The sequence below is a fragment of the Neltuma alba genome, unplaced genomic scaffold (assembly GCF_004799145.2).
Source record: "Neltuma alba isolate B1F8T4 unplaced genomic scaffold, ASM479914v2 tig00010912_pilon, whole genome shotgun sequence".
Taxonomy (NCBI): Eukaryota; Viridiplantae; Streptophyta; class Magnoliopsida; order Fabales; family Fabaceae; genus Neltuma; species Neltuma alba.
Genome location: NW_021635690.1, coordinates 179,986 through 252,074, shown reverse-complemented (window position 1 = coordinate 252,074; position 72,089 = coordinate 179,986). Strand labels below are relative to the sequence as shown.

The window sequence follows — 72,089 nt, the reverse complement described above, 5'->3', positions numbered from 1 at the left end:
GACAATTTATACGTGGGGACGAAAATGCAGTTGCAAAAAGCAATAGCGAGGTGGTAACAATCATTAAAAAAGTTGCAATTTTCATTACAAATGTTGTCATTATCATTACTGGGGTAGCGAAAATGGATTCAAAAAACGTGATTTGGGCTTGAAAGACTTCAGATGCAAATGGCAACAGCGATGTGGTAACTATCATTACAGAGGTTGCAATTCTCAATCTGAAAGTTGTTAATCCTATTACTTGTGTAGTTAACCTGGGTCCAAGTGGATGTAATTTGGGGCACAAATAATCAACTTGTGATTATCATCACGGAAGTCACATGGCATGTTGTAAATACCATAACTTTTTTACTCAAATTATCCCAAAAAGGATTGCAATTAGGCCAACAACTGGCAGTCACTTAGTACCTCCAACCATAAGTCAAATATTAAGACTTCAAACTAACACTCCTTTTACAAATACTATATGCCTAATCTACATAATGTCTCCTCCTATCACAGATGGCGTCTTTTGGTCAGTGTGGTGGCTTGGGTTGATGAAAGCAAGCTTAATGCTTCATCACGTCTTGAATTAAGCTCATGATTCACTAGCCACCACATGAGGTTTCGTCGGAATTCAGCCACTTGTTCATCCGTATAGTGAAGTATCTCACCGGGCTTCCATTTACTCAACCATATTAATACATGAACGCCGCAGTCTCGCCTGCACATCAAAACATCCCAACGATGTAAAAGAATGAAAATAACACATTGGGCTGCTTTGAGACGTAATAATATCAACAACATAAACCACTCACAGATTGTTTTGTTGCGGAACAGGAGCCCAAATGATATCACTCATTTTCTTCTTCCCAGTGGCATTAGGCTTAACTATCTCAATAATGTCATAAAATCTATTCCTCTGCACAATATCATTACGCAATTGTAAATAAAAGGTAAATGAAATGTCAATCATAGAAGATGAGTTGCATTATCCTTACACATTCAGTGACGACGGTCGTCATGTCATCAATAATTACACCCTTCTTCTTGCTCTTCTTCTTACCCTCTAAATTTGGCTTCATTGAGTCCAGCACATAGAAATTCATTGTGCTAGGCTCAAGCACAACACAGAACCAGTGAGCGCCAACAAGTGTGGGTCCAAAGATCAAATCACATTCTCCTATGTTGTAGCCTACATTTTCAGGTAAAAATTGTTTCTTCCGTTTTGTAGCATCCCACAGCTTTGGGTTAGCTGCCATTATTGCCTAAAACATGAACATTTTAGTCATTTATCAATATCAATCAACAAAAAACTAACATCTCAGCAAGCTTACCATAAAATCAGCATCAAAAATGTGCCGCTTCACCTGCCCTTCCTTCTCCATATCAGCCATTAGAGTCTTGCACACAGTTGACATCAGCTGTACGCAAAGAGATTATTGTTTTGATGAACCCAAAACGCAGCATCTACTAAACAATTAAATGACCTCATCACAAATATTCTACTTACCCGGTTACCTATTTTCTCAATTCCGCCAAGTGTCCTTAGCTGATCCCGAGTGATATCTTCATCAGAGATTTTCACCAAAGGCCTAAAAATATGTTGTCAATATCATTATGCATGTAGTCAATTACCACAAAATTGTAATGAATATGATTACGTGGGTAGTGGATATGTACATACATGTCACCCTCCTTGCTTGAACACATACGGGAAACTATGTCATAAAACCGGTCCTTGTCATCCATGGGCCTCTTTCGCCTCTTAGTTGGCTTTGTCAAAATCCATGGAGAATTGATAGCGGATTTCATCTCCCTTTGCGATCTCCGGAGTTGACATCCCTTGTCCATGGGGGACAAGGGCAGGGGAGACTCCATAATTTCTTTGTCTGCACCTTCTGCTGCAACACCGATGTCATCACCCCTATCTGAGCCAGTTGCATCATCGTCTCCCTGATCATCTCCCCCGTGGAACTCATCTCTATCATCACCTTCGTCATCAGACTCATGTCCATCATGATCATGGGGTCTTCATCGCCAAATGCATCATCATCTCCCTTATCATCATCTGGGACGTCAATAGGGTCCTCATCATCTGTGGTCACATTATTTTCCTCTATCCTTATCTGCACCTTATCTAGCTCATCTTCCATTGCACTTATAAGCCTCCTAGTGCTTAATTCGATCTGAGCCATCAATCGTCCGTGCAACTTCTGTAACTCCTGCAGCAAACAATTTAAAATGAGTAAACACTTTTTTCATGAGATTATTTGCTAATGAGAATGAAAATTAGTAACGAAAGCACATACCGGGTGTAAATGAGCCACACTTCTGCGTTTTCCTTCATCCTTCCCACTTCTATCCATACTTCCCTTGCCCTTATACAGTAAACCCCTCTTGCTTTCCCTCTCCTTCTTTTCCAGCTTCCTTATCCTCTCATCAGTCCAGAATTGAATGGCATTTAGGGACCCTCTCTCAACAGTTTTGGATAGTGGGAAGTGCTCAGCAAAATATAACTACAACAGTAAATCATTAACTTGCCAATTCCACAAATAAAGAAAACAATAACTTAGAAGCATAAGTCAGAAATACATACCAACAGGAGGTAGATGCATCCTCCCACATTGCAGCTTCCTTCATCTTCATCTTCGTCTTTCTTTGCTTTTGTGTACACTTTCACATAATCTCCCATCTCTTTCCACAAGTGCTTCACAATGTACGTGGCCCAATCAAATTGGTGAAATCCCTTCATGGTACAGCACATGACTCTTATTAGCTTGTCACTCACAGTTGTTTGTGAAGTAGGAGTTAAAAAACTCCCAAGTGTGTACAGCATAAACAGAACTCAAACTCATCTTTCTTCTGCCCAGATTTAATGTCATTGAGTATCTTCGTATAAGGGACTTTACCAAATTCCTCCTTCAACCTCTGGTATGTCTCATCATCATCACATACGTCCATTTTTACCTTCTCCCCTGTGTGGGGTACACCCAACAAGTTTGCAACATCATTTGCTTCTATTTCCTTTATTATCCCTCTTATTAGAAATTGATGGGTAGGCGGATCATATGCTCGGAGAACACATACTATGAGGTCACGAGGGAGTCTCTCACATCCAATGTCAAGTAAATGGCCAAAGCCTAAATTTTGTACCCTCACTTTCAAATCTTCATCATCTTTTATGAAGTCCACTAATGACTTAAATTGCCGAACCGAGCAACGAGTGCTAAAAGCCACTTTTTTCTTCCTCTTCTTCTTCATCCCTTCCTTTCTTGATTGCTTCACCCTATCACTGTATTTCTTCTGCTCCTCTGGTGTCAACTGCTTCCATGCCTTTGATGCCTTTTTCGCTTGTTCAGACATATTCTTAAACTTCTCCCCACCCTTAAGAAATTCTCGTCTAAACAACATGTAGCCATTCTTCACTTCTTCACTTGGCCCTCCTTCTACAACAAGCATAAATAACTAAATCTGGTCAGTTGAACAGCTCAACTTTCTTTGCATTTCAAAAAAGTTGTCATTACCATTTCCAGTGTAGTCATTCACATTATAGGTGTTGTTATTTAGCCACAAAATGAACCTCGACTATTTACTACTCAGATAACTAAATTTGCTGATCACGTAATGAATGTTATTGCTTCTTTCTCACTTCACAGAACAGAGCAGAAAATAGAGACTAACGACATAATACACTTTAACAACAAACTAAAAACAATCTAATCTTACCAAACCTATATAACTCAACCACTTAATTCCTATTACAACTGCATATTACCGTTTGTCGCAGTCACAGTTACTTCGCCAACCTCCTCCATGACAGCAATGCGATTGATGCTTCTCAGCACTTCAGCGACCTCTACCTCTTCAATCCTCAAACCAGCAGATTAATCTCTACCTCTTCAATCCTCAGACCAACAGATTAAAAAATAAATGAATATGCATCAAAAGTGATTCTTTCTCGATGAAATGTTACAAAATTTGCATCTTCAAGTAACTTATATTATGGAAATTACTACTACACAGTGCCACAGATGACCAAGAAAATAATAGCAATACATAAGAAGGCCACAAAGGTTATTCTCACTTGGTACATACTGAAATGAATATGCATGTTCATCCCCAGGTAAATTGCACCGCTAAATGACTGAGGTTATGCCCATTAGGTAGCTATATCTTCAAAACAGAGTTCTACCCACGAAAAGTCACCCCTTTCAATTTATTTTACAATGTTAAATTTGCATAACCAATATGGGGATACAGTTGAACTCATTTTAGTCCCATACACAATGCTAAAAATGTGCAATGTCCATTACACGAACAGACCAAACAAGGGGGCGGAAACAGGAAGCATCCTGGCTCATGTGCGACAGTGGTCTCAATTTATGGGCCTCTAAAAAGTAGTGTAGCAATCATAAACACACACGTATATTATGCCTTCCAACATTACAGCAACACAGCAATCAAACAACAACAATCAGAGAGATATCTCGTTAAACATGGACCGAGTTATATGAATCAGAGCAAGCAAGCAACTTCTGTAATTCCGTCACACACAGAAGCACCGACTTTTAATCTAATCTACCTTTACATTCTATTTTAAGCCTTTACCATTGCTTCCCCTTTTACAACCAACATTCACCATTTTCCCCAAATTAAAACACTCCAATCAGACAAGCACAAGACGGAGACATTTGGGTGGCTTACCGGGGTCGGAACGAATATCGACTTCTTCCTCAACCGGTGACGACCTTACAGGTGCTCTCCCTCGGAATCTCTCTCTAGCCACCCCCTCTCCCTTTTGAAGATTGAAGCTTCTCACTGGTTTATTGCTTCTCACTGCGACCCATGGAAAAGACGAAGAAGCCGAACGCTATTCACATTCCTCGTTCACAGTTCCTCAACCATGGCAATGTGAGACTTGCGACAACCATATGCAGTTTCGCCGAGTGCAATGTGAGAGTTCGGAGAACCCTATGGTCTATGCAGTTTCACCGAGTGGAGAACCGCCAACCAAACTCCAGTTTCGTTGCACAATATCCCGCCCTCTGATTCCCGAAAAAATTGAGGGCATTTCAGTCTTTTTGGCGAATTATCCAAATTCCAGATTGATACCCCATGCCCATTTTGTCATTTCAGTAATTTACAAGCCCATTTTGTCATTTCAGAATTCAACAGTTATTTTCTTGTCATTTTCCCAAAAATAATTTTAATACATGTATTTTCAAATTTTATAATTTTAATTTTTTACCGCATAACGAAACATATTTATTTAGGTTTCTTTTAAATGACTAAAAAATATACTAAATAAATATTTTTTATCATATAATGTAAATTTTTTATTTATAAAATTATTTAAATTTATAATTTAAATTTTTTAAATAAAAATTTTGTTAGAAACATTTACAACATATTTAGTCTATTTATATTTATTTAAAAAATTAATAAAATTTTCATTCAAATTTATGTCTACATTAATTAAGTTAATTAATTTTCTATCTGAATAAGGTCAAAATACAAAATAAATAATTATTTTTAAAAATTAAAAATAAAATTAAGAAAATTTTAAAATTTTTTACTCAAAATTTAAAGATTTAATATTATGAAGACTAAATCAATAAATAAATAATATCTTAATCTAAATTTTAATTAAAAAATATATTTTTAGAATATTATTAACAGAGTTAACAATTTAAGTTTAAGTTTGGATTTAAATATTTATCTTTAAAATAGAAAAAAATTGGTGTGATTAAGACGAAATGTAAGCAGCTCACAATCCGACAGCACAGTGGATAATGGAAAGGAAAGGAAAGAAGGAAAACGATAACCATCGTTGTAACAATGGAGTTTCTAGTCCAACTAGCCGTCAAAAATCACCCCGAGTTACAGCACAGTGGTCGTTGGTCTCCTCTCCCTGAGCTCGTTCCATGCGCGTGCTCTCTCTGCAACACGAAGTCGTCGCCCCCAGCCTCCAACGTAGAACCAGTCGACGGCGATGACGTCGTCCTCTCCTCCTGCAGAACTCGTCAGCCACCTTCAGAGGAAGAAGATCCAGTTGCGCCTCCTTGCATATCCCAGATCCAGCGTTGGAGATCTCCTCAGCTGCAAGACCAGTCTCCTCTCCCTTTACCAGTTCGGCGTCTCCTCCCTCTTTCGACACTGTCTTGCTTAGGTTGGAGAAGAAGACACCTGCGACGACGCACCACTCCTCCAAAACCAGCGAAGAAGACGATCCTCAACAGTGGAAAACGCCTCTGTTTTTTTGTCCAGATCCAACCCCAAACCAAAACCCTTGATCCGTTTGTTATGAAACATTGAAAACAGGAGAGGGGATTAATATTATAATTAAAAAAAGCTATTAAAATAGTATTTATCATGAGTAATTATTTATTACATTAGACAAGCCTATAAAGATGGGATTGGTGAATATCACTTCTTCCAATTATATTCCCCAATCCTACATATATTGATTTAGCTAATCCCATGTAACAAGCAATCTCTTGTAATAAACACTCTTTTAATAGTTTTGTTGAATCCCAATCTTAATTCTTATTCCTAATTTTTAATGCTTCTTACAAAATGATACCATCATTCTATTGTCCAAACACTGTCGTTCCGCTAGTCCTCAGATTTCAAACTTTTCTCTTCTCAAAACGTTGTGTTGGCCATCAGCAGAAAGATAAAAAGGAAATATTAAAAATACATAAAGCAAAACTGAAAAGGAAATCAAAATAAAAAAATAAAGAAAAGGAAAGAAAAGTGAAATAAAAAAATGAAATAAGATGAGATAAAATCAACTAAATGTTAAAACTATTATTAATTACTTTTATTTACTTAAAAATAAAATATTTATAAGAAAATCCCCCAAATAATGCTCCAAATTAATTTCTTTAATTAGCTCATAAAAATCATTCAAAATGTCATTAATAATACACCCAAAAATGCCTTTAAATATATTAAAATGGAGAGTTACCATCGGCACAAAGTGTGGTGGTGTGTGTGAACATGATCTTCACTGCGTTAGTGGCACAGTTGTTTTTGGTTTCACTATGCCATCTCAAGTACGTCATCTTCTTGCTATTTGCTGGCGTTGATAGTGATAACGTGCACTGTGGTGTATTTCTTCTTGCCGGAGACCAAGAGGGTGCCCATTGAAGAGGTACATCTGCTGTTTGAGAAGCACTAGTTTTGGAAGAATTATGTGGGATAGCATCACCAAGCTAAGGTATGATACAAAGCCAACCAAGACAACAAGCTTGACTATGTCAAGCCCACCGACTACTGAGTCTTCAAGCCCAAGTTACCGTACCCCTTTGGTTCTTTTCCCCTTACTGGAAACAAGTAGCCTTGTCCCCCTTTTATTGTTTCTTTTATCGTTTTTTTATTTTAAATTTATATAGTTTGGCTCTTTATTCATGATTACATTTTAATTGATTATGGTGAACAAAATTGCTTGAGTTTATATACCAACTTGTATTTTCAACCATAAGAATCTATAACAACCATTATGGAATTTTTTAATTTTTCATTCTATGTAACCTGCTGTTCGTAACTCTATGGGTTAAATTTATTTATATGTATAGTTATTAATTAATATTATTGTCTCGGCCCATTTCCCGTCTTCCAATTAAGGAAAACAAAAAGGGATTCGCTGCTAAAATTTTAGAAGGTTAATTTTGAAAACTTTTTATAAAAAGATAGTGAGTAGTGTCCAAGATTTGATTGTACGCGGAGAAGGTGTTAGATACCCCATAGCATCCATTCATAGGATTGGTTACCCAAAATCAATTACTCAAAATTAATATGACCTTTTATTATATTTTAATTATTCTAAAAAAGAAATAAAAATATAAACAATAAAGAGAAAGACTTTTTATCTATAAAAAGAGAAAAATAAAATGAAAAAAATAATTTATTTATATAGCTGGATTTAACTTATGATAAAAGCCTAGGATCAAAACCTACGTTTAAAAAAAAAAGAAATAAAAATATAAACAATAAAAAGAACGACTATTTCTTCTATAAAAAGAGAAAAATAAAAAAATAATTTATTTATACAGCTGGACTTGACTTATGATAAAAGCCTAGGATAAAAACCTACGTAATTCGGGGTAAAAATGTGTGACATTTGGAAAAAGATTTATTTAATTTATTTTAAAAAAGATATTTTTCATGGGTTTGCATTTTTTTAGCTAACGAACGAACAATATTTATGTCAAATTCTTTATATCCATTATGTCAAGTTCTCCAATCACACATGATCATGTATTCTATTTTTAAAATTTAGCATCAAATAGTATTTAATTATAAATCTATATGAAAGAAAAAAGAACAGATGACCATGTGTGACTAGAAAACTTGACATAATGGACAAAAGTAACTTGATCTAAGTTTTTTGCCTAACAAAAAGAACTATTTTTATTTTTATTTGGAAAAATATTTATTTTTTTAAAAGAAATTTTGAATCACACTTCTTTTAGAGATTTTCATAATCTCACATGGAAGAATAATTATTGGAGCCTGCGAGGTCCTAAAAGTCAAGAAAACATATTATTTTAAAAAGATTTTTTTGTTTTATTTTCATTTGTAAATATTGAGTTAAAATTAATTTTTTTTGAAAACAAATTTGAACAACCTTATTATTGTATTTGCAGAGACTTCCATAATCTTACATGGCTTACCAATAAATTTAAATTCCTTTAGAGATTCTAAAAATCTCACACAGCATATACTTTTAAAAAAAGTGTAATGTCTTTTAAGAAAAAGGAAAAATAAAACCGTTATGAAAGAAGGAATGACAAACAAGATCAATTCATCATGAAATTTGAATCTAGCACAACAAAGAGGTTATAAGAGGAAGGAAAATCCATGCCTGATGCTTCACTATTGATTGTTTGGCAACACCAATAAGTGCTTTTAAAAAGCACTTTTCCGCAAAACGAGACAATCTCCTCCACATATTTACTTTGTATACCATAAAAACACTTTTAAGACCATGATTTGGTTATTACCCAAACACCTCCTAAATAGTAGAGAAAGAAAACACTTGTACATGGTAAAATTAAGAAAGTGAACAAATTAAAAAGACAAGAATGGGGTAGGTATTAATATACATGAGATATGCCAAACAAAATGAATAACAAGAGGCACGTATGATCCAGGCAAGCAGTAAATTAAATATTTAAAGTCATGCACATAGACATTTGCCTCGTTTTTAAATGAGTGTGCCTCTTATAACCACCTCACTTATCTCACTAGAACTAACCATGATAGAAAGGGATAAAACTTATAAATATACCATATCATGGTTATTTAGAAGCAATCACATTTTAAAAAGGTTAACCATGATAGAAAGGCAACCAACCTTAGTTAAAGCTATCATGGTTGGAAAAAGAAACAGCTTATCATCTGTAACCATATCATATACCATCATATATCACATTCACATGCAAACTATGTTAGGAAGGATTAGTTGCAATTAACATGGTTATAAAACAACATGTCGCTGATTGATAACAGTTATAATAGCAATTTGGATTTCACTATGTCAATCGATATTAATCATAACTAAACTTGTAGAAATTGTCATTATAACATCATGGATCTACAAATAATTCAATCACATGCAACCTAAGTTCCTTAAAACCATTACCAGAACTCTAAGATAGTATATAGATAAGGTAAACAAAAAGTAAAAGATGTAACACATTCGTCAAGACAGATAACATAAAAAAAACAGAGAAAGTAAAAGAAGTACCAAATGAATGCAGTCCTGATGCATGTCAATATATGAAAAAGATTGTATAAAGCAAGGCCCAGAAGCTTTATATTGTCAGTTACAGCTATTGAGCCTTAGGAGTCTTTCTTGAAGGTGCTGCTAACGTATTGTTTATTGAAAATGGTAAAACAAAAAGAGTAAGACAATGCCTCAATAAATAAATTCCTACTTATCACACACACTAGTATGAGCTAGTAAGGTGTCCAGTGGGATATACTTTTTGAAACAAATATATATAGTTTTACTTAACAAATAGAATATATTTACCATATTTATTAGCCAATCCCAAAACATCTTGATCAATCTCAAAAATAATATAACTATTAACTTATTCATAAGATAGTAACTTAGAAACAATTCAAATTAAACATGTAAGTATAAATCTCAAATCCAACCTTATCTTTGCTGACTAAACTCATGGGCTGAGTCTTGTCATATGGCTGGCTATTCTCACAAGTTCACCACAAGAGTGATATAGACTAGCCAACATCCATAGAGTAATCAGTGGACTATGGGTTCTCCCTTGAAAAACTAATGTGTTGTATTCTCTCAAAGAACTAATAGGACAAGAAAAGAGGCCGACCATAGAGCTCTGTATGGAGGCTAATATCACGTGAAAAGTATGTAAATCTCAGTAATTCCAATAATCTCTTCCACAACCCATCTCAAAGGCACATAATTCAAAACGTTCAAATAGATATACACATATATAGGGATATAACTCATCAACAATTTAACTTACGCATTATATTTCAAAAGTTAATTGTTTCCAAATTCACATTATCAAGTTTCCTAAATAAAAGTATCCCACAGGACAATCTAGGCAAATAAAAACTTCATATGAAAGAATTTAGTTATCAAAATCACTCACCAATACATAGCATGCAATAAAAAAAAAAATTCAGTTACTTGGTCTCCTAACTAACAATCAAATATAAACAAGACCCGTACTAAAAAAATGTCACAATAAGGTTTATATCTATAAATAGAATTAAAACATTATTTTTACAGTGTTAGAGTAAGTTACTCACAAAGTTCTAGCATTTAATTTCCTCCTTAAAACATTCACTATTACTCAGAATTCTAGCTCAAAAGAATTTTTCCAAAGTTTGTAGTAAGAAAATACACACACACATGATTTAGATTCAATTTCTAGGTTCTCTTGACTTAAATTATCCTTTAATAATTAGGTTATATCATGAGAATCACTAGCTTTGTAACCTAGATAGAAAATCAACAATTTATAGCTTATGTTCTATCTTCAAAAAACCTAGATAAACAAATTTAACATGAGTTAATTTATTCTTATTACAAAGTCTAATTATTGATCTAAACATTGAATTTAATGTCTTACACATTACAAATCTACTTTCTAAATGTTGGGTCGATCCAACAAAGAATGAATTTAAAGTGTACTTAATAACTTGTAACTTAAAAATCAGAATGACGATCCAACTATTAAAATTGATGACTTGGATGTCCCAAAATGGATGACCAAAATTCAATCTAATCTAACAGTTCATAAACTCAAAACTAACACTTTTTTGAGAATGTCCCAGATATGTGCGAAAATTGTTTGCTTACTTTTAACTCCACCTATCACCTCCTGTATATAAGCTATTAAAGCTCCATCATTTTATATTTAGTTGATATGAGACTTCCATACTATGCTATGCTTATTTACTTTTATAATATCACGCACACACATTCACAGATACACACATGGTCAGGATTAATTAAAAAATTGTCTACTTTTTAATCTTCAATGATAGGAAGAAATTCTACATTGTCTCCTTTTTCTTAAGAAATTTGTGTGTTTTCCTCCAAATCAGGCACCTAACACTTCAAATTTGCAAATGTGATTAAATGACTAAAATGCCCTTATACCAAAAACTTTATTAACGAGTTGTGAACTAGTAATAACAAGTATTGAACAACAAATAACAAGAAATATACTGGCAATAACAAGTTATTTATTAACAAGTTGTGAACTAATAATGATAAGAAATCTACTGGCAATGACAAGTTTGGTAGATTTTTTTTTAAATATGATACAAGGGCATTTTAGTGATTTAACTACATTTGCAAAATACCATATTAAACATCACTTCCTTCTCTGTTATTTCCAACTCTTGGGTGCATGAATTGGGAAATGATAATTTTAGGGTTCTTTTTCCTTTTACAATTTTCTTTTAATTTTCAATTATGACCTATAATATTATTTCTTATTTAAGTACCAAATCATCATCAATTTGTGATTTTTTTATTTTTATTTTTATTTTTTATTTTTTTCACAATTATGACTCCAAAAGATAATTCGAATTGAAGAGCCAAGCATCTTTGGATTAGGGATTTTATTTTTTGATTTTTCTTATTTTTTTTCTTTAACGAGTCCACCCTATATTTTCTAATTTTGAGATCAATCAACTTTTAATCTAATCTTTTATTTTATTGCCATTTATTATGATGAAGAGATTTCTATTTGATTTTTTTTTCCATTTATCAACAGGTAGACTTTTTAAAATTATCTTCCAAGAAAGAATCAATGATAATTTTTCTTTTATTTTATTATTATATTCGTATGTATTTCATTTATTATTTTTCTTTTGTAGGCCCAGACAAATGGAGTGTTTACAATCAATCAATGATGATCAATATTCAATATTTCAATATATTAATAACGACTCTTCCACGAAGCTGATTCCAAAGTGGCTTATTTACGGCTCAAGACAAAATTTACTGTTCACAAACTGATCTAATGAAAAAAATATAAACCTTGGACTTCTCCTAAGCCAACTTTCATTAAATGCATGCATGTGGCTTTGTGCTTGGCTTACTTTGTATATGATCAAATATTGAAGCCACCCTCTCTTCAATTTTTTTCCCTTCACCAAGATTTTTCCTTCAGGCTTCAGTCAATTGGAAAAAAAACTGTCAGGCCCTCTATTAATAAATCACTGATGCTCTTCTCTTACCAAAAGCCTTTTCTTCTTTCCTCTCTCAAATGTCATTATTGCCTTCTGTCTTTCTCTTCCTCACCTAAATTCAAAATTCAAAATCTTTCTCCCCAGCATCAATGACATCTTCAGAAGATGTCTTTCTTCCGATTTCCCTCCCACCTACACTTCATGAAGAAGAAAGAAAATTCTATAAGCCAAGCTCCTCGCCGCCAAAAATCATGCCACGCTGTTTGCTGTTCGTTGCCGTCGCTTCCTTTCTTTGGTTATTTTTTCTTTCCAGTGAAACTCATGTATCTCCCAAAATGCTAAAATGTTTGTGATCTTCCTACATTCTTCACTTCGTTTATGTACTCACTCCAATCCGCCTGGTCGTGCCACCTTCCAGCCTTTTAGTGTCAGTGCTTTCTCCCTCAATCAAGATTTATCACAGCATATTTCTTGACAGCATCTTCTTAATTTGGCAACAATATATTATTATTTGTTCTTTATCCTTACTTTTCTCTATTTCTGATTTCAATGAATTTCAGATAATATGCTAAAGGAGCCAGGGGATACTGGAAAGGAAGAAATTAGAAAATCAAGTATATATGATCAAAGAATACCAAAAGAGATATAAATATGATCTAAACTGCTTCTTATTATTTTTCATCTGATCGAAGAACATTATCTCTGCTTCCACTTCTGTGGTTGTGGACAAACTTTCATTCTTTTTATCTGGTTTATAATCTGTACATATTATGTTTATAATCACGATAGTTGAGTTCAAATGATTATAATCCTTAAGTTACAGTTTTACTGTGTATTTATGTTCGAAAAACAAAATGAGAGAGCGATAGGTGCTGAAGCCAGAGGCAGAGGACAATAAAGGATATGAGAGAGACAATGTCGTGTTTTAGCAAGCAAACATGTGTTTGTGCGTGCATGTGTGTGTGTGTGTGTGTTTTTAAGGTGATAATTCATTGGTCAAAGTGTGTCTTTGTTTGATAGCAATTGCAATGCAAGTTCGATGGGGTTTAATAGGCATGTTAAAGTGCCTTTTAAGCGTGTACTTATCCATGGCTATATCTCAAACCTTTCTTTAATGTTCTGATGTACTTTTCCACTATTAACACAACATTTAGAGAGGCTCTCACTGCAAAAAAAAAAAAAAGTTTATTATCGACGGAAAATTATTCTGTCGTTAATTTTCAACGGATTACCGACAGAAATTCCCTTGTTAAATTTAACGACAAATTTGCAATAGAATTTATTAGTGACGGATTAGCGATGAAATTTCTATCCGTCACTAATCCGTCAAAAAATCCTTCAGTAAATATTTAGCGACGGAATTTTTGATACGCATCAAGCAAGGATACTAATGAATTAAGTTAAATAAGTCTCTATATATCAATCCTTGAAGGATTTAAGTTTCCAAAAACATACAATTCTCAAGTAAGAATACTAATGAACTAAGCTAAATAAGTTCCTATATAAAGGTGTACATGGTATAACGGAGTTGGTAAATATCGATTGAATGAATGATATAACAATATTCCAAATTATCCTTGTATGAAAAGATCTGGAAATAAGTTTGTTTTCATTGCTATTTGTGTTGATGATATAAATAGCATTAAAACTCCAAAAGAGTTTACAAAAGTTGTGAATTTCTTAAAGAAAGAATTTGAAATAAAAGACTTGGGAAGAACAAAATGTTGCTTTGGATCACAAATTCGAATATATATTTATGAAACTTATACAACAAAGGTCTTAAAGTATTTTTATATGGATAAGTCATATTCATCATGTGCTACAATAGTTGCAAGATCTTTACATGTGGATTAAAGGTCGATTTAGACTTGAAGAAATATTTGGTCTAGAAGTACAAATCTTAGTTTCGTTGGAGCACTTTGTATCTAGATAGTCATAAATGGCTTGATATATCGTTTACGAATTAGTATGATATAGTTTTTTTACCGACACAAATATATTACAATGAAGTTAAGCATATTTTTTGTTACTTTAAAGATATTGGGGGGGTTAATATTATTTTATCTAAATGTACCCCAAGACTAATCTTAGTGACCATGTTGATACCAAAATTTTGTTTGATCCTTATGTTGAGAGATCACGATATGACCATACATCAGTAGATCACAAATAAATTATTTGTCTCATGATCTTCAAAAGATCGATCGATGATGTCAATTGACATTGCCAAGAGAGGGAGTTGGTACATGCTGTATTCTTTTTGCCTTGTCTATGATTTTGTCCCATTGAGTTTTCCTAGCAAGGCTTTTAATGAGGTAATACTAGATAGTGTATCAACTATTAATAAATGATGTAATCTTTGTCTTTTACCAATTTTTTGTCCAATAGAGTTTTTCCTAGTTGAAGTTTTCTAATGAGACGCATTCATATAATGGACATCTAAAGAGGAGTATTATGAATATAATAATATCTATGTGGATGTTCATATCTTTCCCATTATCTTTAATATTTTATCTTATCTTAGTGGTCCATAATTATCTCTTATTATTATATAATCTATAGATTCTATTAAAGCTGTAAAGTTGTACCTATGAATAGAAAATATGTATCATGTATTTAGAACTGTGAATGGAATAAGAAATACTCTTATTTTTTCTCTAATTTTCAACTCTTTTTTTAGTTTTATGATAAGAATAAAGTTCTTTCCTGCATAGAGACATTTTTTACGTTATTTTTTGTTGCAAAATGATCATTTTGTCTATAGTAGGTATTCTATATAATTAAATTATTATTTCTTAAAGTAAAATAATTCTTTATTTACATGTTGCCACAAAGACTTCAATTTTTAAAATAATAATTATAATTACTTAAAATTTTATTATTATTTCATATAATTAAGGTTGTTATTGAAGTGAAATAGTTATTATTTGGTAAAAAAAAAAAAAGTGTAGTAGTTATTGATAATTATTCTGGCGGTTGGGAAATTTCTTTTACATAAAAAAAAAATTTTAAAAAGGTTCCTGAAGATTTCGCATAAATCAGGCTTTTGAGGGTCTTTATTTGCTTTTTCTTCCCTTTTTATTTATTAAATAAACTTTAGGTGACAACTTTCATCTACTAATATTCATAATTTTTAATTGTCTATATTAAATAAACTTCTTTAGCTCACGTCGAGGAGATATGTTATCTCCTTATTTGTTTCTCCTGTGTGCTAATGTGCTTTCATGCATGATTAACCAGGCAGGTGACTACGGTTGGTGGCAACGTATTAAAACAGCAAGAAACTGCGAAGGACTTGCACATTTGATGTATGCTGATGATACCCTTTTCTTTGTTAAAGCTTCTGAAAATGACTTTCTGATTATGAAGAAGTCATAGGCGCGATACAGTGCCATTTCGGGTCAACATATAAATTACGAAAAATCTGTTATGGTCTTTAGCCCCTCGATTTCTCACTCCTTGAAAAGGAAATTGGCTAATTTACTGGGGCTAAGATTTCATTCATTTTCTGTTGGAGATATAGTGTGGGTGTGTCAAAAAAAAAAAAAAAAAAAAAGAAGTCCCACATTGCTCACTAGTATGGGAGCATAAGGGTATAAACACTAGCTTGTGTTCTTCGGGCTGGTTAGTGTACCTAGAAGAGAAGAAAGATCTTGCGCCCGTCAGTCAGAAGCAAATGTAATGGAGATTTGTCAATTTTACATTACACTTTCTGCGTGAGTCAAAAGCGGATTGCGCACTTTTTAATCAAAAGTCTTTTTACAAAAATCAAAAAATGAATTATAATAAATGCTTTATATGAGAAGCATGATTTCATTGCCCTTGAATTTTGAAAGCCTTACCGTTGAGATTTTTACACTTCATCAATTTACCTCAATGGATTCTTAATTACAAAATGGATGTGATGATCACGACTAATGTTCAAAACGTATGTGTTATTCGGATTTGTTGCTACAACATTCATAATTGCGACTTTAATCACATTTAACATAATTAATTCATGGCCTAATGTCTCTCAAGTCTGTGACCTATAAAAGGTAAAGTCTGCATGAGGTTCAGACATCTTGCACTCGAGTTTCCGTGCATTTCTCCTCTCTTCTTTGAAATTTCTGTTGCCTTGTTGAGTTTACTTTTACCTTCTACTGTTTTGCTCACCTTGTTCTTGCAGGAAGAGTTCATTTAATTCCGAAGAGTGCCACTTTTTCATTTGCCAGTAGTCGTGGAATAGCTTTTAAAGATAGCGTCCATAGAATATGACTGGGATTAACCAATTTTCTTCAGGTGTTGTTGCCAACAGTTTCAGGGAAATAACTTGTTATCCATATTGATGGAGTACGGAATTCTGGTCACGGTTGGCAAGAGGTGATTGGAAAGATTGATAGGAGATTGGCTGGTCGGGAAGCTAAAACTCTCTTGCAAGCGGGGAGGTTGGTTCTTCTCAAGAATTCTTTATCTTCTCTTTTGGCTTAACCCGATGTCGTGTAAGAAGTTTCCTTTGCATGTGTGCCAAAAACTTTCCATGCGTATGTTAAATTTTGCTGGGGCTTTAATGACGGCAGGCCTAAGGCTCAGTTTTTTAAGTTGGGATGAGCTCCGTAAACCTGATAATAAGGGAGGCTTGCAAGTTCGAAATGTGTCTCATTTTAGTCAAGCCCTGTTGGCAAGGCAATTATGAAGAATGCTGACAGATGGGTTTTTACTTAATCCTTTGATGGTGCCGAAATATGTTTCGCGACAAGATGATTTAACCATTGAAAGACGATATTCAAGTTCACCTATATGGAAGGATATCATTAGTGCGGGCAAGCTTATTCTGGATCTTGGTAGATTGGAGATGGATCCTCTATTTGTCCGTTTGGTAGAGGGAAAGGGAAAAGAAGGGAGGGAAGGAAAAATTTTGATGAACTCATCTTAAAAAATTGATGAAATGGGATTAAAAGCTTTTAATTAATTTTTACTATTATTTTGTTTTACATTTTTTCTTTATTAAAATTTTATAATCCCATTTTGCCAATTTTTTAAATCAAGCTCATAAAAATTTTTCCTCCCTTCTCCTTCCCTCTATTTCCCTCATACCAAACATATAGTTAATAATAGGCATCAATGGCCTTTGCAGCAGTGTGGTCATTCTTTTCCTTCGTTGAAGGTAGCTCACCTTATACTGCGCCATCACGGACGATGGAATTTTGTTGCGTTCTTTGTATCCTATGCCCATTGGCAAACAATTTTATACAATTCCAATTCCACGTTTACAATACAAAGATAAACTGAAATGGAAAGGGAATGGTAGTGGTCTGTATTCGGTAAAGGATGAGTAAAGGATTCAGCAGCAATAGGTGCGTGGCAATAATGGCTCGTCGGGTAACGTTTTAATGTTTGAGTAGGATTTGTTATGGAGAATTAATATACAACCGCGTGTTAGGATTCTTCTGTGGAAGGTTGTTCGTGGTATTCTCCCCACTTCTGCCACATCCGGAGGTATGTTCTTTTTGTGGTTCTTTAGATGGGTCTTTAGATCACCGGTTTCTTTGATGTTCTTTTGCTCGAGCTTGTTGGTATTTTGGGCTTAGGAGTCGATGCTTATGTGCATTGGAATATCTTGGACCGGATTACTTATTGGATGCACGCTTCTAATAAATGCTTGCCTCTTGAGCATCTCTCCATGGTTAGCACGAAATCAAGCTTAAAAAAATTATCTGTCGTACAGGTAATTTCTTTAGATGGTGGTGGGGCTAAAACGTATGCGAAGGTACTTGAGGAGTCACAAAACTAGGCGTCCAGGCGTCCAATGAGTTTAAACCCGAGGATAGAGTGGCCTACAATGATGATGCGAGAGATGTCTCATGTCATGGAGTCTCATTGGTCAATATGGTTTGGCCTGAGACGTGATGAACACAAGGAATATCACGTTGAAGTTTGCTTTCAATGGACACATCAGATCGTGCAATATCGTCATTATAATTTTGGGAAGGGAAATTTGCATGCACAGATGGTGGCGCTACACGAGGCCTTATATTTTGCGCTCCATCAACCTTTTTCGTCTACCCAGACTTCAGTTCTAATGTATACCAAGCTTGTAAAACGTTCACATAATTTGTCTTTAATGTGTTAGCATGGTTCCCTGGAAGTTGCAATATGTATGCTTGGATATTAGAACCATGCTACAGACTCCCGTCTTGAATGTTAACTACATCAAAATCTAACCTAAACAAATAACTAAAGACCAGAGCAAGCAATTTATTGTTAACTACATCAAAATCTAACCTAAACAAATACAAATCACATAGAAGACAGCAAGGCTCTCGCAGAAGCTGGTAACTGCTTTTCTACAAATTGAATAGTTGACTGCAGAAATCTGTCTCGACCATCCAAACATGACTTGGCAGTTTCAATCAGTGAGACACAAACAGACGATACTTCATCACTTAACTGTAAACACAAAAGAAATGAATACAATAACAGCATCAACAAGAAGTCTGTCCCACGAAATAGAGATGCGAGATTTGATTTATCACACCAAACTTTGAATAGAAGACTATAAATGATCGCATTTCATTATAATACTAGAATAACCCTGGGGGGCATTCAATTTTTAAAAGGCATAAATTTTTTGAAGCTAAAGTTTTTTTTTTTTTTGGAGGGGGGGTGGTTGCCAGAGAAGCTACCGGATTTATGCAGTGGATTTGATTTACTTTACACACAGACACAAACATACAATATGAATAGCATTAACCTATACATCTTCAGCTCCCCAATTTCGCCGGATACATATAGGAGCTTCATTCAATATTTAGATAAGCTTTCCATGTATGATAAGATTACAATATATACAATGGAGGAAAGAATATCCTCTATTCTGATAATTTGGATATATAAAGGAAAGGGAAACAGAATGGATAATTTCTTCTGGAAATTAGCACATCCCCAATCCCAATGCAGAAAACAAAATGATCATTTTAAAATGTGATACATATATCAGGACAAACTACTGAGCATTGGTGACATTTGGCAAATAAGGAGGAACAATGGCCAACCTTCTCTTTTGCATGCATGAAAAGTAATCACATTGATTACAATCGTATAATAGAGAACAATGTCAGAAAAACAACCAACCTTGAAAGATGATGCGATGGAGTTGCATGCTTCAAGCGCCATAATTCCTCTAGCAGCCTTCATATTAGCCTCAGATTAAGTACCAATTATGATTGGTCAAATAAATTATAGTATACTATTTGAAGTTGATACGATTTTACCTGCAAAGGCTCTTGTTGAATGGCATTAACCAAGTTCTGAAGAACAAGGTTAGACAAAGAAACAAGTTCTTGTTTGTAAGATAAATTACCATAGTATAACGTGTCATTGCCTGGAACCTGAAAAAAAGCAACATCAAGTTTTACAAATCAAAATTATTAAATAATAATAATAGTAACAACAACAACAACAACAATAACAATAATAATAAAAAACCAGTTAGAAATGCTCTGTAACATAAGAATTGCACTTATTAAAAAAAAAAAAAAAAAAGAGTAAATAGGCAGCAGTCAGATAGAATCTTGGTTAAAACAGTTTATTGCCAAACATGGCTTACTGCCTACTAGACTCTTAACCATCTTAATCCAACTATCTTATAACATCCTTTCAACTCAACTGCTTGAACCAAATGGTCAATTTGGCGTCAATAAATCAAATATGAAAATTCGAATTTCCTAGTGCAGCCTGGGGTTAAGTTAACCTACCTTATATTTTAAACTTTGGCTCTTGCACTCTTGTCAACCTATATATATATATATAGATTCATATATACAAATATATAGGTACACAGACATATAATTATGGACACAGGTTTTGTTTAAAATGACAGCAGCATATGTTATGCATATTTTTGTGGATGGAATAGTGTATAGACATTCAAGCACAACCAGGTACACATGCCAGTCCCCCCACACACACATGCATGCACACAGTAATAATTGATAAATGTTATGAAATAAAAACATTTTAAGATGTCATAGCTTGTTTTTCAAAAGAAAAAGAGAAAAAAAAAAGGCTATAATTATATTGTAGTTTGGCTTAAAATGGATTCTATTTTATACGATATAAAAATTTTTAAAAATTTGGGTGTATTAATGATTGAGTTGCGTGACCAGTCAACCTTACAGTCATAGCTAAGCACACCAAACTATGTTGGAAATAACACCAAAACACAAAAGTCGACCCACTTGCCAGGCCTAAACATGCAAGTATACAAAGCTATACCTCCACATTTGCATGATAGGGAAGTTTGCTTTGTGACAAAGTCGACAATAATAAAATGATAGCAGAAAAAGTACGTATCCTCAGTTTTGGTTCAACCCTGCAAGGATTCAATTAATCAAAAGTTAGAGCTCCAAAAATATAATAAAAACTAATGTTACGGGAGAAGAAACAAAACATATGACAGATTTTGCATCATGATAAAGGGCAAGGACGGCTCACCATGATTGGGATCTGATCACACTGAACAAGTAACTGGGGAAATAGGTGAATCCTTGATTCAAATTACCTTCATTTCCATTAAAAGAAAATTATGGTGAATAAAAGATACAAAGATAGGACAACAAAATACCTAACCTCTTGAAATAGTGCCCAGATCTCTCCTTGTGAAATTAACATAGCTAAGACCTCCCAAATTTAATAGGCTATGAAGTTTCTATGTGAAACCATTTGCCATACACACACAAGGAGTTTGCTACAATTGAAATAAAATAAGATCAAACTCTACTAAGTATAGGCAAGTATGGCTTTCGTAAAAAAATCATGAGCGATAACTTCACAATTAAACTCTAGACTTTCTCAATCTAAATTATAATTGGTAAATTGTTCAATGAGGGCCTATGAGCAGAATTGTATACCCTTAGCAGGAGCGAGGTTAAGTACAACCTTCATAAATTTTATGGTCAACATTGCTAAATGTTAAATATAGTAGCTTTGCATGTTTGATTTATAAGCCATACAAAAAAGTCTATTAAAGAACTAGTCAAGACTCAAATGAGATGCTACTAGCTCAAATTTTCAATCTTGTCCAAACATTATTTAAAGCAATAAAGAAAATGCAATAAATTAAAGAACCTGGAACCATAACCAATAAACTGCATAGCTTTGTAATTGATGAGACTAGTCCCCCGACATCAGTTTGGGTTCGATATCCTACACAACCAACCAAATAAATGATCAATTGCATATATAATTCTGTGCAGAAGACTTCTTCAAACGATCCATAGTCCACAAAACCCTAATTGCAATTTTGAGCCTCATGCTCTGATACCATGTGGAAAGGAAGACGGAAAAATATATTTCTCATGTATTTGATGATAATACTAGATACATCTGACTCATTTATGCACCATAGGAGAGTATCACCTCATAAAGGAGAATAAAGCCTAACAAATTCTAATAAAAATGTACAACCATAACAAATATTTACGATAAATATAGGATATTCCCACAATAATGCTTGCTAGATTACTGATAACTAAATATTCTTTTACAAAAACCCATATGGAATATTCATAGTATTATGAAATGTAACTTCAAATTGCAGAGGCAAGCATTAAAAAACCTTGATAGTAATGGTCAAGGGGCCAACCCCCCCCCCCCCAAAAAAAAAGAAGAAGAAGAAGAAGATTACAAATTCCGTGTACTTTTATAGACTCAGCATATCTTATTAGAGATTTATTGCTGAACAGATAGGTTTTCATGGTCGGTTTTTTGGGATGGTTGAACAAGAGAATGAATGAAATATGTTGTTCAATTCATCAGAGCAACGCAATATATATACAAACTAGGAGACTCACTCATAATGACTAATTAATGCCCTAACCCTTATATCACACTATCTCTATAACAAAGATAATCTTACAATATCTACAAAATAAATAAAAGAATATTATCTATTCTAACAATCCTCCTCAAGTTGGAAGCTTGAAGCAAGATGGAACTCTTGTGAATACAAGAAGATCCGCCAGAATTATAAGGAAGTAGGTACATTTGCCAGACACTGGACAAAACAAAAGCTTGTGGTAAATAGGTTACTTATGTTTATTTATATCTGTAAATATGTGTTTATTAGATAGGATTTGAGGAGTATATCCCGGCACATATAAGGGAATATCTCCATTATCCGTTTTTGAATTTTTCCCAAATCCCACTAATTATGGTGAGGATTCTCCTGTACACTATTTAATTACCAGCTACACCGAGGAATATGATCATCGAGCTATTATACTCTGTTACTCCACATGGTATCAGAGCCGCAGCTCTCTTTGTCAATCTGATAAGTCTCTCAGCACTCTCTCTCTGCCCGACTAGTTGAGAAGCTTGCTTCTATGGCGACTTCTCCTGATGGGTCGACCAAGTTTGCGTCATCGAAGGTCAACGACCCCAATGGGTCGAGCGTTGTCGATGGACCGTCTGTGTTTGGGTCCCCTGTTTCTATCGTCTCTAAACGACTAACTCTTACCAATTACCGTGACTGGGCCCAGGCCGTCCTGCTTGTCGTTGAAGGTCGTGGCAAACTCGGGTTCCTTAATGGTGATGTGTCTATCTCGTTAGACCCTGCCTCCTTTGTGATGGCTCAATGGAAATGCCTTGGTCTCTTCTTGGTTGATTAATGCAATGTCTCCACAGCTCAAACGAACCTTTATGTATCTTCCCACGGCTCGAGAAATGTGGGAAGCTGTTCGTGATTCCTACTTTGATGCTAAGGATCACTCTCGACTGTTTGACTTGCGTCGTCAAACCTTGAGGTGTGTACAGGGTCCACGAAGCGTTACTGAATACTGGTTTGAACTCATAGCCCTCTGGCAGGAATTGGATTTGATTACCACTGAAGAATGGTCTTCCGTTGCTGATGCTGCTCGTAACAGAAAGAATATTGAAACCAAACGAGTACTACTATTCCTTGTTGGCCTGAACCCAGAGTTTGATGATGTACGCGCTCGGATTCTAGGCCAACATACTCTGCCCACCACCAGAGAGGTATATGCTGAAGTTCGCCGTGAAGAATCACGACGTGAGGTAATGTTACCCGGACCAAGAATGACTGTCTTGGACTCTTCTGCCTTTATCAGTAAAAATATCGACCACGGCTCCTCTCAAAACAAGGGGAAACTCACCTGTGATCACTGTAAGAAGACCGGACATACACGTGACAGGTGCTGGGATCTTGTTGGGAAACCTGCTGAATGGAAACCGCGAAGGAGTAAGCCTCGTGTAAATCAGGCTATACATGAACATGGTGCACCGACTTCCTCTACTTCTGACACGATTCCCACCATTAGCCAGGAACAATTGGGGCAATTATTAGACTTCATTAAAACTCTACCGGCTCCAAAGAAACCAATGGCTTCTACCTCTGTTGCTCAAAAAAGGTAATTCTATTACCCTTCAAACCTCATTTATGCCCTCTAAGTGGATTGTCGATAGTGGTGCCTCTGATCACATGGCATTAGAAGCAAGAATGTTTGTCTCTTACCTTCCTTCAGCAGGAAATCAAACCATTAAAACAGCCACTGGTTCGCCCTCTCCTATAGCCAGAACAGGCACTGTCCATCTCACTGATAAACTTCAGCTTCAATCTGTTTTGCATGTTCCCCATCTCGCCTGTAATCTTTTGTCTATTAGCAAGTTGACTAAACAAACAAACTGTTGTGCTCACTTCTTTCCATCTCATTGTATTTTTCAGGATCTCTCCTCGGGGATGATGATTGACACGGCTGAAGAGTATGACGGCCTCTATTACCTTGATGTCTCCACGGTTACTACCTTGTGTTCCAGAATAAGTGGCTCTGTCTCCACTCCTAAAGAAAATAATTTCATGTTATGGCATCAAAGGATGGGTCATCCTAGTTTTTCTTATATGCAAAAATTGTTTCCTGATTTATCTTTTAATAAAGACAGTATTTTTCATTGTGATGTTTGTGAGTTAGCCAAACATCATCGTATCACTTATTCTCCTTCTGTTTACCAGTCATCTCGTCCTTTTTCTATTGTACATAGTGATGTTTGGGGTCCTTCACATATTCCGAATCGAACTCACTCAAAATTTTGTCACCTTTATCAATGACCACACTCGCATGTGTTGGGTTTACCTTTTAAAGGAAAAATCTGCTGTTGCTACTACATTTATTGAATTTTTTAACTATGTCAAAAATCAGTTCAACACCTCCATCCAAGTCCTTTATACTGATAATGGTACCGAATATTTCAATCAATACCTTGACCCCTTTCTAAAAAATAATGGCATTGTTCATAAAAGTAGCTGCGCTCACACTCCTCAATAGAATGGTATTGCTGAACGAAAAAATAAACACCTCCTTGAAGTTGCTCGTGCACTTCTCTACACTTGTCATGTACCTAAGTTCTACTGGGGGGGATGCCATTCTTGCTGCCACGCACTTAATCAATTGTCTACCAAGTCATACCATCTCTTATACCTTTCCTCTTGCCAAACTTCGTGAAACCCATCTAGTGTCTCACCTAGACTCTACTCTACCCCTTCGTGTGTTTGGCTGTTCTGTCTTTACTCATATTCACCATCCATCTTCCAAGTTTGATCCTCGGGCAGCTAAGTGTATATTCCTCAGGTATTCCAATCTTCAAAAAGGTTATAAATGTTATGATCTGGTCTCTAAACGCCTGTTTGTCAACCGAGACATCACCTTTGTCGAACATGAACCATATTATCCACCTGCTTCAATTCAGGGGAGAGTTGGAGTGAATTTCACCTACTACAAGTGTTCTAGAACCTATATCCCCCATCTCCTCCAATCCTTCTCCGATTCCTTTGGATTCACCCTCCATTATGACTGTGCTGCCTAGTGCAGTAAGTGAGACTCACAAGAAGCAGAAACAGTTTGATAAGGTATATAACCGTAGAGACAAGCAAACACATGGGGCTGTCATACCTGAGGCCGTGCCACTCACTGAACCGGTGACAGATCCTAACATTGTTGAGGTTGGTATAGAAACTGCTCAAAAAGAGGTATGTGAACTGGATCTACCTATTGCCTTGAGAAAGAAAAGTCGTTCTTGCACTAAACACCCTATCCAGAATTTTGTGACCTATGCTGCTCTCTCTAAGAGTCATTATACCTTTGTAACTAATCTTGATAAGATTATAGTTCCTAATGATATTCATGAAGCCCTTAAAATCCCAGAGTGGAAAGATGCTGTCATGGAAGAAGTAAGGGCCTTAAAGAAGAACGGTACATGGGAAATTACCAAATTACTAGTTGGTAAGAAACCAGTAGGCTGCAAGTGGGTATTTACTCCTAAATATCAGGGTCCTGTGGCAAAACTGAATACTATCAGGGTTCTTCTGTCTATTGCAGTGAATCTTGACTGGCCCTTACAGCAATTAGACATCAAGAACGCCTTCCTTAATGGTGAACTAAAAGAAGTGTATATACGTCCTTGCCACCTGGCTTTGAAATGGGTAGAAACAATCAGGTATACAGGTTGAAAAAATCTATATATGGGCTAAAGCAGTCACCCAGAGCATGGTTTGATAGGTTTTCTAAAGTTCTTAAAGCTGAGGGATACAAGCAGAGTTTGTCAGATCACACAATGTTTGTCTCCAAGAATGGGGATCTCATCACCATTCTCATTGTGTATGTCGACGACATTGTTCTTACTGGTAATGGTATAAAGGAGATGAACGGGATAAAGGCAGCCTTGAATAAAGAATTTGAGGTAAAGAATCTTGGAAAGTTGAAGTATTTCCTGGGCATGGAAGTTGCAAGGTCAAAAGAGGGTATTTCTATTTGCCAACAAAAATACATCCTGGACTTACTCAAGGAAACCGGAATGCTTGGATGCAAACCAAGTAAAGTGCCCATAAATATCAAAAAGAAGATCAAGAAAAGTGAAAAACCAGCCAAAACTGAAAAAGAAGCTGCAAGGAGAAAGAAACAGGAGAAAGATGAAGGACCTACAAATAAGGGACGTTATCAAAGGCTAGTTGGGAAGTTAATCTACCTCTCACATACTAGACCCGACATCGCCTTTGCTGTGAGTGTAGCAAGCCAGCATATGCACTCACCGAAAAAGAAGCATATGGATGTAGCCTACAAAATACTGAGATACCTTAAAGGTACTCCTGGTCGTGGTTTGTCCTTTAAGAAGAGCAATGATAGATCTGTTGAAATCTACACTGATGCTGATTGGGCAGGAGACCAGGGAAACAGTAGATCAACAATTTCAGGATACTGTACCTTTGTTTGGGGCAACTTAGTGACATGGCAAAGCCAAAAACAAAGGGTTGTCGCAAAAAGTAGTGCAGAGTCAGAATTGAGAGCATTGGCTCAGGGTATTATGGAAGGTCTATGGATAAGAATAGCTGAAGAGGCATACTTTGCGATCAACTCTCCATTGAAGTTCTATTGTGATAACAAAGCAGCCCTCAGTATGGCGTTAAATCCAGTTCAGCATAGCAGAACCAAACATGTGGAGATAGATCGACACTTCATAAGGGAAAAGGTAGAAGATGGGATTATCTGTCTATCCTATGTTCCTACCAAGATGCAGATTGCGGATATCCTCACGAAAGGACCCTCAGAAGATGTATTTAAGAAATTTGTCAGCAAGTTAGACATGATGAGTATCTATGATCCAACTTGAGGGGGAGTGTGGTAAATAGGTTATTTATGTTTATTTATATCTGTAAATATTTTTGTTTATTAGATAGGATCTGAGGAGTATATCCCAGCACATATAAGGGAATATCTTCATTATCCGTTTTTGAATTTTTCCCAAATCCCACTGATTATGGTGAGGATTCTCCTGTACACTATTTAATTACCGGCTACACCGAGGAATATGATCATCGAGCTATTATACTCTGTTACTCCACAAAGCTTCTCAGCGTGGTAAACCAGTTCATAAGCAAACCATAAGAACAACACCTGGAGGTGGTTTATGGAATATTAAGATGCCCGAAGATGACACTGGTGATTGTTATTTTCAAAAGGACATGATAGGGTTGAGAAAGTATAATTACATGTTGACTAATAAGCAGTGTATAGCTGATTCTCAACTTTTTCTGCCACATCCTCATCTCTTGAATCAAAGAACTTCACACAGTAAAACATGTAAACTAACCGTCCATTACGTCTGAACTCTGCAAACAGCCAATTGCTGAGTCGATTAGTTCATCTGAATGAGAAAACAAGCCGCCTTGTAAAGCAACCTGAAACATGCAAGCATGAGTACACTTCACGCACAGAAAAAAATACCATGGAACATTTTGATGCCAAATATGAACATACCTCTGCTGTTTCTAGAAGAAGATCAAATTGCCTCCTCTGAGAGGAAATGGAAGGTACTGTGATTTCACTAAATGTTATGCAGGATTTGACAAAAATGAGATGCTTTTTAGATCTCAAGGCTTGAATAGCTAAGCAGTTGCTGGAGTGAACAAGAGTTTCCTGCAGGAAAGCATAATCGCTACATCACTACAAAGGTCCTTTAGTCATATGGAATTAAAGCTTCTCCAACCATTACAATTTTGAATTGTTTCCATTTTTTTAATGATTAATACCTGCAGATATTAATCAACTTATTTATGTAAGCATCACATTGCTGTACATATCCTTCATATTAGTCAATCTGCTTTTAATTTTTCAAATTTATGAATTCACTTAATTTTCTCAGAACTAGGGTGCAATATGATATTTTTTTCCTTTGGTATTGGGATCAAACTGTCTTCCCTCTGGCCAATATCCAAAAACCTCTATAATGTGATTAGGTGATGCCTTCCATCACTAAAAACCAGAATGAAAGAACATGCGCTCAGTTTGTTTCTGTTGTCTGTACAAATCAACAACGTAGCCACAAGGGCATCAGCCTTGAACCAGCCAAATAGCTTTGCAAACTAGTTAGCTTGGTCCACATCATATGCGTTCAAATTTAAATTGTAATAATTACCCCCTATGGTTTTCAATTGCCTTGATGTTTATCCGAGGTTGCAGAGAAGAGGGAATTACTTCGCTAGAGATGCCATTCAACTTATTTATCACATACCTGAAGTAGAACATGTGGTTTTGAGAGAATAAAACCATGTCATGGTTGGCCAATTCTATAACAGCAAAGGTTGAAGATATCACAGTAGTAACGTACCACTACAATGTGTATAGTGTTGATTAGTGTCTCAAGATTCGTTGTACTTCTTTGTACTATCACTGTACTTTTGCATTACTGTACTATGATTGCACAACTACAATGTACATAATGTTGAATAGCCAAGTCCAGCAGCCAGTCCCCACTATATGGGCCCCCACACGTCCTTGCAAGACTTTTGCCTGGTTTTTCCAAGCATTTAATTAACTCTATTTGTGACATGATTAGGCAATATCAGGTAAAAGTGATATTACTAGTGTAGAGATATATGATTGGAATGTAATATTTATTCACTCTGAGGAGAGGGTTGTATATACAAGAGAGAGTCTTCACTTTAAAGGCTCATTAATGCAGAATAATACAATATCCCTACAATGAAGGTGTAATATCTACAACAACAAAATATACTCTATAATCATAATAATTTGAAATAAAAGTTTGATGCTTTATCTTTGATGCACTGGGAGGAAAATAGTAACAACCTTAAGTTCATCTAGTCTGCTGAAAGCTCCTCGAGAATCAACCAAAAATGCTAATTGGCGTTCCAAGTCTGCTCCATAATCTACCTAGTGAATAGAAGGGGGAAAAAGCGAATCATAATCTCCATAACCACAAACACATTACCACAAACAACTATAGAAAAAAATTTACCATGTGAACAAAGCGAGAGATCAACCGAGACACATGGCTATCATCGTCTTTAACATTCATGAATTCCATATCATCATGTAGAGTTTGAGAAATTTCATAAAGCAACTGTATAGTTGTTGGGTGTATTATGCGACAATTCCTGCTTAACAAATAACCCATAAAATAGAGAGTATATCTTTAGTTCATTTCATTGATCAAGTAATTGTATTTTACAAATGGTAAAGGCTAAACATAATGTAGACAAAGGATGAGCCTAGTAGTTAATGACAAGTAGTTCAATGCTCCAACAAAGGAAAGAAATCAATGCATTAAAACATAATTAACATGTGCTAACATAAGAATAAATGCTTAATGACCAACTTTGAAAATATAGTTGTTGCCGAGCCATATTAAATCTAGAGGCTTCAATACTAGAGTTTGCTAAGTGTAGAGAAGGATATCTACTAGATATGTTGCCATTTACTAACTCTTCCCTCAAGTTGTGCCCCTTCATTTTTTTGGGTGATGTGGTTCTTGTAATTCAATCAACTGTATGCCTTTTCTATAAACAAAACCAAGTTCTCTACTTTATTCCATTTCCCTTTGAATCTCTTTATCCTCTTCCTCTTTGTATTTTTGGATGCACTTGTTTTATTCATGATCTAACCCAGACAAAGATAAATTTGAAGCTAAATCTATCCAATGCATCATCCCTAGGTATTTATGCCTTCAGAAGTGATATCAATGTTACTCCAAAGAAGGCAAAAAAAAGCTTTATCTCTTTCGATGAGACATTCTTCGAAGCGTTTCAATATTTTTCTTTGCTGACAACTGAACATCAGTCTTTCTCTAAGGTAATATATTGCATTACCCGTTTGACAACCACTTCTCAAGACATTCAAACTTATCACTGGCATCCTATCCTCACTTTCTTACAAGCTTTATTGATGTAGCAATTGACCCACACCATACTCCAACACCAGCCCATGACTCCCTTACTATGAAAGAGTTCCCATTTCTCAGACCTCATTGATAATTTGCCATATAAATGCTAACTATGTTGAATCTCCTACTAATAATGATCTATTTTAGGATATCATGTGCTAATTGGCAATAATTCACTCTCTTGGAACAGCTAGAAACAAAATGTGGTTGCATAATCTAGCACAGAAGCAAAATATCACGCCATGGCCTTAGCAACATGTGGACTTGTTTGTTTGAAGCAACTTCTTTAGTGTGGGAAAGTGGGCTTGTTGCCAAAAGCCCATTTATTAGTTTTAACCTAATCTCCTAGAATCTCCTAGCAATAAATAGGTGTATCTCTTGTAATGGTCAAATTATGACAAAATCTAACCATTATCATTATTTCCTTATCTTTAGGTGGAATTTAGGGGATGTGATCAAATTTATATTAATTAGGTTTATTCTACATTAATTAGGCTTACCCCCTATATTATGTAAACCCTCATTCAGTGAATAATACAGTGTACCATTCAGAAAATTACATGGTATCAGTGCCTTAACCAAAACCCTACTCTATATCCTTTAAGGCTGCACTTATGCAGCCACGTGTCTTTACTGCTGATAGTAGCAGCACAACGCCATCTAGGGCGGCCTCGTAAGGGGTGGGAGTCACCAATGCCTTCTCCCAAATTCCGATCACCCATCGTCTGGATGGGAATAATTATCTCCAGTGGTCCCACTACGTTCTCATGTTCATCCAGGGTCGTAATAAGGAACATCACCTCCGTGGAAATCCACCTCTACCAACGTCTACAAATCCTGAATTTGCTACTTGGTGTGCAGAGAATAATCTGGTCATGGCATGGCTTGTCAGCTCCACAGCAGCTGATATTGGTGAGAACTACCTCCTTGCCACTAACGCCAAAGAAATCTGGGACTCTACCAAAGCCACCTATTCTATTACACAAAACACTGCTACACTATTTAAGTCAAACGAAACTCCATGATGGTAAAAGGTGAACAGACTATCACTCATTACTCCCTCCGTTCCTTATTATAAGAGACAAATAACCGAAGTACGTTGATCAAAAAACAGTTAAAATTAGTTGAGAACAATTAATGTGTAAAAAGTATAATTTTTTTCCAAAAATGCCCTCATTAATAAGGAGAGAGAGCATAGAGATAACAATTAATTTATTAAAAGAAAGAGAAGTAGGAGGGAGAGAGAGTGTGAGTTGGGGATAATAAATATGGGTAAAATAGTAAATCAACACAAAAAAGTAGAGACAACTTGTAAGTGTCTCTTATATATAGGAACATGCCATAAGTATCAAATGTCTCTTATAATAAGGAACGGAGGGAGTATTATACTACTCTAATGAAATTTTGGCAGCAAATAAACCTCCATGAGGTCCATGAATTGGTGAGTACTGCTACAACCATGTACTATAGGAAATTAGTAGACCAAGAACGCTGTTACAAGTTTTTGCATGGACTCAATGACTCCTATGAGAATGTTCGGGCTAGAATTATAAGTCTCAAGCCTCTCCCATCTTTGCTCGAAGCATTCAATACTATCAAATTTGAGGAAAGCAGGAAGGTACTCGTTAACCCCTCTGCTGTCCCTATTAACTCCTTTGCCTTTGCTGTCCATGGTTCTCAAAGTGACACAAAAGCCAAAAAGCCTTCCAAGTGGTGTGATCACTGTCACAAAAATGGTCATACTAGAGAAGTGTGCTGGAAGCTACATGACAAGCCTCCCAACAATAAATAGAAAGGCAAACCTAGAAGTAAGGGCCCACTAGTTGGCCCTCCTGCTGTCCCAGAGCCTATGAGCCATGAAGAGTTACTACTCCTGTGTAAATTTTTAGATAGGCATCTCACTTATGGCCCAGCTAGTGAGACTTCTACCCCCTCTGTCACTCCAGCCCGTGCAGGTACTACCCTCACCCATGTCTTTAGTAGTATAACTACTTCTAAAAATCTTTGTTTTATTGACTCTGGTGCCACTCACCATATTACTAGTTTTAAGGAAATGTTCATCGAATTTTGTAACCACTCTGATCATAAAATTGTGGAAGCTGCTAATGGCCAGTTTGCTAAAGTTCAAGGCTCAGGAATTGTTGAAATTTCAACAGATATTGTATTACACAATGTTTTGTGTGTCCTGAACATTGGATGTAGCTTGCTGTCCGTAAAACAAGCCGCTGACCAACTGCACTGTCTTATTACTTTTAACAATACTGGTTGTGTCTTTCAGGACTTGGTATTAGGGAAGAGGATTGGCACTGCTAAAGTGTGGAATGAGCTTTATTATATCCAAGGCATTTCCTCAAATAAATCAATTTGCACTGCTGCTTTATCTACCATGACTCTTGATGAAATAATGTTGTAACACTCTAGGTTAGGCCACCCTGGTTTTCACTATATGCAAATTTTATTTCCAAATATTAACAAGAAATCTATTAACGAATTTCACTGTGACACCTGCTATTTGGCAAAACAAGTTCGCAATCCCTATCCTAGTCACCCTTATACTCCTTCTCACCTTTTTTATATTAAACATAGTGATGTTTGAGGTCTCTCTAAATTTGAAACAATGTCCAAGGCTCATTAGTTTGTTACATTTATTGACAATCATACAAGACTAGGGTATTTCTTATGAAAAATAAATCTAAAGTTTTCCCTATTTTTCAGCAATTCTATACCTTTATTAAAAACCAATTATGCTAAACTATTCAAATCTTTAGAATAGATAATGCGAAAGGATATTTAAATTCTTCCTTTACAAATTTTTTTGTGTCCAATGGTATTCATCATGAAACTTCATGTCCTTATTCTCCAGAACAGAATAGAGTCTCTGAAAGAAAAAATAGACATCTTCTTGAAGTAGTTAGAGCACTTATGTTTGAAAGGAATGTTCCTAATTGTTTTTGGGGAGATGCTATACTTACCGCTGCCCATTTAATAAATGGAATGCCTTCCAGTTTTAAATTTTCAAACCCCCCTACAACAACTTCTTTCTTTTTATCCAAATTCATCCCCTGTTACCTCTCTTCCAAAGAAGTTTCTGGGTGCATTGTTTTTGTCTACAATGAACATGGTAGGAAATTGGACCCTAGAGACATTATATGTATTGTTCTGGGCTACTCTTCAAACCAAAAGGGGTATAAATGCTATACTCCTCTTACAAATAAATTTTATATTACTATGAACACTAAGCTTGCAGGAAACATGCCACGTTACCCCAAATCATCCACTCAGGGGGAGAACTAGAAAAGTAACTGGATAATTTGTGATCATTCTAGCCAACAGACCACCTTCTTAAACAACCTAGACCTTACGGACCCTCAAAATCTTCCTGAGGAACCTATAGAACCAATAGACCATATGGAACCTTAAAATCGCCCAAGTATAGTGTTAAATGAGCGAGGCTACCGCACTCTCTTGGATGGAGGAGGTTAAAGAAGTTAGTTCATAAGACCAAGACTAGATTTAGCACTTGGAATATTGGGACGCTAAATGAGAAATCTATGGAAGTAGCAGGAGTTATGAGGGACAGAAGGATTAATATCTTGTGCCTCCAAAAAACCAAATGGACTGGAGAAGTTGCCAAGGAACTTGGAGAGTGTAAACTTTGGTACACAGGAAAGGTGAGGGCAAGGAATGAGGTTGGTATCATCGTTGATGGAACATGAAAAAAAAAACGTGATAGGGGTTAAAAGGTTTGAGAACAGAATAATATCTTTAAAAGTAATTGCTGGAAAGGATACTATCAATATCATTAGTGCCTATACACCTCAAGTTGGGGCAGAGGCACACCTTAAAGATAAGTTCTGGGAAGATATGGAGGAGTTGGTTCAAAGCCTACCACTCAAAGAAAAAAAATTTATCGGTGGGGATCTTAATGGACATGTCAGTGAGGAAGCAGGACAATTCAGCAGGGTTCATGGTAGTTTTGGTTTTGGAGGGCTTAATAGTAGAGGACAATCTATTCTCGACTTTTCTCTTGCATATAATCTCAAGATTGTCAACACTTGTTTTAAGAAGCGAAATGAGCATTTAATCACGTACAAAAATGGTGCCTCAAAATCACAGATTGATTTCTTTTTGGTTAAGAATCCAGAGAGAAGACTGTGTACTAATTGCAAAGTGATTCCGAGAAATGGGTGACTGCCCAACATAGAGTACTTATCCTTGATATACGCTTTAAGACTACCACACAAAAGTACTATCAAGTGGGAAAACCCAGGGTTAAGTGGTGACAGTTTAAGGTGAGAAGCAGGATTTATCCAAAAGGACCCTTTTGAAGGAAGGGATTTCGGAGTTGCAGGGAAATGCAAACATGATGAGAGAAGAGATAGCTACAAGGGTTCCTTTAGTAGCTAAAGCAATTTTAGGAGAATCCAAAGGTCCTGGTCAGAGAAATAAGGAGACTTGGTGGTGGGATAAGAGTGTGCAAGAGAAAGTCAGACAAAAAAGAGATTGTTTTAAGGCTATACATTCGTGCAATAGTGTAGAAAACTGGGAAAAGTATTCAGTTGGCTAAAAAAGAGATGAAGAGAGCAATGAGAGAAACACGTACTAAAGTTTATGAGGGGTTTTATCAAGTGTTAGGAACAAAGACAGGAGAAAGAAGTATTAACAAGATTGCGAAGCAAAAGGAGAGGAAAAAGAAAGATCTGGACCAAGTAAAGTGTATAAAGGATAAAGATGATAAAATGCTAGTTACTGATGGTGATATTAAGAATAGATGGGAGGCTTACTTTTACAAGCTGTTTAATGAGGGAAGCAATTATACGACTCAGGACTTACAGGACTTGGTAATTAACGAAGATGATCGGAATTTGACTTTTTACCACAGGATCCGTATCGGAGAGGTTAGGGCAGCTCTTAAGAAAATGGACAAAGGTGAAGCCATTGGGCCTAATGGTATCCCTATTGAAGTTTGGAAATATTTAGGCAATGAGGGTGAGATGTAGCTGACCAAGCTTTTTAATGAAATTTTACGCTCTAAGAATATGTCGGATGACTAGAGGAGAAGCATTTTAGTTCCTATTTACAAGAATAAAGGAGACATTCAAAACTATACAAGCTACAGAGGGATAAAACTTATGAGTCATACAATGAAGTTGTGGGAAAAAGTAATGGAATATAGGTTGAGGTTAGAGACTTCTATTTTGGAAAACCAATTTGGATTTATACCAGAAAGATCCACATTAGAAGCAATCTATTTACTAAAGGGGTTAATAAAAAGATATAGGAGTAAAAGAAGGGATTTACATATGGTTTTTATTGACCTGGAAAAGGCTTATGATCGCTTGCTAAGAGAAGTAATGTGGAAGACTTTGGAAAAGAAAGGTGTACGGGTTGTTTATATCAAAGCCATACAAGATATGTATGAGGGGGTAACTACCAGTGTAAGAACGTCTGGAGGTGAGACAAAGGACTTTCCTATTAAGATTGGCCTATATCAAGGATCTTCTTTGAGTCCATACTTGTTTAACATTGTTCTAGATGTTCTAACTAAACCTATTTAAGAAAGAATCCTTAAGTCCATGCTCTTCGTAGATGACATAGTTCTCATGGCGGAATCAAAAGAAGAGATTAACACTAGATTGGAGTTATGGAGAAGGACTTTGAAGTCGAAAAGTTTCCACTTGAGCAGGAGCAAAACAAAATATATGTATTGTAATTTTAGGAGGAGACAAGGCAATGGGGATTTGGAGGTGAAGATGGGGGATCAAATCATTCCTCAAGTATCAAAGTTTAAATACCTAGGATCCATTATACACGAGGATGGAAAAATTGATGGAGACGTTTCTTATAAAATACAAGCTAGCTGGTTAAAGTGGAGGAAAACTACCGGAGTTATTTGCGATAAGGTACCTGAGAAGCTTAAAGGAAAATTTTATCGAACTGCTATAAGACCAGCTATGTTGTATGGTAGTGAATGTTGGGCAATAAAGGAAAAACAAGAACACAAAGTCGGGGTAGCAGAAATAAGGATGTTGAGATTGACGTGTAGTCATACAAAAAAAGATAGGATTCGAAATGAAAATATCAAGGCAAGAGTCGATGTGACACCTATCCAAGAGAAAATGATTGAAAATCGCTTAAGATGGTTTGGACATGTGTAGAGAAGGCCATTGGAGGCCCCAATGAGAAGGGTAGATCAAGCAATATGGAGTTCCATAAAAAGGGATAGAGGAAGACCCAGAAAAAAAGCTTAATGAAGTCATTGAATGAGACCTCCTGGTCAACAACATATAAGGACTGGGTTATTGACAGAGCACGATAGCGTCGTGTGATTCATGTAGCCGACCACACCTAGTAGGATAAAGCTTGTTGCTGTTGTTGTTGTTGAACCTATAGAACCAACCAACATCTCCCAAAACAACCTTGAACAAACTACAAACAATACTGAAACTACGCCAACCAGATCTGTTATTCATGATACAAATCCCTTCGAACCTCTAAATTCTGTTCATGATCAGATTATGCCAGAAACTATGATAGAACAAACAATTAATGTTACAAGATAAGGAATTCTTATGATTCTGAATAGATTACTTTATTCGCATGATGTGAAACTCTTTAAATAGATACAAGTCCCTTACCTAGAGAGGTTATTAGGCCGATATTCTAGGGATCTAGCTGAGATACTAGGGATAGATGATATTTTGAATACTATCAACATAATAATCATAATCTTCCTAATAAAAAGAAATTAAACAGTGAGATAAGATCAGATCAAATTTGATTTTGAGATCTAGGGTTTTTAGGCCCAAGGCCCATTAGACTGAATCACCAATACTCCCCCCTAAGCTGGCAAGTAGATGTCCACCATGTCCAACTTGTCTCTGAATCTTACAAATTTAACCTGATCTAATGGTTTTGTAAGAACATCTGCTACTTGTGACCCAGAATTTACATGTGACAAGTCAATGATTTTGGATTCAATCTTTTCCTTTATAAAATGTCGATCAATGTCAACATTTTTTGTTCTATCATGATGAACTGGGTTATGAACCATTGAATTGCTGACATACTATCACACCATAGCTTAATTGGTGTGTCTACCTCTATCTTGAGTTCCCTTAGGACTCGTAGTATCCACATTCCTTCACACACTCCATTAGCCAATGCTCTCAGTTCTGCTTCTGCACTACTTCTAGAAACAACAGTCTGTTTTTCACTTCTCCATGTTATAAGGTTTCCCCAAACAGAGGTGAAATATCCCCCTGTTGATCTTCCGTCAACTCTGGTTCTTCCATGGTTAGCATCTATATATACTACCATGTTCCTTGACACTCCCTTTTTAAAAAATACTCCTCTTCCAGGTGTGATTTTTAGATACCGAAGGATAGTATAGATGGCCTCCATATGGTCTTCTTGTGGTTGTGATGAGAATTGACTAATAATTCCCACAGCATAGCTTATGTCTGGTCTGGTGTGTGATATATAAATAAGTTTCCTAACCAGACGTTTGTACCTTTCTGCATCAACAGGTACACCGTCTTTCTTGTACTCTAAGTTAACAAATGGATCCATAGGAGTAGGTGATGGCTTAGCTCCCAACATACCAGTTTTTTTGAGTAAATCCAATGTATATTTCCTTTCTGAGACTGAGATTCCTTCTTTTGATCTGGCAATCTCCATTCCAAAGAAATATCTTAGGCTCCCTAGGTCTTTAACCTCAAATGCGGTGGCCAAGGTCTTTTCCAATCTTGCTATTTCTTCAGTATTATTCCCTATTATCACAATATCATCAACATATACTATTAAAATTAATACCTTTCCTTGTGAATGTTTAACAAGCAGTGTGTGATCTGACTAACACTGTATGTAACCAGATTCCTTCACCACCCTTGTGAACCTTTTAAACCATGCCTTCGGGGATTGTTTAAGGCCGTAAAGAGATTTATACAACCTGTATGCCTTTTTTTGTACTTTCGTGTTCAAGAAGCCCTTCTGGTATTCTCATATACACTTCTCCTTCAAGGTTTGCATTTAGGAAGGCCTTTTTGACGTCTAATTGATAGAGTGGCCAATCAAGATTGACAGTTAAGGATAGCAAAATCCTTATGGTATTTAACTTTGCTACTAGTGCAAATGTTTCTTGGTAATCAATTCCTTCAGTTTGAGCAAAACCTTTTGCTACCAGTCGTGCCTTGAACTTACTTACAGAGCCATCAGGACTGTGTTTGGTAGTAAAGACCCATTTGCATTCCACACCTTTCTTTCCCTGAGGAAGAGTTACTACTTCCCAAGTTTGATTTTTGTTGAGAGCTTGTAGTTCTTCACTAATAGCTACCTTCCATCTAGGATCCTTGAGAGCTTCATTGAAGCTTGAATGTGTTTGATCCTTGTCAACCTTAGACACAAAGCTTTTCATGCACGGAGATAACTTGTCATAGGAAACAAAATGACTGATTGGATGTAAAGTGTACTGTCTTACCCTCTTTCTTAGAGTAATTGGCCACCCAAGATCATCAAGGTCTGAAATTTGGGTTGACGCTTGACTTGGCCCAGAACTAGGAGGATCCCCACTGTTTGGACTATGTTCTTCCTCGAGCTGATCAGTGTCCCCATCAGATTCGTCTATTTCCATTCCCTGTAGTGTATCGTTAGGCACTATAGGAAAAATAGGGATACTGTGACTGGATTCGGGAGGAGAGGAAATATTGGCTGGCACAGTTTCTGGGATGTCAAGTGCTAGTACTAGAGTTTCAGGGTCTGTTTCGGGTTTTGGAATTCCAGGGTCTGTTTTTGGTTCTAGAATGTTAGGTATGGTAGGTGTGGAAGTCTGTGGTGGGGTTGCATTCAAGGTAGATGTTTTGTCACTATAGTGGAACTTCTGTTCGCTTCTAAAGCTCTCCCCCTGAATGGGGGAACTAGGATAGTAGGCTTGGTTTTCAACAAACTTATCCATTGTAACAAAAAATTTCGATAGAATTGGTGAATAGCACCTGTACCCTTTTTGGGTGGAGGAGTAGCCTAGAAAGATGCATTTGAGAGCTTTAGGATCAAGTTTGCCCCCTTGCCTATGGTAAATATACACAGTACACCCAAAAACCTGAAAGGGAAGATCATATGTTAGTGAATTTGCAGGGTAGGATTTGGTGAGAAGACTAATTTGGGTTTGAAAGTTTAGAGTTTTGGAAGGTAGTCTATGATCAAGTGTACGGCAATAAGAATAACTTCTCCCTAATATTGCTTAGGAACATTATGGGTGATCATGAATGAACGGGTAACTTCTAGCATGTGTCTATTTTTCCGCTCAGCAGTCCCATTTTGTTGAAGTGTGTCAACACAATTGGTTTGGTAAACTATCCCATGGTTGCCAAGGCATTGTTGAAATGTATGGCTCATGTATCCGTGGCTATTGTCACCGTGGAGGGTGAGGATTTGGGTTTGAAATTGGGTGGAAATCATTCTATGGAATTTTATGAAAATTTCAGGTAGGTCAGATTTGTCTTTCATGAGAAATACCTAGGTTAGGTGTGTGTGATCATCGATGAAACTAACAAACCATTTAGCATGAGTGAGGGAAGGAATCCGAGATGGTCTCCAAATGTCACTATGAATTAGATTAAATGGTTTTGAGTATTCATGTGAGTGTGGTTTGTAGGTGGCTTTAGTTTGTTTTGAAAATTGGCACACCTTGCAGGTAAGAAAGAGATCACTCTTATTCAAAAGATGTGGAAACATTTTTGACATGTATCGGAAATCAGGATGCCTAGCCTATAGTGCAATAACAACACTTCTTTATTCTTTGAAGTAGCAGAAAAAACAGAAGGTAACTTCACATGATTTGCCCTGGATTGATGATGCTCTTGAACTTCCAAACAGTAGAGGTCTTCAAGGATCTCAGCTGTGCCAATTGTCTTCCCTTTCTTCGGGTCCTGAAAAACACATTTAACCGCAGAGAAGTGAATATCACAATTTTGATTTTGGGTCATAGTTATAACAGACAATAAACTGCATTTTAAGCCAGGTGTATAGAAGACATTATGTAACACTATCTCAGGAGTTATAAAGGCTGTGCCGAGGCCTTCAACTCTCAAGGCTTTACCATTAGCTACTTTTACTAGGATATTCATAGGGCATGGTCTTATGTTAGTCACGAGTTCTTTGTTTCCGGTCATATGGTTGGTTGCCCTTAAATCCACAATCCATAGTCTTGAGTGATGTCTATCAATTTTTAGCACTAATATGGTTTTACTTGTATGAACAATATAACCAACTACAACAGTTGTCTCTTGTGAGTTATGTTTCTCTAAGAATCTACGAAACAGATCTAGTTCTTCCTTACTGAATTCTAGCTCATTATTGTTCTCAATAGTGCTGGAATACCCTCAACCATCCTGTCTCCCTTTTTTCAGAGGGTTGCCATGTAATTTCCAACAAGTCTCCATAGTATGCCCTTTTTCCCTACAATGGTCACACCACTTATTTTGTGTCCTTGAGTCATCTTGAACTGCCCCTTTTGATGCAAATGCATTTGGTTGATCAAGTTCAATCTTTGACTCTGGGTAGTAAGTTTCTTTCTGCTTTCTTCATTTCTCACGATGAAAAATACTTCCCTTCGGGGTGGTAGGGAGTCAAGACCCATTATTCTGCCTCGTACTTCTTCAAAGCAGGCATCCAGTCCAAGCAAGAACTTAAAAACCCTTTTTTCTTCCTTTATTTTTGTGTAGAGTGCAGCATCACCAGCACACTTCTAGTCATAGGTCTCATACATATCCAATTGCTGCTACTGAACCACTAAATCAATGTAGTATTGGATCACAGAAAGATTACCTTTCTTGAAATCATGAAGGAATCTTTCTATTTCCAAAATAGCTACTTTGTTTTTGAGTCTAGCGAACATATCTCTGGCTGCATCCCACACCTCTTTAGCGATCTGGAATTGATCAACCAAGCTTGCACCATGGAATTTTCAACTTCCCACATAGGGTATTTTTTGTTGTCTTGAGCTGGTTTCTGAATCCCTCCGATCAAATATTCATATTTTCCTTTGCCCATAATGTATAGGCGTATGCTAGAGGACCATTGCATGTAGTTCTCTCCATTGAGTCGATGAATAGTGATAGAGGCCAGATTGGACTCAATCAAATTTTGATGACTGGTGGAGCCAGTTGCTACTGCGTTCAGACCTGATGGGTTAGTTCTTGGAACCCTAGGGTTGGTTGGCCCCTCATTGTTGAATCCAATACCGGATATGATCATCTCTGCTTTGATACCATGAGGAATTCTTATGATTCTGAATAGATTACTTTATTCGAATAATGTGAAACTCTTTAAATAGATACAGGTCCCTTACCTAGAGAGGTTATTAGGCCGATATTCCAAGGATCTGGTCGAGATACTAGGGATAGATAATATTCTGAATACAATCAACATAATAATCATAATCTTCCTAATAAACAGAAATTAAACAGCAAGATAAGATATGATCAAATCTGATTTTGAGATCTAGGGTTTTTAGGCCCAAGGCCCATTAGACTGAATTGCCAACACAGAACAACAAAACAGTGAAGAAAGACCCATTACTAAGCCCACACAGCACCGTGACTCAACTACTGAACAAAGTCTTGAAGACCTCCATTGGCCTATTGCTCTAAGGAAAGGAAAGAGAAGCTGCACTCAATGCCCCATCAGTAAGTATACGTCTTATAGTAAGCTTTCTCCTCACCTTAAAACTTTTGTGGCCAATGTAGAAAGTGTGAAAATTCCTAAAAGCCTCAATGAGGCCATCTCAGACTCTAATTGGAAGCAAGCCATTGAGGAAGAACTAAGAGCCTTACATAAAAATGGACCTTGGAAAATTATAACATTGCCAAAAGGTAAATCGATGATAAGTAGCAATTGGTTATTCACTGTGAAATATAATCCTGATGAAAGTATAAACAAATATAAGGCAAGCTTAATAGCTAGGGGATTTACTCAAACCTATGGAATAGATTACCAAAAAACCTTTGCACCTGTAGCAAAAATTAATACTGTAAATGTTCTCTTATCGTAAATTTAGTTGGCCATTACACCAACTTGATATTAAAAATTCTTTTCTTAACGATGATTTAGAGGAAGAGGTTTATATGACAATTCCCCAAGGGATGAGAAACAAAAAAACAGTTGGGAAAGTTTATAAATCTTCATATTTATTAAACACTGTGGTGACAAACTAACTGCACTCATTGTATATGTTGATGATATAGTTTTGACATGTAATGATGAGAATGAAATTGCAAAACTAAAAGAAAGTCTAGCAACCAAATTTGAGATTAAGGACCTTGGTCAGTTAAGGTATTTCCTTGGCATGAAAGTGGCTTGGACAAAAAAAGGGATAAGTGTATCTCAACAAAAATATACACTAGATCTCCTAGAGAAATAGGGATGTTGGGTGCACAACATGCTAACATGCCTATGGAGCTAAATCAAAAGCTAACAATCAAGCCAAACGGAAAAGCAGTAAACAAGGTGAGATATCAAAGGCAGGGAAATTCATCTATTTATCCCATGCAAGGCCTGATATTTACTACCCTGTTAGTGTGGTTAGTCAGTTCTCAAGTAACCCTCAAAAGGAACACATCACAACAGTCTACAGAATCCTAAGATACCTAAAGAAAACACCAGGACAAGGGCTGTTTTTTGCAAAAGGAGATTCCAGAAAAGTTGAGCTCTTTACAGATGCTGACTGGGCAAGTTCGAAAAAGGATAGACAGTCTACTACTAGCTATTGCTCGTATGTATGGGGAAACCTAGTCCCTTGGAGGAGCAAAAAGCAACTCGTTGTTTCAAGAAGTTCAGCAGAATCAAAATATAAGGCCTTAGCCCTAGGCATTTGCGAAGGAAGATGGCTAGTAAGACTTCTTAAGGAATTAAGAATTGAGGACACACACCGATAAAGGTTTGGCGTGATAACATCTCCGCAATAAAAATTACCAATAATCCCATACATCATGATCGTACAAAACATATGGAGATAGATTGCCATTTCATTAAGGAAAAGATTGACAACAAGATAATTGACCTTGCCCACATAACCACAAGAAATCAAATTGTAGGTGTGAAGACAAAGTCCCTAACTCGAGATGTTTGAAGGCCTTAAAAACAAGTTGGGAATGATTAATATCTATCCACCAGCTTGAGGGGGAGTGTGGGAATGGGCTGGCTGCCAAAAGCCCACTAATAGTTTTAACCCAATCTCCTAGAATCTCCTAGCATTAAATAGGTGTATCTCTTGTAACGGTTAGATTCTGACAAAATCTAACCATTATCATTATTTCCTTATCTTTAGGAGGAATTTAGGGGATGTGATCATATTTACATTAATTAGGTTTATTCCTTTTACGCTATATATTATGTAAACCCTCATTCAGTAAATAGTACAGCGTACTATTCAGAAAATTACATTGAGAATTGAGGTTGAAAGTCGTAATCAAATGGAGTTGATTTGTGACAGCTAAGAAGTGATGAATATTGCTTCCGATCTAGTTTTTTGTGAGCACCAAGCATTTTAAGTTGATTGTTACTTTACAAGACAAAAGACTCAATTTGAGTAATTTTTATGGACAAGTGTTATGAACTATCTCTATCATTCCTGCCTCTTATTTTAGAGGTACACCACAGGTCACTATGAATGAGGTGGAAGGATTATGAGGGTTCGTATGTATTCCTAGGATATTTTGCTTTGGTATATTTGGTAAGTTTGCAAATATGTGCGTGTGCGTGTGCGTGTACGTGTGCGTGTGTGTGTGTGTGTTAGAACCTTATTTTCATTCCTATATCTACATTGAACAAAGATAGCACAATGCAAGACGGTATCAGTGCCAATGAGGTGACCACATCTGAAAGGACCTAGAAAATCAGAACATTTACAAGAAGATAAATTAGGAATAAGAACATAGATTTCAGGACAAAAGGTACCTCGTTGCCATATCAAGCATGTGCATAAAGACAACATTCCGTGTGTTTCCGTGCGTTATATCTAAGATTTTAGGAAAGTGATTCTATAAAAGAACAATAACGAAATCAATCACCTTTTAGGATTTATTTGTTGTATGAAAAAGTAAAGAAAATAGACCAATAAATAGATGATGGAAAATATCCAATACTATAGGAAATACCAGCAAAAATACATCTTCCAGGCATTTGAAATGAGAAAGAAGCTTCACCAATAGAGACTGCAGGCTTAGCATTTCATCTTCCATAACCCCTTTATATGCACGTCTTGATATGCCTTCTAAAATGGTCTCCAGAAGATTATCCTGGCATAAAGGACCGAATTTAGGGGAAAACAAAAGAGTTTGTTGAAAATCAACTCTGATCTCATTTATGACTAGAAATTCAAGTATGACTTCTCTCATTCAAGGTCTAATTAAAATGTATCTTCTGTGAAGCAGGTGATTTATTTTTTCAGGAAAAAAAAAAAGGAAAGAATGAATGAATGAAAGCGTTGGAAATGGGCTTATGTCTGGCTGGGCTGATGGCTAAATAACCCTAATTTATCCTTTAAAGCTCTATAATTAATACTGTTATCTGTTTACTATTCCTAGAACCCAAGAATCATTATATTCTATTATTCTCACATTACTTGAGAGAACTGTGCGATTCCGTTTATGATATCTCTACCCCTCTGCATGTCCGAGTTCTTCTGCTGTTTATAAAATAAGGTATTTTCACAAAGCCCAACCGCTTTCAGAAAGAAAAACCAGTAATTTCCTTTGACCAGACTTATGTCCAGATCTCCTGTATTCATTTACGATTGCTTAATTCAAACTTATAATTCAACTCTGACGTCATTTATGATTTCTCAATTCATGGGATCCACCAACAGACTTCTTCCCTGAGATCTTTTGCATATATGTTGCTTCTTTCATTCTGAAGAAATATAAAAGGAAAAAAAATTCTCCAATTTTCTTGATGGCATTAGTAGGTATTGGATTGCGGCTAGTCATTCAAACTTACCATTCCATTCTGAAGAATAAGATCTGCATAGGCATCTACAACCTTCAGGTACTGATGTAAGCTATCATACTGCTCAACAACCTGCTGTCACCATTAAAACAGGAGAGACATGGATATGAAGAAATAGGTTGACTACACAAATTTTGTTGAGGACCTAACTATCATTGAATCAATCTTTGGGATCTAATCGTCATTCTCCGTTTCAGCAATAAATGCTCTTTACTATAAATAGACAAATAATTTTGCTATCACTAGATCAAATCACATATTGACTTAGAAGTATCTATCAAGCTCCGCTTTGACGAGACAGCCGTAAATATATCACACAATCTAGCAACGGAGGATATTTGCTGATGTGAAATCATAATTAGTATCATGGAGATGAGATCACACCAAATTCACATGGTATCTCCCTAAATCAGACCCATTTATTAAGATTTAGTGTTTTCATACTTCCATGTGAGATTGGGATTATTTTATATAATTATTTCTTCTCACATGTAAACTTGTGGATTTATCACAAGATTATATCCATTTAGATAGAAGTTGATAAGTTTGTGTTGGAAGTCACAAGCGCTATTCTCTTTATTTATTTGCTTTATTTTAGCTTGCTTTCCAGGCTCTGCCCTTTTATCTGTTTCTTTTTTTTTTTTTTTTTTTTTTTTGAGTTATTCGGAATGCATGGAAGGGGATTATTAGCTTTAGTTCCACAAAGGGCCCAAGAAGATAAAATAATATTCAAAGAAAGTGACAGCCTAACTCTTAAATGATGAAGATACAACAGAAATGCACAAATACCTGAATGACTTTATCAAGCACAGCTTTGGCGATGTCACATGGGCATCTCCTTTCATTCAGCCTAAATCCAAGCAATCTGTAATTCATATGCTGCATAAAACCAAAGGACCAGAAAAAACAACAAATTCAAAGAAATGAAGTAGCATTTCAGCTAGAATACACCTTGCAAATGCATTATACCTGATCATAGGATTTATCCTCGCTACACTCAATGAGATGAAGGATTTCTATAGTATTTGAGAAAATTACTTCAATTGGGAGTTCCTTCAATAAATGATGAAGAACAACTGAAACATAAGTGACATTGCTAGAAGACTGTTGATTCTTCCTCAACCCAAGCTCAGGGAGAACATCATTTATTTGCATCTTCAAGACAGAAATATGATATCACAACAATATAGAGGAGAAAATGAGGATAGTCATACAAAATCAATGCCCGCATGTTTTTCTTCATTTCTTTTTGCTGAATAAAGTATAGATTTTAGTTCAATTGCTATTGTAATAATGAAAACCTTAACCAAATTCTTCTTGCCACAGGAATCATTATTACCTGAGACATCCCCTTAAATATGCAATTCATAACATACTCAATGGTTGGTTCCATCAGACTGACAAACAATTTTCTTTTGTCTCCATAAATGCTTCCATTTGGGGATAAGATTCGGATCAAGATAACTCTGAGGTCATTAAGACATGTAACAAGATATCCTGTTCAACAATTGAAAATGTACGTGTTAGACAGAATTCCAGAGTCGATGCAGCATGATGTACATATAAAAATGCACAAACACAAGTGAAGGTCTGAAGAAATGCCATAGACTCACAGGGTGCGTGCAGGTTGTCACATCTTGAATCAATTGAAGAATTTAATATTAATTCCTATTACATAATTCCTATTACATTTCAAACTTATAATGATGGTCGCCCATGTGTAATTTGTATTAAAAATACAGATTTTTCACTTTCAAACAATTTCTTCTGACAGTTTCACCATCTAGACTCCATCTTGTAAGAGTAGCCCTCCAAAGGAGTTTTCTTTCAAGCTGGGGCGAAAATGATGGGAATCTTTTTATTAATTTCTTATCTGATTTCCTTCATTTCCTTTATTAGGCATCATTTTATTTCAAGTTATTGTGTTTGGGTTTCCTATTAATAGGCGTAAGTTATCCCCTTTTTTAGACATTGATGGTTTGAAATTCAGACCAACCATTTTCCATTGCTCCTCCTCCCAGCATCTATGCTTCTCTATGTTCTTTTCTCCCCTTTTCTTTGCTGCTCTAAATCACATCTATTCCCCAATTTTAATAGACTATGGAATCTCAAAGTAACTTGAGATAAAAGGCCCATTTGTTTGAGCGTATTTCATGAAAAAATCATTTTCTTTAGAAATATCACTTTTAAAGAAAATGAATAAAGGCTGTTAGAGTTATTTGTGATTGGGAAAAAACCTAATATGTTTAAAGGACAGTTTTATCAAACCACTATAAGACTGACAATGCTATATGGTAGTAAATGTTGGTTTTTAAAATGACAATATGAACATAAAGTTAGGGCAAAAATGCATATTTGGTCCTTTTAACTTCACAAAATGATCATTTTGGTCCTTCATTTTATAAGGTGTTTTCTCAGTCCTCTAACCCTAACACCATCAGTTTCATTAACAAAAAAAATGCTATCATTAAAATTTTAAACATTGACGAAATTTTCTCAAATTCTAACGTAGTCAGACTAATTTTTAAATATAACAATGATTGGTACAAAAAATTTCTCATTTAAGATTAAATGTGTTAGGGTTAAAAGACTGAAAAGATACTTTAAAGATGCCAAACTGAGATCTTGTATAAAGTTAGAGGATTAAATGTACACTTTTGCCTAAAGTTAGAGCAGCAAAGATGACGACGTTGAGATCATGCAAGGAAACATAAGATTCATAATGATTATATATAATAAAGAGTTGGCATGGCACACAAATAAAGCCATTGAAAATACTAGTGAGCAGGGTTGAACTGACAGTTTTGAGTTATGCGAAGAAAGGTAGAGAAAGACCAAAAGAAAGACTCATATATTGAACTAAACCTTTTGGTGAACAATACATTAAAGATTTGGTTGTTAATAGAACACAGCAATATTGTGCGATCCGCATAGCTAACCCCACCTAGTAGGATAAGGTTTCTTACTGTTGTTGATTTCAAGAAGCTACATTATGTAGCTTTTGAGAATAATTAGACATGGTAGATAAGAGCGAATGTTCATAAACATACAGAAATACAAAATATCATAAAATTCAAAAATCAATTAATAATAAATTATTTTTATAGAATGGAGATATGAGAAGATATCATAAAGTTTGAAAATACTAAATAATATCTATTTTTTATTATTGTAATCAAATGCAAAACAAGTTATGCTTTTTATAAAATCTTTACACCATTAACTACTTTGAATAAAATCTCTAAAACAATATGAAAACCATTTGATTTTTAAGCTTAAACAAATGGCCTCTAATCCTATCGAAATTCAACTCATTAATATATTTACTCACCTTTATTGTCTAATCTATGACAAGAAGCAGGGATTCTGATTGAAATTAAGTATCACTTAATAATTAAAGCACAAATTTATTATTTCAAATTCTATCCCTAATTATTGTTCACTGAATATTGAGGAGTTTCATTTCCTCCTATATTATTGTATTGTATATAGAGAGTATGATTCCGGTTGTGAGTATTATAATAAATAAGAAATTTATCTTCAAACATTCTCTTTACAGCTTCATGTGAGCGCATGCGTGTGCGCGCGTGCTCTCACACCATTCTCTTTGTACCTCATATTACCCAAAAAAAGGGTCCAACTGTTTCTCAAGACGCAAATATTTTATAAATCTTAAGCTTAAATTGATGTTATAGTTATACCTATATCATGCGAAGGCAACTTCTGGGCACAGTGAGCCATATATAGATGACAGTAAGCAAATGCCACTGGATCTCCTAACCCTCTGGTCATCATTACCAAGCGCTTCAGACTGTCCAGAGGCTCATCAAGAAGAAAACGCCAGCAAGGTAATATTGCCAGCTCCAAGTAACTACAGTACAATTCCAGGGAAAGAGTCATCATAAATCCCCATCAGAGGGATGTAACTTTATGGACTATTAACATTTCTAACCCAAAAAAAAAAAAAAAAAAACCGTTACTTATATGAAAGAGTCTCTTGGAAATAGCCTTAACACAAAATATTTATGGAGTAATAGCCAGAAAAAAAAAGTTTGAATATTCTACTGTATTAGCACTGCTTAAAGGATTCCCAAATGAATTGAGAGCTAATAATAAATAAAGATAATTACACTATAATACTATAAATATATGCCAATGAATAACATTGTCACGCCAGTAACAAAAATCATTGCAACTTGCACAAGGCACTTACTCAGCATCCAGATTCGAGAAAAATTATTCCACATACATTGAGCCTCCATGGGTCCAATTTACAATTTATAATTGAAAGAACTATCTCCTAAGGGATTATGACGTTTTGTATTTTTAAGTGATCGCAATTATGACGTTCAGTATCACATGAGTGCAGCATAGAAGCATGGCTATTAATAAGACTACAGTGCATTTAGTTGATGATTATGTAACTCCGTAGGTTTATAGTTTTCCCAGGAACAGCAGTCTCTTGTATGTAAATTAAAGATTTACAGCAGAGAAAGTGATTGCTATCTGAAATAGAGGTCAGATAATTTCAAACATATGGATAAAGTCAAAGAATATAGAATAGTAAATAAGTTAAATACTTCAGGAAGGATCAGGAATTACATGCGTGGAAGAAGCTCTCGCACAGCACCAATTTTGCTAAACCAGTTATTGCAAGTTTCTTTAGCATCAGAGCAAATATCAACTGCTTTAAAGTTTTCTGAGAGAAATATAATAAAGACTCAGGACAAAGATATCAGTTAATTTGTGGCCTCTAATCAACTTAATATCAGGCATAAGTTCTATAATTCATTAGGCCTGGGAAAAATAACACAATAGAAAAGATCAGAAATAAATACTAACTTCATTACTTTGCTGGAAAATTACATTCAATAGACAATCGTACTGGATGTGGCATTGATATTGCTAAATGACAATCCACCAGGAAAACATTAGAGCCATGAAACATGCAACAACTAGTATATGGAATATAAGCATCAATAGTTCACACCTAAATTTTTTTGATTTTATAGAAATTTTAGGGGTTTTTATCAAATTTAAACCACACAACAAACATGTTTCAATTGAGTTTAACTCACTTCAGTTTGATTATATTTATTTTTGAGTAATAATAATAACTTATAAACTATAAAATAATTGTAACACATAATGACCAATAAATAATCAGTGATAAAGCTTATTAGCAATATCTGTGGGAACCAATATATTAGGAGTAGTATGCCTTTATTAATTTCCTCTTATTTCATAGTCTTTATTGTGTAAATGGTCGGAGCTAGGATTCAATACTCTCTTCCCTGATATCTAGCCTAGGTTGCGTCACAGTGATTAATGTATATTGTGTATATATTGTATCCTCTTCACATCAATGAGATGTGAATTCGGATCTCCACTCACATGGTATCAGAGCATGAGGGAGGGACCCAAAGTTCAGAATCAGACTCAGACTTTGCTTCTGACATGGAGTTGCAGCAACCGCCATCTGATGTTACAGACCCAAAAATGAACTCCTTGTCTGGTGAGTCTTCGTGAGTCTTCGTTGTCTAATTCATGCAACACTGCGATGTCCTCTACAACTTCCATGACTAAAGGTTCCTCTGCCATCATTGCCCCAGAAAAGCTTGTGGGAGACAACTGTCATGAATGGGCTCAATCCATTAAAGGATTATTGATTCATACTTTAAGAGGATTACTTATGAAGTTGGACAATGATGACAACTGTGATGTGATCAAACCGAGGTGAGTGGTGAAGAAGATAAGAAGGATAGGAGAAGGCAAGAGAAAGGGATATAGACAGAGAGAGGAAAGAACAAGAAAGAAGAGAGAGAATGAGAGGAGAGAATTTCTGAATAATGCTCTGGAAATCACATTCACTTCAAAACTGTCTCTAATTACAATTTTAATCCCTTACATAGGTGTTATTCCCAACCCACATCTAACGGCTACTATATAATTAACTATAACTAACTAGTCTTCTATTATTAATACATCACAAACTTGAGAGGGATTGTAGAAATCCCAAATTTTTAAAGATTGTAGATTGATGGGCGCTGAGCTGTTTTTCAGTTTTGATTCTATTAGAAAGGTAATCCGGTTATTATTATTAAGGAGAGATCTTTGGGACTGCTTGAAGTAATTTTTTTAGTTCTTATGTTGTATATATGCAAGAGAATGATTCAGCCTCGTAAATCAGAAAAACAATTTGCAAAACAATGAAATATAAATCGATAGAACACCTGGTAAGCTACCAAGTAAGGTTCCATCTGCGGAAAACTTAGCCTTCTGTTTTATCCTTTGCCAGACCAGATCTCCAAGCATGTCCATGATATCAGTGACAAGGACAAAGAGTGTAGGATAAAACTGCAAAATTGATGTATCCACTAGAAGTTTAGCGACCTGCAGAAAACACAATAAATTTCAGACAAACAAATAATTTAACACTAACATATCATTTCCCATGATCTGATTTAATATGCTAATTTCTCTCATGCATTAACCTATACTATTACTTGGCATTAGTGTTTACCAAGGAATAAATTAAAGGGTTAGTATAATTTTTAACGCCTAAAATTTGAGCTTATTTTGGTTTGGTCTCTCAAATTTCAAACCGGTGGTTTTAGTCCCTAGAATTTAGTCTGTCTTAAAACAATCACTGGAGGTGTAACGGTGTTAAAATTTGCTAAAGTGTCATAAACGGCATTAAAATGGTGATGTGGATTCACCAAATAGCACATAGCTGGATCTTATTTGAATAACAAAAGAAAAAAAGAACAAGTCCTTAAAAAATAGTTGTTTAGCCCTTCCTTTTTTCCTACCTATTTGTTTGAGGAATTGTTCACTATGCTGTATTTTGAAAACTCATCCCCCTCTGTATAATCATTCTTTGCATTGCATTTTGACGATCTAATCTTTTTTTGCCCCTATTACCCATGCAAGATCAAGCCATGTGCCCAAGACTTTAACACTGTTTACGACACTTCAACAAATTTTAATAGCATTACACCTCTAAAGACTGACGTTTTAAGACAGACTAAAACCATGGGGTTGAAATTTGAGGGACCAAAACCAAAATGGGCCCAAGTTTCACAGACCAAAAATTATATTAACCCTAAATTAAAACAAAACTAGTATTTTGATTTTTGGGATCTCATTAGTAGTCACTAAAGAACTCATCCGTGCGAGTTGGTACATGAGAACAAGTACATAACAAGAACATGAAAGTATTGAAGGATTTCAAGATGTTTTTTTGAGGAACCAAAGTACATTCCACCATCAAGGAACTTTGATCATCAAATGTCCACTCCTTTATGAACATTTGTTGCCAATGTCATCCTGAGCAAATAGCCAAGAATGTTCATCAAGCACTCCAGTGCATGGGAAGATGCAGTTCATGAGGAGATGGAAGCCTTAAAGAAGAATGATACTTCATAAATTATAGAGTTACCCAAGGGGAAGTCTACAGTTGGGTGCAAATGAGTTCTCACCATCAAGTATAACCTAAATGAAAGTTTCAACAAATATAAAACCAAGTTGGTTGCTAAAGCTTTTATTCAAACCTATGGCATTGATTTCTCGGAGGCCTTTGCTTCAGTGGCCAATTTTGTTGCCATTAAGGTACTTATCTCGCTTTCTTGTAATCTTGATTGGCCTCTTTATCAGTTGGATGTGAAAAATGCCCTCCTAAATGGTAAATTGGAGAAAGTTTATATGGAGATACCTCCTAATTTTGAATCCAAGTAGCTTCAGACAAAGTGTTTAGACTAAACGGACTATTGTGTGGCCTGAAGCAATCACCTTGTGATTGGTTTTGCAGATTTATTATTGTGATTAAAAGGAATAGTTTTATTTAGTGCTGAACAGATGACACATTGTTGGCGAAGCATGCTTTAAATGGGAAACTAAAAGGTTTTGAAAGTTTATGTGGACAATATAGTGATCACAGGTGATGATAGAGAAGGAATTCACAGCTTAAAGAAGCTCTTAGCCTCAAAATTTGAAGTAAAGGATCTAAGGAGTCTGAGATGCTTCCCAGGAATGGAGGTTGCTTGAAATAAGGAAGGTATTTCAATCTTCCAAAGAAAATGTACTCTGAATTTGCTGGAATGTGGAGGAAAAAGGAATGTTGGGCTGCAAACCAGCAATGTGAATCACAAACTTGGTCTTGAAAAGGAAAGCCCTTCAGTGGACAGAAGTATGTACGAACCCTTAGTCGGAAAACTTAAATATCTCACACTAGAATAGACGTTTCATCCCCAGTTAGTGTGGAGAGTTGTTTCATTTCAACGTGCTGATGCCCTTATCTTCATGGGCTTTGCGGTGCAAACCTAACCCACTAAGGGCTTTCCTATTTTTCAGTGTCTACTGCAGATTATAAAGGTTTTTTTAATTAATTTTTTTTCCTTTTACTTATAATATTATAGGGTAGAGTCTGTTCTGGTCTTTTCTGAATTAAATAAATTTATTTGTCCCAAGATTACTGAGCTATAGAAGGCAGGCATGTTGCCTTCATTCTATAAGTTTGCCGGCTGGCAGAATAAAAGACACTGCACTGGGCAGAACAGAGGTTCAGGAGAAATGCTTCACAGTAAAGGGGGCAAAAAGAAAAAACTACTAATAAAGAACCATCTCTTCAAAACAATGAAGGTTAGAGATCACTTACATAACAATGTAGTAAGAAAAAATAACTAAATGAATTCAAAACTCACTTTTACAGATAACTTTAAGGATGTTATACGATCATCAACAAGCCAAGAATGAGCAATTTCATCTTTGAGCTCATGCAGTCGGGAAACATATTCCTGCCAAGCAATCACCTTGACCTCATCATCTGCAAATTTCTGTGGATCATCTAGTTCCTCCATATGCATACTTGAGGATTTCTCAAGAGCTGAAAATTAGGGAGACGATCACAAGTGAACATTATAAGCTGTCCGTCCCATCAGATGTCAATGTAATGAGCACCAAGAGATGAAGGAATATTATGGTCAGTCATATGATTAGGATTTTGGGAAATCGAAAGAACAAAACAAAACGAAAGTCAATGAAAAAGATATCTGCATACATTTTCCGCTCCTCATCATAACCTCAGGAACCTGAAATTATTGGGAAACATTATTAGAAAATTATGACGAACAAAGGCCTAAAACATTCAGGGTAAAACATAGAAACAATAACACAAAGTATATAAAAGGTTCTTCAAGGCTACTTTAAAAGCCATTGTTGAAGGCTGAAGTTTTGGGGCCATGGGCCTAAAACAACCTAACCCAAATCAGCCTTTAGTTGAATTTATATATTTGAATTAGTCTATGATTTAGGAATATATGTTTCAGATTCTGATTTCTTAGCTTTTAAGTTGATTCTGTATCTTTTTTCAAAGTCCTAGTTTCCCGGCCAAATCCCTAAGATCTTGGCCCATAAGCCTCATCTACTTGAGGATGCTGCATCTATTTATTTCCCATTCATTCCATTCGAATAAACAGTTCAAAATCATAAGAATTCTACAGCCATGAATTAAGAAAATTAGATGTAATAATTCTCTTTACTAGCATGATACAAGTCATAGTCACAGATGCGCACACTCAGCAAGATTAGCAATGTTATCTTGCTTACATTCCCCTCAAGCTAGCGAATGTCTAGCATTCCCAGCAGCTTGTTGCTCCAATGTTCAAACCTAGTCCTTGGGAGAGAGCTCTAGGGAATAAATCTACAATTTGTCAACTAGTAGGTATAAGCATCAGATCAACATCGCTTGAGTCTATTTCTCTCTTTTCTTTTTATATGAATGACTATCAATCTCCACATGGTTCATTATAATATGGTGAGTAGGGTTGCTGGTAATCCTAATAGTAGTTATGTTGTCACACCCCATGGCAGGTTAGCACTTTGAACCACCTAGGGCAAATATTTATTTAAGAAAATAATAAACAATACATATCATAACATAAAATCGAAGTATACACGTAAGCAATATATATAATCAAGTATATGATTTACTTTACAAATTTTTTTGGCCCATTGGAAATTTATCTTTTCTAAATCTATCTTATTTTATTGTTATTGAAAATTTGTATTCATATTTAGATTCGGAAATTTTATTTTTTTTTTTGGTTACCAAATATTACGTTTACATTTACATGTAGCAATTGTTAGATTGTTATTAACACTTTGCTTTATGACTTGCCATTAGGCACTACAACATCATGTTTGGAATTAACACAAAATTAAGGCCCTAAAACTTACAGAAGAAAGAGAGACCATTTTGGAAACTGGGAACCTTTGCTGTAGTAATCTTCTAAAAGAGCTCCACTCCTTCATTGGTGGATGAATAGCAGCTTCACTCGGCATTTCATGATCAAATGGAGTAGCCTTTGCATCTCCATCCAATCGTCTCAGTGGATCAAGAAATTCATGGTTACCAAGGTCAACTGTATCAACCTAATATGAGAATATTAACAAAAAATTTAAAGATTGCCACAAATGTATGATTCAAAAGCCCAAAGAAATATCAAGATATGTTTTTTATTGAATATAATAATTCAAAAGGAAATTTTAAAAATTTCAAAAAATTTGAAAAAGGAAAATAACTTCGAAGTTCAAAAAAGAGTAACAATAACCTATCTAAAGTAGAAGTACACATACAAAACTCAGGACGAAAGCAAGAAAATAGCAAGGAAACTAATGCGAAATAGATAGAACCTTATCAAACTAAACTGTTAAACAGACTGGGAAACAAGAAAAGAAGCTAGCACGCACAAACTTTGTGTACCAACTTGCAAAATATGATGCAAGGGTCGATGATGGGCATGCCAAGAAGAGTCAAAAGGAGAGAACAAAGTACAAATATAACTTGTAAACAATTTAATAAAACACACACCATGAATAAGACTATGTTTATGACCTGTCTAATATATGAACTGTGACAAGATTTTTTTTTTTTTTTTTTACACTTGTGTGTGCATATATATATTGTGGTTAATATGTAAATAACTATTATTCCTGAAATATTAGGCAGATTATAGGGATTAGATTTAATTCAGATTATTCCTAGAATCACTCTTTGATATCTCATGTAATCTTTCTTGATTCACCTCTTCTTTATATATTCATTGTACAGTACACAAGATGAATACAATTTTTATTATTCACACATACCAATTCTATATGATATTAGAGTTGGTGGATGCATGTCCCCCATCAAGTCCGGCCAAATCCTCTTCTTCCTCCTCCACATCGGAGGAGGCACTAGTTGGGTCGAGCCCCATAAGAAGTCCGACCATGATGGAACCTTTTGGTGGACTGGTCTGATCAGCAGTCCCTTCGAGTCAACTGCTAGTCTCGATGGCTCCTTCGTCGCCATCATTTCAGAAAAGCTCACAAGGAGCAATTAGAGGAAGTGTGCCCAAGCTACTCGACTAGCTATTAGAGGTCACAGCAAGCTTGGGTTACTCACGGGTGAGTCGAAAGCACCTAGTGATACCAAGACTTCAGAGATGCAATGATGGCTCGAAGACAACTGTCTAGTCTCATAGTGGTTAATCAATGCTATATCCCCACCCCTCAAGCGTAGTTTTATGTATCTGCCAACGGCTAAAGATATCTGGGATGCCATATGTGATTCCTACTCTGATGGCGAGGACTTAGCTTGACTCTATGACATCAAAATGAGAATCTGAAATGTCAAACAAGGAAACTAAACTGTTACTGAATACTGGTTGGAACTTGTTGGTTTGTGGCAGGAACTACATATGATTATAGAGGGGGAGTAGTCTTCCCCCACTACCGTTGCTTGGTATAGGCAAAATGTTGAACTTGTTGGTTTAAATCCTAAGTTTGATGATATCCAACGTCATATTCTTAGTCGTTCATCATGAATCAGCACTCATGAGGCTTTTTCAAAAGTCTAACATGAAGCTTCTCGCCGATAGGTTATGTTGCACACTCCATCTTCCTCTGCCTCCAAGTCCTCTCTCTGAGTCCTTTGCACTTGTCAGTAAAGGTACAGCCTCCTCATCTTCCACTAAAGTCAAAGTCACTTACGATCATTGCAAAAAGCTTGGTCACACCCGTGACCTTTGTTGGGACATCCACGAGAAGCCAGCTAATTAGAAACCTCATAGGGGTAAGCCCCATGGCTATCAGGTGTCACAAGACCCTTCCCAGTCTTCTGAATCACTACCAAATTTGTCACACAAGCAACTGCATCAGTTGCTTACTGCTCTCAAAGGCCTTCAAACGTAGCAACAACCACCTATTGCCTCTGCCTTCCTAGCTAATGTAGGTACTACACTATTTGCACTTCATATCTCGTTCCCGTCCAATGAATGGATTATTGACACTAGTGCTACTGATCATATGACCTCAAATACTCAAATGTTTGTTACTTATTTTCACTGTGCTAGTAATGAAAAAATAACCACTACTAATGGAACTACTCCTGCCATTGCTAGGAGAGGCTCGGTTAATATTTCAGATTCCTTTCATCTTAACTCTGTCTTACATGTCCGTCATCTGGCCTGTAACCTTCTCTCTATTAGCAAGTTAACTAAACATGCAAATTGTAGTGCTTACTTCTTTCCCACTTACTATATTTTTCAAGATCTCTCATTGGGGAAGATGGTTGGCATAGCTAGGGAGCATGACGGACTCTATTATCTCAATGTCTCTACCATGACTACCTTGTGTTTGCCAATAAATGGTCGTCTCTACCTCTGAAAATAATGAAATTTATTGGGGGCATAAAAGGATTGGTCATCTTAGTTTTTCCTATTTGCAACATCTGTTTCCTCATCAGTTCTTCATTATGATTTTGGCAAACTTGCCAAACACGTGTACACATTTTCCGCCGTCACATTACAAACCAACTGGTCCATTCTCTATAATTCATAGTGAGGTTTGGGGTTCGTCTCGTGTTCCTAATCGTACCCACACCAAGCGGTTTGTAACTTTTATTCACACGAATGTCTTAGGTTTACTTGCTTAAAGGAAAATCCATTGTTCCTACTATCTTTATGGAATTCTTTAATCTTGTTAAAACTCTATTCACCACCACCATTCAGGTCTTATACGTCGACAATGGCACATGGTATTTTAAGCTTGAAACCTTTCTAAAGCCAGACAACATTGTTCACAATAGCTCTTGCCCTCGCAGTCCACAACAAAACGGTAATGCCAAACAAAAAAATAGGCATCTTCTTGAGGTTGCTAGAGTACTTCTTTTTACATGTAATGTGCCTAAATACGTTTGAGGGGATGCAATTCTTACCGCAACTCATTAAATTAATTGTATGCTGAGTAGAGCCTGCTAATATTGAGTATGTTCCGCTCGTTGAGCCCATCAAGCCTTCTCCTGCTCCTATTCTACCCATCGTTGCGCAAGTGCCAAAGACAGGGGAGAAAAGACCAACAATAAATATCACAAGGTGTATTCACAATGAGATAAAGAGACTATAGAACTCAACATGCACAAAGCCCTACCAGAGCCAGACCAAATGAGGGATTCTGAACCTGCTAGGGAAGTCAACGAAGAAGATTTACCCATTGCTTTAAGGAAGAAGACCCGCTCCTATACCACACATCCTATCCCAAAATATGTATCATAATCTCTTGATTATGGTGCTTTTGTTACTGATCTTGATAAAATCAAAATACCTGACAATGTATGAGGCACTAGAGCATCCTAAGTAGAAGAAGGCAATAATAGAAGAAATGATGGCAGTGGAGAAAAATGGAACATAGTAAGTTGTTGATCTATCAAAAGGGAAGAAAACAGTAGGATGCAAGTGGCTCTTTACTCCAAAATATAATGTTGATGGCACACTCTACAAGTTTAATGCACAGTTAGTCGCCAAAGGTTTCACTTAGACCTATAGGCCAGACTACAATGAGACATTTGCTCCAGTAGCAAAATTAAATACAATTAGGATTTTGCTGCCAATTACAGTGACTTTAGATTGGCCGCCACAACAGCAGGACATTAAAAATGCATTTCTTAACAGTGAGTTGAAAGAAAAAGTCTTCATGACGCTTCCTCCTGGTTTTGATAAAGGAAGGCAAAACCAAGTGTGTAAGTTGAAAAAATCCTCATATGGCTTAAAGCAGTCACCTCAGGCATAGTTTGATAGATTCTCCAAAGTTCTAAAGGATAAAGGTTATAAGCAAAATTTATCAAATCATACAATGTTTCTCAAGAAGAATGGAGCACTAAAGGCAATCCTTATTGTCTATGTGAACAGCATTATTCTTATAGGTGATGATGTAAATGAGATAAACAGAATAAAGATAGCCTAGGGTCAAGAGTTTGAGGTCAAAGACCTAGGAAAAGTAAAGTACCTCCTTGGAATGGAGGTTGCATGATCAAAAAAAGGGATTTATATATCTCAATGAAAGTATGTTCTTGATTTGCTTAAAGAGACTGGCATGCCTGGTTGCAAGCCAATTAAAACTCCAATCAGTGTGAAGAAGAGTAGCATTAAACGAAGTAAGAAGAAAGCAACCACCAAGGAAGAAGCAAAAAAAGAAAAGAACGACAGAAAAATGAAGAACTAGTAGACACTAGGAGGTACCAAAGACTAATTGGAAAATTGATCTATTTGTCACACACAAGGCCCAATATTGCCTTTGTAGTGAGTGTGGCAAGTCAACATATGCACTCACCTAGTAAGAAACACATGGATGCAGCCTATAGAATTCTAAGGTACCTGAAAGGGACACCAGGAAGAAGACTTTTCTTCAAGAAGTGTGACTCTAGGACAGTAGAAATTTACACTGATGCAAAGTTGGCAAGTGCTCAAGAGGAAAGCAGATCAACATCTAGCTATTGTACCTTAGTGTGGGGTAATCTGGTGACATAGCAAAGTAAAAAACAGGTGGTCATATCTAAAAGTAGTGCAGAATCAGAATTGAGAGCTTTGGCTCAAGGTATTATGGAGTCTCTGGTTGAAAAGAGTAGCAGAAGAGGCTCAAGTTCATATCAATGAGCCAATGAAACTCTTTTGTGACAACAAAGAAGCTCTAAACATGGCTCTGAACCCAGTACAACACAACAGAACCAAACATGTTGAGGTTGATTGACACTTTATTAGAGAAAAAAGTGGAAGATGGAATTGTATGTTTGTCCTATGTAACCTCAAGGCAACAACTTGCAGGCAATCTCACCAAGGTTTCTTGAAGATTTGTTCGAGAACTTCACAAGCAAGTCAAACATAATTAGCACCTATGATCCAATTAATATGTAAATAATTATTACTTCCGAAATATTAGACAGATTATAGGGGATTAGATTTAATTCAAATTTTTCCTAGATCACTCTTTGATATCTCATGTAATCTTTCCTAATTCACCTCTTCTCTATATATTCACTATACATTACACAAGATGAATACAATTTGAATTATTCACACGTACCAATTCTATATATATATATATATATATATTCATTTTTGCTATCTCCATCCTTTCCCACAATACATAAATGAAAAGAAAATGCTATTAATGTGTAGTTGATTTAAGTTTCCCAACTCTGGCCCCATCACGGTCTGTTTTTAGTATCTCTTTTTTCTTACTTAAAAAAGCAATCAAATGGATGGCTGCTCCCATAAGTATTTTACTGTTGGTTTATTTCTTCTTCTTTTCTGTTCTTTGTTGCCTCCCAGGGATGTCATCTATTGCATACATCAAGACTTTATTATCGGGCAAAAAAGATTCAAAGGATGAATAGATGATTTGCCAAGATATGCATTTCCATTACACCTTATGTTGGTATTTGGACAGAATCTGGAAATTGGAAGACTTAATCTTATTCATAGTCATGTGGGGAGACCATCAAGGGTTAGAGGCATAACCAGGTGTAAGATGTTTTTAACCTTGTAGATGATCATACAAGAGTCAGGTGGTTGTTCCTTCTTAAAGGAAAATGTGACGCACCCTCCAAATTAAAAAAAAAAAATTTTATCAACTAGTCAAAAATCTGTTTCAAAATAACATTAAAAAAAATTAAGAGTGACAATGGCAAAGAATGTGTTAATTCATCTCTAGAAAATTACCTTGCATCTGAAGGTATATGATATGATATTACAATAAATAAATAACAGAATTATGTGACTTAGTTAGAATAATAGTTAGTTATTAGCAGTTGGACTTTGCCTATATAAACAGGCTTATCTCTCATTTGTAAGTGTGTTGTATTGTGATCAACCTAATGGAACTCACTTTCTCTTCTGTCTATTGCCTTCTACTCTCTCCCTCTTCTCTCTAATTTCCCCTATTCTCTCTGTTTCTCTTCACTTTCCCTTCTCTCTCTCTCTCTCTCTTTGTTTTCCAATAACATAACAGTGGTATCCAGAGCTAGTCTTTCCTCGGCCCTACCCACTACTCGGTTCTTTCTCCCTTATTCCCAATCAATTTCAAGTTCCATGGAGCAACGTCTCCTCAACATCGAACAAAAATTGAATTCAGTTGATGGAATACAAGGCTCTGTCAATAAATTAAAAGAGGCCCTTCTTGGCTTGTCCACGCAACTGCAAGAACTCATACGACAAAAAGACTTGCTTCATCTTCAACATCGAGGATCCTTGGTAGGATTTAATCCTGAATTTGACGCAATTTCCTCCAAACTCTCATTGCTTGAAGAATGGTTGGTCGATGCTTACATCTTGGTAATGTAAGAAGACTATGTTGAACCAGTACGTCTGTTTAGGCCTCAAACGATGCCCGAAGCCAATAGCCTTGCAAGAATGCAAGAGCTCAATTTGCAATGGAAGGGCAAGAAGAACGAGGCCCAAGAGGTATTCGTTGGAATGCAAGAATCGTTCGATGTCAACGGGCAACCACAGAAGAGTCCTCAAGATGTTTGTGAAGACAAGTGCAAGAAACCCATAAAGATGTCAACAAAAGAAAGAACGCTTGAACCTCCTGTTCCTCGACAAGAAACCGAGAGCAATGGTGCAGCCAAAACCACGTGACTAGACTTCGTGGAGCGAGCGCAGACATGTTCACATGTAACACGAAAGACCAGAGATGCGAAGGTGAGCCCGAAGACGACGACGAATGGAGTTATGGTTGCCACGCATGGAGTTGTTAATGCTCTTCACAAACCAGAAAATGTGGGGTAGCGTGAAAATCACTTCTGCTATTAATGGGTCTCTAAGTGTCGACTTTGTTACAGGATCACAAGACCTTTCGCACGCAACGCACAGGCGGAGCAACGAAGAAATCACATTTGCGTGTGGTGGATACCAGCCATTAAGGTCGAGTTTTACAAAAATGTGTTCGGGATTGTCTATGTCTTCAAACTTGATGCATAATCGAATAACTTGGAGAAGTGAAGACCATGTGCAACTTTCAAGACAAATTGAACAGGTTATGGATTGTAAGTGGCAAGCAAAAGCTCATTTTGAAAAGTCAAATGCCCAGCTGTCTCCCCTCTTCTGTAAGTGGCAAAAGTATTGTGAAGATCCACTAAGTTTGATTAATGGTTACACAAGCCTTATCTTTCAAGAAAAGGGCCCAAGTTCGTTGCTGCAGTGGATCAATTCAATCAAGCCCACAAATCTATCACTTAGTTGGGTCTCCTTTATTCAAGTTTTACCTACAAGAATTCTAATTCAGATATGGTTCAAGGGAACGTTAACCAGAATGCTTCAAGGCTCTGGTTTGGTGCAAGATTCTATGTATCTTGACCCTTGAGGGCAAGTGTCTTTTGGGAAGGGGGGTATTGATATGATATTATAGTAAATAAATAACAGAATTATGTGAGTTAGTTAGAATAATAGTTAGTTATTAGCAGTTGGACTTTGCCTATATAAACAGGCTTATCTCTCATTTGTAAGTGTGCTGTATTGTGATCAACCTAATGGAACTCTCTTTCTCTTCCATCTATTGCCTTCTACTCTCTCCCCCTTCTCTCTAATTTCCTCTATTCTCTCTGTTTCTCTTCGCTTTCCCTTCTCTCTCTCTCTCTCTCTTTCTTTTCCAATAACATAACAGTATAAAACATCAAGCCACTTGTATTCACAATCGACAATAAAATGGACTCACCAAAAAAAAAAAAGGCACTTATATTTACTATGAATATGAATGTCCCGCAACCATTTTAAGGCAACAGATGACCACTTCAACTCCCTTCTAAGGCTATCACTCAATACAACCGGTGCCTCTCTTTATAAAAACATACCGCCACCGCTCAAATGATCACTAAAATATTCCTATAAAGGTCTTTGGGTGCATTGTCTTTGTCAACAAACTTGAGCCTAAAGCTTTAAATTGCATAATTGTTGGATATGTAACATCAAAAGAATTTAAAAATAAATTAATAAATAAAGGTCATATCGCTGCTATTTGCTAACAATGAGAAAAGTCTTCTGCTCCCTAATGTCACTTTCCAAGAACAAAACCATTCGAACCCTAGAATTTCATTCAAGGAGAGAGTTGAGACAATGAATGGAATTCTCACTGTTGCTGACTGAAGAGGCAGGAACAGCATAGCTTAAACGATCATGACTAGGGTAAATATAGACAGAAACTGGGTTTAGCTACAAGTCATCTACTCCCTAGAATCTTCCTAAAATCGTGGAGATAAATGAAATAATAGTGGCAGTAGAATTATTCTGAAAGGGGCCAAAATACAAGGCCCATTACAATAAAATAATTAAATGATAGAAAACCCCAGCACATAGAAAACAGTGTCTCCACTACTACGGAGTAAAACAACACACTCCAGCACTTCCCTTCAAGCTGGTGTGTAGACGTTGATCATTCCTAACAGAACTTAGATCCTCAAATATGTCTCTGGGGAGCAGTTTTGTTAAAATGTTTGTCACTTGTGCTTTTGTGAGCATGTAGGAGAGACCAATGATTCCCGCTTCAATCTGATCCTTTATAAAGCTACAATCAATTTCTATGTTAGAGGTGTATTGTGATACAAACCAAGTCAAATTAGTCAACAATCAAATATCAATAACCAGTTATATACTTATATTTGGGGAAATCTAATAACTAGGAGAAGCAAACACTGTCCCTTCCTGCTCACATAAGAGTTAAGCAAAATATAGAGCCTTGGCTCTTAATATTGTGAAGGGAAGGCCTAAAGGTCTCCTAAAGGAAATTCAAATCAGATACAATGGCAAGGTCATAAATTTGTGATTACGTGGTGGCAATCAGTCTAGCCAAAGCCAAAAATCCCTGTCCAACATGACAAGACTACACAAAGAGATTGATTGCCATTTTATCAAAGAGAATATTGTGTCCACTGTTGTAGAACTCATGTACACCTACTTAATTATTATTATCAAGCAATTTAACAAGTCTACATAACGAAGTTACTTTACAAGGAGAAAGAAAATGAACATACAGCTAACAATAAAATCTCTTCCGCACCTCCTTTCCTTGTCCAAGCCCTCGGAGCCCATTACTAGGTAATTATATGCTGACAAAGCATGAATTCGATTTTACAACCTCAAAGACCATACAATTTTGGTCTCGACTTCTATAATTATAGTCATATAGATTTACAAAGTTTTAGTCTATTTTGATTATTATATTGCTTCAGCTGAGCAATAACATAATTGCTTGAATGTCCTAAGACAGAACAAACATACTCCTCCGGTCTTTAATATAAGGCCCATTTAACTAATTTGATTAGATTAAGGAAATTAGGTAAATTAGTTAATTATAAGAAAAGTGACACATTTTTCCTAAAACACCATAATCATCTTTCTTAATACCTCCTCTCCCTCTTCTACTTGATTATGGTTGAGGGAGTATCTATAGGGGTAATTTAGAGAAAATTGATAAATATGAGAAATGGGTCTTATATTTAAGACCAAAACCAATTCAAAAATTGGGTCCTATATTAAGGACCGGAGGAGTATTTCTAAATCCTAAATATGACACCCTAAATCATACATACTGACTACAAGTACAGACAGAGCCATGTCTGTGTCTGGAACATGTTGAATACTCATTAGACATAATACAAAACAATGTAATTCTTCAAATTACATATGACATGATTGTCAATCCATCTTAATATGTTGAAGAACAGGACTAAATGAGATGAATAAAGGTTTTCTTAAAATAAAATTCACATTCCAAGCTAATAGATCATAATTCTTTTCTTTCTTTCATATTTTCTCTACCAAACTGATGAATGAAATCACAAATGTACATATTGGTTCAAGATCATACAAGTTAAAACCAAACAAAATATAGCCAACTAATCACTTTAAAAGGCAGTGTGCATCCAAAGGGCTTAATTGAATATCGATCTATATTAGTCACGTAAAATTTTGAGCAACAAGACTAAGGTTTGTTAATCAAACCAAGAAAGTGGGAAAAGTAGCAAGGTATAAGGACCTGGATGTCAGAAATTGATGGAGCCGCAAATGGATGGCTATCAGTGGGAAAGCGAGGAAGCACATGAGAAGAATGATAGGCACCATAAGTGCGAGGTCTGAACTCCATGTAAACCAGATGAAATGGAAGATCTCAGGTTTTAGTCTGTTACAGTTCAACAAACTAGTTACTAGAAGCAAGAGACAGTTGTGAACAGTGTTTTGATTGGTGAGAAAAAAGAAACAACTTCAAAGCCAGGTTCAACGGTTCTTTTCAGCTCTAGTTCTCTCAAGAATGAATTAAAAACCTTTCTCTTTTCCATTTTTTAGTAATCAACAGTATATTAAATACATTTATGCTTAATTTGAAATCATGCCAGAAGAACCATGATAAATGAAACACCAAAGGAAATTCTACATCTACATTAACGACTATACTGAATAAATAGGAATATAGGATTCAAACTTGATCTCATTTCCTATACTGCTTCAATGAAGCCACAAGTTATCGGCAATTATTAATCCTTGTTCAGTACTCTAGCAGCATATTAGTGGGCAGCAAGCTCATACCATAAGATTAACTGTTCAAAAATGAGTTCAAGACGTTAAAAGAACAATCAAAACAGAAAACCACAGGCTATTATAATAATCAAAGAGGCCTAGATCACACCCCATCACGTAAAAGCATAATAGGACAGAATCAATAGCCTCTCGTGTCATAGCATTCGTGGCAACCACCGATACAAGCAAAAGATGCAAGTATTACAGAGTTATCAAAATCAATTAAGAAAAAATAGAGGTGGACGAATAATCGCTTAGCCTCCGATTTTCACGAATTCTGTGGGGGGAAAAATCGAACCTGTAGTTTCGGAGTGGGAGCTTTTCCCGTTGCTAGAAGTCCCTAGTCGTGAAGCTCAGATTTGTTCACTCAAAATGCCGACCGCTTCGAACTTCACTCTTCAGACCAACATCAAATCCGCTGGACGGTGCTTCAGAGGGTCCTGATTGCCAGCATTACTTCTGTGAAGGAAGGAAAGAAAAACTGGATTGCCCATTTGAGTTGATGCCTTTGTTAGAAATTAACGGCCTGTTTGTTTACCTCTTCTGAAAAGAGTTTTTTGTTTTTAAAAACAAAACAAAAAAAACAATTATTTGTTTTTAAAAACTAAAAAACACAAAACAATTTTAACATGTTTTTTTATTTTGTTTTCTATTTTGGAAAATCTGAGACTTTTCCCGGCTTCTCTACTCACTCAACAGCTCCCTTGGAGGGTTGGAGTACTAGTCAGTGTGTCAGCCTTATGCTTGCCATCTCCTTATCCTCTGGTCTCATTTCTCAGTGCTGGTTATCTTCTCTACTTCATTTTAGCAGTCTCCTCTCCGCTCGGTACTTGCCTTCTCTAGTCTCCTCTCCGCTCGGTACTTGCCTTCTCTAGTCTCCCCTTCCTCTATGCTCAGTCCGTAATCGGTGAGTCCTCAACCTCTACTCTCTCTCTTTTTGTCTGATTAATTTAATGGGTTTTAGATCTAGAACTTGATATGAATCATTTAATAGATTTATGTATATAGGATTTGTTTTTGTTGCTTACTGTAACCCTTATTGTTCCATGCCACTCTAATGTTGAATAATTTGAATAGAGCAAAAATGGGTAATGCAGACAATCTAATAGTTGGATCATCACCAGACAATGAAAATTTGACCTGATTTCTTTCCTTCTCTTGAACCATTAAATTCTTAAACTAATATGTTTCACTATCACAGGATAATCCCTTTCTCTTTTTTCATTTTCCTTCTAATTATCAAATCTATAGCAGATGTTGTAGCTTCCGTATGTAATACCACCGAGGCACCCACTCGTTCCCAACTAGTTCTTTCATGTGTATTACCCAGGATAATCTACTTCTACTTCTTTTCTAGAAGTTTCACGTTCTTATTGTCAATGTCAATAACATTAGTAGAAAAGTATAGATAAGATTTTCTCGTCATCTAGATAGGGTGGATGCTTTAACTCCAAACCAGCACTATATATTTAGGAGCTAGCATAAGTGTGGTTGTGGTTGTACATGGTGGCTGTAGAAATTATATGTTATGTAGGGAGAAGGTGTTAGGATATGGTATGTGTGAGAGGTGAAAGATTTGAGGATTGCCCCCAAAGGGGGCCCAAGATGGGGGTGAGGATGTTGGAATTCTTACATTATTGAAGGCCAGATGTCTTTCTTGCGTTGTCCTTTTAATTCTGAGTACATGTTTGGAAACATGTTGTCAAAGGGTTGCTTCTTGTTCATTGGTGCTAGGTAATTTTTTCTTCTTGTTCATTTAAATATGCAATCTCAACTCCTTATATTTTCTTTCTATTCATAAACTTGTGGTTATAAATTACTGATTAGTAAATGTCACAAAAATTAAATAGAACAATTGAGTTTGTTAGGGCCAAACAAAAACAGAACATCCCATTAATTCTTTCTTCATGAGAAAGATTAGATCTAAGGATTTCAGAAACCCTCCTACATCTCTCTCACCCCTTCAATTCCTTCCTTCTTAGAATTGAATCAATTGATCAAATTTCCAATTCTGGATTGCTTTCTGATCAATCTTTATAGAATATTTACATACCTTTTTATGCCCTCTCATTTTGCCAGGTAACTACTAATTTTAATATTTGTTTTTCAAGTGTTTGAAATATTAGAATGGATAATTGCCAAATATCTTCTTCTTCCTTTTTTATGGTTTCTCGATTAGCATTTGTTCTTGATGTTAATAAGATATGCTTTATTTTTTGTATCCAGCTTCACTAAGATGTCATTATTAATTAAGGAGAGCCATAAATATTTGATTAAAAAAACAACATATCTGATTTCCAAGATTAACAAGTTGGTATTTTCAATTTTTAATCATAACAAATGCAGTCTTTCTATTCTTCTATTTCTTATCTTTCTTTTTAGTCATCTTTGTCTGATTGAAAATATATTTGCTCTATTGCTTTGTTCCATATGATGCACACATCAACAAGTGATTTTCATTGGAATGATAGATTAAATTGTGATGTTAATTAGGCTACTTTATTAGTTTGTTTTCAATATACTCTCGTGGAGGAAGATTTGAGTTTTTTTTGTCTTGCATCATTACAGTTGGGAAGATTTGGGTTATAGAAACTTATAACAGTACATGGTTGGAAACATGTTGTCAAAGGGTTGCTCCTTGTTTATTGATGCTAGGTAATTTTTGTTTGTTGTTCATTGAAATATGCAATTTGAAATGTCCTATCTTTAACCCCTCAGAGTACGCATTCGTGAGCGTTATGATTCAAATAGATCACGACACAAGCCTGTGGATTTAAAATTTCAACATAATTACTCGGGTTACTATTTACTGTTTAACTTCCAAGTTACATGTCTAGCTTCAAAAATTCATAACTAAATCTATAAAAATCGTATTGAGGTGTTTTAAAATTCTATGGAAAAATATTTTGATACTCTTTAAGGGAAAAATATCCAATTAGACTTATCCTTACCCAATTCGTACAATTTAATCAATAAATATTACTGTTCATTTGATAAAATCTGGAACTTCCAGATTCTGTGCTTCAAATTTAGAAATTCGTATTTACTTGTGTACACATCCAATTGAGGTGATCTACCTCTCATTTTAAAGCTTGGGATATGTACTATGAGTCTGCCAAATCTCGTGACTTAACTCATTCGTTTGATAGGTCAAACTAAAGCTACAAACTCACTGCTCCAAGACCTACGTTTTATCCCTTAACATCTCTTTACTTTAATTCTTTTTATTTCTTTGGCATACATAACATGACTTACATCGTAGGAGAATTACATATTGAATAATAATATCATTCATTAACATGAACAATTCTCCACTTTCTTCTCCTTGCTTCTCATGCCATTATTGCCAATCATTGATTGACCTAAATGGTTGGTTAGGGAGGGGTGAGATTCGGGGGAATCTCAGTAGCAAACAATACTATATTAATCATGCTAGATGGATGCTAATGCACTACACGCAATTTGTTTATTCTCTTGCTAATTAGTGACATATTAGCATGCTCAAAGCTAACTTCTTGATACATGGCCATGGAGACATAATCTGCTCATCATGAATAGCAATTACAGCAGCTAAAACATGTCACAATAACATTTAAATAACATGTACACAGCAACACACAAGCGTACAACATCAAGCAATGATAATAGGTAAGTTCACTACCTTGCACCTCAAGCTTTCCTCTTACTTTTCCTTTGACTCTCTTGACTTTCCAACTATGTGGGCATTCGGTTAACATCACCAAACATCCTCTTGGATGTTCCAAAGGTCCTAAACATAGTCATAATGATCACACAATCTATTAGGACCAAGAGACTATATAATGTTCAAGACAAGCTCTCTTGAACCTCAATCCTTTCTCTTGCTTTTAGGGTTTTTTTTTCTAGTTTTTCTAACATAAATCTCATCATTTCCCATCCTTAAGATCCATTTCTTGTCAATTAGGACCACTTTAGATGGCCTTAGATTCAAGAAGATCAAATCTAAAAATTTTGCTTCGCGGGTATTATTCATGCAGAAATTCCAAAATTTTTGCTTAACTTTGAAACTTCATAATTAATTCTAGAAAAATCAAAACTGAGTGGTTCCAAGTCTCACTAAAAGCTCCTTAAGTTCTCTTTAAAGGAAAAATAGTTTTAGGAACCAATTCTATGCTGAACAGTACTGGAATTGTACGGAATCCAACACCCATCCAAAGGTTAAACACACTGTTTCTAGATTCCAAACTCTAACTTTGAAAAATCACCATAAATCGTACTCATATCCAAATAAAGTGTTCTACCCATGGATTTAAAGCTTCAGAGTGTACTTTAATCATGCAAAATTTTAGAATCAGATACAGAGAGTAACTTATTCGAAATAGGCATCAAGGTAGATGCTATAACCATCACATACCTTGATCTTGAAGCTTGAATCTTGTTCCTTCTTCTTGGCCTTGACTCCTACGTTTTTGTCTCTAAATTTTGGCAAAGTTTTTCCTCTACAAATGGCTGCCAAAATGCTCTTTCAAGGTGGGGTATTTATAACCAAAACTTTGGCTTGAATGGACCAAAATGCCCTTGGTGGCTAATAGAAAGAGTAAGGGCAATCTTGAAACTTTAAGTTGACTTTTACATCATCATTGCATCATCTTCTTGCATCATCCTTACCTCATTCGTCTAGAAGATGCCAAGTGTCACAAATATGGTGGGGGAGAAGGGATATTAGATCCTAACTATTGGATCAAAACTTGTTCCCTAAGTTTCCTCTTATTTTACTTGGCCCACGTTTCTCTGACTTCCTTTATGGCCTTCCAGAGCTCAAAAAATTTTTCTATCTACTCCATAAATTCTTTTTAATTCTAGAGAATATCTATAAATTTTCTTAGGCCATAACACTTCCTTTAAGCCTTGCATAAAAATTCATTTACTAAAATACCCTTTTATCTGTATAACCGGATTTTTATTTATTAAAGCCACTTCGCTGATCTTTTGGTTGTGAGACTAATTTTATAAATTAGTACAACCTTTTAATCATTTAATCTCATTTTTTTTATACATTTTTGAGGTCTCTTACTATTTCAAATAATTACCTCAAATAGTATACTTTTTACAGGCCATAACCTTATAAATTCTATTTAAGCTACCACAAGGGTATTTACGTCTTTTCTCTTCACAAAAGAGCCTTAGAATATTATTTCCCATTTTTTTGGGATTTTTTTGGAATTCTCTATATACTCTTCCATTTTTACCTCTGTTGGTCATAACTTTCTGAATTTACGGTTTAGTCCCTACTTGTACTTAATTTCATAGAATCCTCTCTTTGAGGTTTCTATCTTAACCTTTGGCCTGTATCTAGCCTCTTTTCTCTCTCTGGGCCTTCAAGACTTTACTGGAGCCTCTAACTTTTATTACACTTTAGCCCCTTAAAACTTTCACTTTGCAATTTAGTCCCTAAAACTGCTTTGACTTCCTTTCTCATCTTTGAGACTTCTGCTCAAAAGGGGTCTAGTAGCCTACCCAATTCAGGCTATTTTTGGTACTTCTAGACTCAAAAGTTGGGATGTTACACAATATCAACTCCATGGATATTTAGGCCATCTAACTAAGTTACACAATTCCATTGTTTAAATTTTCCTTAACCTCATTAATTATGGAATCATCATAGCATTAACCCTTCAGCTGTAAATAAAACATTTTCCCTATTTTGAATTCTACAATTGATTGATTTTATGCATGATGGACATAAATGGTAATTTATCAAACATTGAAATGAACAACTTTGAGGGATCTACATCTTTATCAGGGTCA

At 35.8% G+C, this 72,089-nt stretch overlaps 2 protein-coding genes across 2 annotated transcripts; both read right to left on the bottom strand.

Annotated features, from left to right (window-relative positions):
- Positions 1 to 495: 495 nt before the first annotated feature.
- Positions 496 to 2,817, bottom strand: LOC114759874 (uncharacterized). Its single transcript, XM_028949103.1, has 9 exons — positions 2,579 to 2,817; positions 2,292 to 2,498; positions 1,974 to 2,204; positions 1,667 to 1,935; positions 1,493 to 1,574; positions 1,317 to 1,403; positions 981 to 1,247; positions 798 to 901; positions 496 to 703 (listed from the first exon to the last, which is right to left on the bottom strand). The coding sequence occupies exons 1-9, from the start codon at positions 2,744 to 2,746 to the stop codon at positions 496 to 498; spliced, it is 1,623 nt and encodes a 540-aa protein (XP_028804936.1). The 5' UTR covers positions 2,747 to 2,817.
- Positions 2,818 to 18,705: 15,888 nt separating this feature from the next.
- Positions 18,706 to 66,773, bottom strand: LOC114759885 (VPS35 endosomal protein sorting factor-like). The gene is made up of 24 exons (XM_028949111.1): positions 66,601 to 66,773; positions 65,764 to 65,907; positions 55,654 to 55,848; positions 54,476 to 54,506; positions 54,120 to 54,301; positions 51,651 to 51,810; positions 50,020 to 50,116; positions 49,119 to 49,288; positions 46,757 to 46,914; positions 46,387 to 46,572; positions 46,207 to 46,296; positions 45,409 to 45,489; positions 44,568 to 44,708; positions 44,368 to 44,450; positions 29,491 to 29,629; positions 29,322 to 29,405; positions 27,990 to 28,148; positions 27,823 to 27,910; positions 21,793 to 21,870; positions 21,160 to 21,226; positions 20,941 to 21,037; positions 19,938 to 20,054; positions 19,798 to 19,854; positions 18,706 to 19,113 (listed from the first exon to the last, which is right to left on the bottom strand). Exons 2-24 carry the CDS (start codon positions 65,869 to 65,871, stop codon positions 18,964 to 18,966), a joined length of 2,718 nt encoding a protein of 905 aa, XP_028804944.1. The 5' UTR covers positions 65,872 to 65,907; positions 66,601 to 66,773; the 3' UTR covers positions 18,706 to 18,963.
- Between the last annotated feature and the right edge of the window lie 5,316 nt (positions 66,774 to 72,089).

Bases quoted from the DNA above. Each gene is read 5' to 3' on its own strand.
- LOC114759874 (XM_028949103.1), bottom strand. From the start codon at position 2,746: ATGTGCTGTACCATGAAGGGATTTCACCAATTTGATTGGGCCACGTAC. The intron at 1,936-1,973 runs GTGATGATAGAG...GGAGATGATCAG, and splicing joins ACATGAGTCTGATGACGAAG to GGAGACGATGATGCAACTGG. The intron at 704-797 runs GTGAGTGGTTTA...TTTGATGTGCAG, and splicing joins GTTCCGCAACAAAACAATCT to GCGAGACTGCGGCGTTCATG.
- LOC114759885 (XM_028949111.1), bottom strand. From the start codon at position 65,871: ATGGAGTTCAGACCTCGCACTTATGGTGCCTATCATTCTTCTCATGTG. The intron at 21,038-21,159 runs GTGAGCCGTCCT...GAATCCTTGCAG, and splicing joins GTGATCAGATCCCAATCATG to GGTTGAACCAAAACTGAGGA. The intron at 20,055-20,940 runs GTATAGCTTTGT...GCTTTTTTTCAG, and splicing joins CCTATCATGCAAATGTGGAG to GTTCCAGGCAATGACACGTT.